The sequence below is a fragment of the Coregonus clupeaformis genome, chromosome 1, assembly GCF_020615455.1.
Source record: "Coregonus clupeaformis isolate EN_2021a chromosome 1, ASM2061545v1, whole genome shotgun sequence".
In the NCBI taxonomy this organism is placed as follows: domain Eukaryota; kingdom Metazoa; phylum Chordata; class Actinopteri; order Salmoniformes; family Salmonidae; genus Coregonus; species Coregonus clupeaformis.
Window position 1 is genome coordinate 4,872 of NC_059192.1, and position 72,089 is coordinate 76,960.

The following is a 72,089-nucleotide window of genomic DNA, read 5'->3' on the forward strand; positions in this document are numbered from 1 at the left end:
TCTCTCCCAAGTGGACATTCTCAATTTTTCCCCTGACCCATCTGTCTATCTCCTCATTTGAATTCCATGCTGTCACAGTCACTAGCCCATTTAAGCTTAATATCCTTGTCATCTATCGCCCTCCAGGTTCCCTTGGAGAGTTCATCAATGAGCTTGACGCCTTGATAAGTTCCTTTCCTGAGGATGGCTCACCCCTCACAGTTCTGGGGGATTTCAACCTCCCTATGTCTACATTTGACTCATTTCTCTCTGCCTCCTTCTTTCCACTCCTCTCCTCTTTTGACCTCACCCTCTCACCGTCCCACCCCTACTCACAAGGCAGGCAATACGCTTGACCTCATCTTTACTAGATGCTGTTCTTCTACTAATCTCACTGCAACTCCCCTCCAAGTCTCCGACCACTACTTTGTATCCTTTTCTCTCTCCCTCTCCTCCAACACTACTCACTCTGCCCCTACACAGATGGTAATGCGCCGTCGCAACCTTCGCTCTCTCTCTCCCGCTACTCTCTCCTCTTCCATCCTATCATCTCTTCCCTCTGCTCAATCCTTCTCCCTCCAATCTCCTGATTCTGCCTCCTCAACTCTCCTCTCCTCCCTTTCTGCATTCTTTGACTCTCTATGTCCCCTATCCTCCCGGCCGGCTCGGTCCTCCCCTCCAGCTCCGTGGCTTGATGACTCATTGCGAGCTCACAGAACAGAGCTCCGGGCAGCTGAGCGGAAATGGAAGAAAACTAGACTCCCTGCGGACCTGGCATCTTTTCACTCCCTCCTCTCTACATTTTCTTCATCTGTTTCTGCTGCTAAGGCAACTTTCTACCACTCTAAATTCCAAGCATCCGCCTCTAACCCTAGGAAGCTCTTTGCCACATTCTCCTCCCTGCTGAATCCACCCCCCTCCTCCCTCTCTGTGGATGACTTCATCAACCATTTTGAAAAGAAGGTTGACGACATCCGATCCTCGTTTGTTAAGTCAAATGACACTGCTGGTCCTGCTCACACTGCCCTACCCTATGCTTTGACTTCTTTCTCCCCTCTCTCTCCAGATAAAATCTTGCGACTTGTGACGGCAGGCCGCCCAACAACCTGCCCGCTTGACCCTCTCTTCTCCAGACCATCTCCGGTGACCTTCTCCCTTACCTCACCTCGCTGATCAACTCATCCTTGACCGCTGGCTATGTCCCTTCCGTCTTCAAGAGAGCGAGAGTTGCACCCCTTCTCAAAAAACCAACACTCGACCCCTCTGATGTCAACAACTACAGACCAGTATCCCTTCTTTCTTTTCTCTCCAAAACTATTGAGCGTGCCGTCTTTAGCCAACTCTCTTGCTATCTCTCTCAGAATTACCTTCTTGATCCAAACCAGTCAGGTTTCAAGACTGGTCATTCCACTGAGACTGCTCTTCTCTGTGTCATGGAGGCTCTCCGCACTGCTAAAGCTAACTCTCTCTCCTCTGCTCTTGTCCTTCTAGACCTGTCTGCTGCCTTTGATACTGTGAACCATCGGATCCTCCTCTCCACCCTCTCCGAGCTGGGCATCTCCGGCGCGGCTCACTCTTGGATTGCGTCCTACCTGACCGGTCGCTCCTACCAAGTGGCGTGGCGAGAAGCTGTCTCCGCACCACGTGCTCTCACCACTGGTGTCCCCCAGGGCTCAGTTCTAGGCCCTCTCCTATTCTCGCTATACACCAAGTCACTTGGCTTTGTCATATTCTCACATGGCCTCTCCTATCATTGCTACGCTGACGACACACAACTAATCTTCTCCTTTCCCCCTTCTGATAACCAGGTGGCGAATCGCATCTCTGCATGTCTGGCAGACATATCAGTATGGATGACGGATCACCACCTCAAGCTGAACCTCGGCAAGACGGAGCTGCTCTTCCTCCCGGGGAAGGACTGCCCGTTCCATGATCTCGCCATCACGGTTGACAACTCCGTTGTGTCCTCCTCCCAGAGTGCGAAGAGCCTTGGCGTGACCCTGGACAACACCCTGTCGTTCTACGCTAACATCAAGGCGGTGACCCGATCCTGTAGGTTCATGCTCTACAACATTCGGAGAGTACGACCCTGCCTTACACAGGAAGCGGCACAGGTCCTAATCCAGGCACTTGTCGTCTCCCATCTGGATTACTGCAACTCGCTGTTGGCTGGGCTCCCTGCCTGTGCCATTAAACCCCTACAACTCATCCAGAATGCCGCAGCCCGTCTGGTGTTCAACCTTCCCAAGTTCTCTCACGTCACCCCGCTCCTCCGCACACTCCACTGGCTTCCAGTTGAAGCTCGCATCTGTTACAAGACCATGGTGCTTGCCTATGGAGCTGTGAGGGGAACGGCACCTCTGTACCTTCAGGCTCTGATCAGTCCCTACACCCAAACGAGGGCACTGCGTTCATCCACCTCTGGCCTGCTGGCTCCCCTACCTCTGCGGAAGCATAGTTCCCGCTCAGCCCAGTCAAAACTGTTCGCTGCTCTGGCACCCCAATGGTGGAACAAGCTCCCTCACGACGCCAGGACAGTGGAGTCACTCACCACCTTCCGGAGACATTTGAAACCCCACCTCTTTAAGGAATACCTGGGATAGGATAAAGTAATCCTTCTACCCCCAAAAAACCCCAACATTTAAAAAACAATAAAAAATACACATTGTAAAGTGGTTATCCCACTGGCTATAAGGTGAATGCACCTACAGTGAGGGAAAAAAGTATTTGATCCCCTGCTGAGTTTGTATGTTTGCCCACTGACAAAGAAATGATCAGTCTATAATTTTAATGGTAGGTTTATTTGAACAGTGAGTGACAGAATAACAACAAAAAAATCCAGAAAAACGTATGTCAAAAATGTTAGAAATTGATTTGCATTTTAATGAGGCAAATAAGTATTTGACCCCCTCTCAATCAGAAAGATTTTTGGCTCCCAGGTGTCTTTTATACAGGTAACGAGGTGAGATTAGGAACACACTCTTAAAGGGAGTGCTCCTAATCTCAGTTTGTTACCTGTATAAAAGACACCTGTCCACAGAAGCAATCAATCAATCAGATTCCAAACTCTCCACCATGGCCAAGACCAAAGAGCTCTCCAAGGATGTCAGGGACAAGATTGTAGACCTACACAAGGCTGGAATGGGCTACAAGACCATCACCAAGCAGCTTGGTGAGAAGGTGACTACAGTTGGTGCGATTATTCGCAAATGGAAGAAACACAAAAGATCTGTCAATCTCCCTCGGCCTGGGGCTCCATTCAAGATCTCACCTCGTGGAGTTGCAATGATCATGAGAACGGTGAGGAATCAGCCCAGAACTACACATGAGGATCTTGTTAATGATCTCAAGGCAGCTGGGACCATAGTCACCAAGAAAACAATTGGTAACACACTACGCCGTGAAGGACTGAAATCCTGCAGCGCCCGCAAGGTCCCCCTGCTCAAGAAAGCAGATATACAGGCCCGTCTGAAGTTTGCCAATGAACATCTGAATGATTCAGAGGAGAACTGGGTGAAAGTGTTGTGGTCAGATGAGACCAAAATCGAGCTCTTTGGCATCAACTCAACTCGCCGTGTTTGGAGGAGGAGGAATGCTGCCTTTGAACCCAAGGACACCATCCCCACCGTCAAACATGGAGGTGGAAACATTATGCTTTGGGGGTATTTTTCTGCTAAGGGGACGGGACAACTTCACCGCATCAAAGGGACGATGGACGGGGCCATGTACTGTCAAATCTTGGGTGAGAACCTCCTTCCCTCAGCCAGGGCATTGAAAATGGGTTGTGGATGGGTATTCCAGCATGACAATGACCCAAAACACACGGCCAAGTCAACAAAGGAGTGGCTCAAGAAGAAGCACATTAAGGTCCTGGAGTGGCCTAGCCAGTCTCCAGACCTTAATCCCATAGAACATCTGTGGAGGGAGCTGAAGGTTCGAGTTGCCAAACGTCAGCCTCGAAACCTTAATGACTTGGAGAAAATCTGCAAAGAGGAGTGGGACAAAATCCCTCCTGAGATGTGTGCAAACCTGGTGGCCAACTACAAGAAACGTCTGACCTCTGATTGCCAACAAGGGTTTTGCCACCAAGTACTAAATCATGTTTTGCAGAGGGGACAAATACTTATTTCCCTCATTAAAATGAAAATCAATTTATAACATTTTTGACATGCGTTTTTCTGGATTTTTTTGTTGTTATTCTGTCTCTCACTGTTCAAATAAACCTACCATTAAAATTATAGACTGATCATGTCTTTGTCAGTGGGCAAACGTACAAAATCAGCAGGGGATCAAATACTTTTGTCCCTCACTGTATTTGTAAGTCGCTCTGGATAAGAGCGTCTGCTAAATGACGTAAATGTAAATGTAAATGTAAATGTAGTCTGTAACAGTTTGCAAGCCCTGCCACATCCGATAAGCGTTGTAGCCGGTGTAGTACAATTCAATCTTAGTCCTGTATTGACGCTTTGCCTGTTTGATGGTTCATCGGAGGGCATAGCGGGATTTCTTATAAGCTTCCGGGTTAGAGTCCCACTCCTTGAAAGCGGCGGCTCTACCCTTTATCTCAGTTCGGATGTTGCCTGTAATCCATGGCTTCTGGTTGGGCTATGTACGTACAGTCACTGTGGGGATGACGTCATCGATGCACTTATTGATGAAGCCAGTGACTGATGTGGTGTACTCCTCAATGCCATTGGAAGAATCTCTGAACATATTCCAGTCTGTGCTAGCAAACAGTCCTGTAGCTTAGCATCTGCTTCATCTGACCACTTTTATATTGACCGAGTCACTGGTGCTTCCTGCTTTAGTTTTTGCTTGGAATCAGGAGGATAGAATTATGGTCAGATTTGCCAGATGGAGGGCGAGGGAGAGCTTTGAACGCGTCTCAGTGTGTGGAGTAAAGGTGATCAAGATTTTTTTTTCACTCTGGTTGCACATTTAACATGCTGGTAGAAATGAGGTGAAACGGATTTAAGTTTCCCTGCATTAAAGTCCCCGGCCACTAGGAGCGCCACTTCTGGATGAGCGTTTTCCTGTTTGCTTATGGCCGTACACAGTTCATTGAGTGCTGTCTTAGTGCCAGCATCGGTTTGTGGTGGTAAATACACAGCTACGAAGATATAGAGGAAAACTCTCTTGGTAGATAGTGTGGTCTACAGCTTATACCTCAGGCAAGCAAAACCTTGAGACTTCCTTAGATATCGTGGACAAGCTGTTGTTTACAAATATATATATATTCCGCCACCCCTTGTCTTACCAGAGGCTGCTGTTCTATCCTGCCAATACATTGTATAACCCGCCAGCTGTATGTTATTCATGTCTTTGTTCATCCACGACTCGGTGAAAAATAAGATATTACAGTTTTTAATGTCCCGTTGGTAGGATATTCGTGCCTGTAGTTCGTCCACTTTATTATCAAGCGATTGTAAGTTGGCCAATAGTATTGATGGCAAAGGCCGATTAGCCTCTCGTCGCCGGCTCCTTACCAAGCACCCCGATCTCCTTCCACGATATCTCCTTTTCTTTCTACTGCTAATGATGGGGATGAGGGCCCTGTCGGGTGTCTGGAGCAAATCCTTCTCGTCTGACTCATTAAAAAACAATTATTTGTCCAGTTCAAGGTGAGTAATCGCTGTTCTGATGTCCAGAAGCTCTTTTCGTTCATAAGAGACGGTAGCAGCAACATTATGTACGAAATAAGTTACAAACAATGCGAAAAAACACACAAAATAGCACGGATGGGTAAGAGTCCATAAAACGGCAGCCATCCCCTCCGGCGCTATCTTTTTCATGCAACTTATTATGTGACTTGTTAAGCAAATCTTTACTCCTGAACTTATTTAGGCTTGCCATAACAAAGGGGTTGAATACTTGTTGACTCAAGACATTTCAGCTTTTCACTTTTAATTCATTTGTAAAAATAAAAAAATAAAAAAACACAATTCCACTTTGAAATGGTGAGGTATTTACTGTGTTCAGGCCAGTGACCAAAAATCTAAATGTAATCCATTTTAAATTCAGGCTGTAAAACAACAAAATGTGGAGAAAATCAAGGGGTGTGAATACTTTCTGCAGGCACTGTATACAGTTGTGGTAAAAAGTTTTGAGAATGCAACAAATATTAATTTTCACAAAGTCTGCTGCCTCAGTTTACATGATGGCAATTTGCATATACTCCAGAATGTTATGAAGAGTGATCAGATGAATTGCAATTAATTGCAAAGTCCCTATTTGTCATGAAAATGAACTTAATCCCCCAAAAAACATTTCCACTGCATTTCAGCCCTGCCACAAAAGGACCAGCTGACATCATGTCAGTGATTCTCTCATTAACACAGGTGAGAGTGTTGACGAGGACAAGGCTGGAGATCACTCTGTCATGCTGATTGAGTTAGAATAACAGACTGGAAGCTTTAAAAGGAGGGTGGTGCTTGAAATCATTGTTCTTCCTCTGTTAACCATGGTTACCTGCAAGGAAACACGTGCCGTCATCATTGCTTTGCAAAAAAAGGGCTTCACAGGCAAGGATATTGCTGCTACTAAGATTGCACCTAAATCAACCATTTATAGCATCATCAAGAACTACAAGGAGAGAGGTTCAATTGTTGTGCAGAAGGCTTCAGGGCGCCCAAGAAAGTCCAGCAAGCGCCAGGACCGTCTTCTAAAGTTGATTCAGCTGCGGGATCGGGGCACCACCAGTGATCCTAACTTGCCTAAAACAGGAAATTTGTACTAGGATTAAATGTCAGGAATTGTGAAAAACTGAGTTTAAATGTATTTGGCTAAGGTGTATGCAAACTTCCGACTTCAACTGTATTTCTCAATCACACTTTTCATCCTTCAATTAAATATACTTTCCTGCAACCCGCCTCACCCAATGTGGAACGGATTCTATTATTTATTTTACCTTATTATCCAGAACCTCCAGTTGAAACTAGCCAGCTAACTAGCTACTTGCTATTAGCCACCGTTAGCAGTTTTCACCATTGTCCGTGGCCTGCACTACCTACCAGCCAGCTCTAGCCTGGACTATTATCGGCCAGTCTGCACTGTCTGCACAGCGCGCTATCGACCAAGAACATATCGGATTTTCTGCCGGAATCACTGAATCACTGGACCTGAACACCGGATCATCGCAACTAGCTAGCTGCAACCGAATGGATGTTGTTGGCTAATCACCACCGCCCCGGAAGCAAGCACCAGTTAGCCTTAAACTAGCCTCGAGACAGGCCCATCTCCCGGCTATCTACATCTCTGTCAACCGGACGGGACCTCCTAGTGTCGACACGGAGCCCCGCCGATCCATCACGACTGGTCTGCCGACGTAATCGTCTGATGTGGTTTCAACAGGCTTCCCGTTGCGATGACCACGAACATCCATCTGCTAGCCCCGGCCCGCTAGCACACGCAATCAACAGCCGTGTTTCCTGCTCGCCTGTGCTGTAACAGCCATTCGAACTGCTCCCGGTCTCACCTATTGCTGTTCATTGGACCTTATGATCACTCAGCTGCACATCTGATGCCTGCTGGACTGTTCCTTTACACGGTACCCCCATCCTGTCTATCTGTCCTGTTTATCTGTTTAGCCTCAGCCCAAACTTTCGTCGCCATTACCAGTTGTTGTCTTAGCTCTCTCGAATAACACCTGTGATTGCTTTATGCCTCTCTCCCATGTCAATATGCCTTGCCTATTGCTGTTCCGGTTAGTTCTTTTTATACAATTTCACTGTAGAGCCCCCAGTCCCGCTCAACCAGCCTCAGAGAGCTCCTTTATCCCACCCCCCATACACGCGGAGACCGGCTCAATCGGTGCCTCCAGTGATGCTATGTCTTTCATCGTTACCCAACGCTTAGGTTTACCTCCACTGAACTCATATCCTTCCTTATCCTTGTCTGTACATAATGCCCTGAATCTATTCTACAACGCCCGGAAATCTTCCCCTTTTATTCTCTGTACCTAACGCACTAGAAGACCAGTTCTTAAAGCCTTTAGCCGTATCCTTATTCTACTCCTCCTCTGTTCCTCTGGTGATGTAGAGGTTAACCCAGGCCCTGTAGCCCCCAGTATCACTCCTACTCCCCAGGCGCTATCAGATAGCTGATGTTCTGAAAGAGCTGCAAAATCTAGACCCCTTACAAATCAGCTGTCCTAGACAATCTGGACTTTCTAAAATTAGCAGCCGAAATTGTAGCAAACCCTATTACTAGCCTGTTCAACCTCTCTTTCGTATCATCTGAGATCCCCAGAGGTTGGAAAGCTGCCGCGGTCATCCCCCACTTCAAAGGGGGTGACACTATAGATCCAAACTGTTACAGACCTATATCCATCCTGCCCTGCCTTTCGAAAGTATTTGAAAGCCAAGTTAACAAACAGATCACCGTCCATTTCGAATCCCACCGTACCTTCTCCGCTATGCAATCTGGTTTCCGAGCTGGTCATGGGTGCACCTCAGCCACGCTCAAGGTCCTAAACGATATAATAACCGCAATCGATAAAAGACAGTACTGTGCAGCCATCGCCATTGACCTAGCCAAGGCTTTCGACTCTGTCAATCACTGCATTCTTATTGGCAGACTAAATAGCCTTGGTTTCTCAAATGACTGCCTCGCCTGGTTCACCAACTACTTCTCAGATAGAGTTCAATGTGTCAAATCGGAGGGCCTGTTGTCTGGACCTCTGGCAGTCTCTATGGGGGTGCCACAGGGTTCAATTCTCGGGCCGACTCTATTCTCTGTGTATATCAATGATGTCGTTCTTGCTGCTGGTGACTCTCAGATCCACCTCTACGCAGACGACACCATTTTGTATACATCTGGCCCTTCATTGGACACTGTGTTAACAAGCCTCCAAACGAGCTTCAATTCCATACAACACTCCTTCTGTGGCCTCCAACTGCTCTTAAACACTAGTAAAACTAAATGCATGCTCTTCAATCGAACACTGCTTGCACCCGCCTGCCCGGCTAGAATCACTACTCTCGACGGGTCTGACTTAGAATATGTGGACAACTACAAATACCTAGGTGTCTGGTTAGACCGTAAACTCTCCTTCCAGACTCACATTAAACATCTCCTATCCAAAGTTAAATCTAGAATTGGCTTCCTATTTCGCAACAAAGCCTCCTTCACTCATGCTGCCAAACATGCCCTCGTAAAACTGACTATCCTACCGATCCTTGACTTCGGCGATGTCATTTACAAAATAGCCTCCAACGCTCTACTCAGCAAATTGGATGTAGTCTATCACAGTGCCATCCGTTTTGTCACCAAAGCCCCATATACTACACACCATTGTGACCTGTACGCTCTCGTTGGCTGGCTCTCACTACATATTAGTCGCCAAACCCACTGGCTCCAGGTCATCTATAAATCACTGCTAGGCAAATCCCTGCCTTATCTTAGCTCATTTGGTCACCATAGCAACACCCACCCGTAGTATGCGCTCCAGCAGGTATTTCTCACTGGTCATCCCCAAAGCCAACACCTCATTTGGCCGCCATTCCTTCCAGTTCTCTACTGCTAATGACTAGAACAAACTGCAAAAATCTCTGAAGCTGGAGACTCTTATCTCCCTCACTAACTTTAAGCATCAGTTGTCATAGCAGCTTACCGATCACTGCACCTGTACACAGCCCATATGTAATTAGCCCACCCAACTACCTCATCCCCATATTGTTATTTATTTTGCTCATTTGCACCCCAGTATCTCTATTTGCACATCTTCTTCTGCACATCTATCACTCCAGTGTTAACACTAAATTGTAATTATTTTGCACTATGGCCTATTTATTGCCTTACCTCCATAACTTACTACATTTGCACACACTGTATATAGATTTTCTATTGTGTTATTGACTGTATGTTTTGTTTAATCCCATGTGTAACTGTGTTGTTGTTGTTTTTATCGCACTGCTTTGCTTTATCTTGGCCAGGTCACAGTTGTAAATGAGAACTTGTTCTCAACTGGCTTACCTGGTTAAATAAAGGTTAAATAAAAATGAAATAAAAAGTGCAGAGCTTGCTCAGGAATGGCTGCAGGCAGGTGTGAGTGCATCTGCACGCACAGTGAGGTGAAGACTTTTGGAGGATGACCTGGTGTCATGAAGGGCAGCGAGGAATCCACTTCTCTCCAGGAAAAACATCAGGGTCAGGCTGATATTCTGCAAAAGGTACAGGGATTGGACTGCTGAGGACTGGGGTAAAGCCATTTTCTCTGATGAATCCCCATTCCGATTGTTTGGTGCATCCGGAAAAAAGCTTGTCCGGAGAAGACAAGGTGAGCGCTACCATCAGTCCTGTGTCATGCCAAAAGTAAAGCATCCTGAGACCATTCATGTGTGGGATTGCTTCTCAGCCAAGGGAGTGGGCTCACTCACAATTTTGCCTAAGAACACAGACATGAATAAAGAATGGTACCAACACATCCTCAGAGAGCAACTTCTCCCAACCATCCAAGAACAGTTTGGTTATGAACAATGCCTTTTCCAGCATGATGGAGCACCTTGCCATAAGGCAAAAGTGATAACTAAGTGGCTCGGGGAACAAAACATCTAAATTTTGGGTCCATGGCCAGGAAACTCCCCAGACCTTAATCCCATTGAGAATGTGTGGTCAATCCTCAAGAGGCGGGTGGACAAACAAAAACCCGCAAATTCTGACAAACTCCAAGCATTGATTATGCAAGAATGGACTGCCATCAGTCAGGATGTGGCCCAGAAGTTAATTGACAGCATGCCAGGGCAGATTGCAGAGGTCTTGAAAAAGAAGGGTCAACACTGCAAATATTGACTCTTTGCATTAACATAATTAAAGCCTTTAACACTTATGGAATGCTTGTAATTATACTTCAGTATACCATAGTAACATCTGACAAAAATATCTAAAAACACTGAAGCATCAAACTTTGTGAAGACCAATACTTGTGTCATTCTCAAAACCTTTGACCACGACTGTATACTGACCAAGGAAGCCTGTGACATGACAGACCAATCAGGACTTATATCTTGGCATGTCCAACCACTCCATTATCATCTCAGCCAGGAAGGATCCTTTCTTTCTCCCTGTATAGCTCAGGGCTTTCTCCTTGGCTAATTTAGGCTCACAATTTAACATTTCTATTCATATTTTCATATCCTATACAAGTTTGTAAGTAAGCCACATGGAAGTTCAATAAGGCATTTTTCTGCAAAACAGCCCTACTGGTGTCAAACGACGCATATCCTGTAACCTGTCACAAATGTTGTCACATTCACATTGACCACTGTTGTGTTTGCAAAGTAAGAAATATGCTTGTAAAATGTGCTGTGTTAATCAGAAAAAACCTGTCTTGCATTTATTTGCTGATTGTTTTTGACTCATTTGCTTTTGGTTCTTGACATATGTTTGTGAAACTATATGGGTATATTTAAAGACCGTGATTTTTATTTAAAAGTTGCATTGTTTATTTGCACAACACATATTTTGTTTGTGACTCACTACTCATATATTTAAAACATTTTGATCGATTTCTGTCTCCAATTTTGTAGAGTGGAAAGGATTGTGTGTGTATACACAAGTAGATAGTCTTACTGGCAGTCAGTTATCTGTGGCATATAACAACCAGGACCAGGAAAGCTCTATCCTGAGAGGTGTGACTGACTAGAGGTAACCTCTCTCTGATTTTGAGCTGAACGAAACAGCTGTGTAACTGGCCTTGAGACCATCCTTCTTTACATAGCCATAGAACAGTCCTGGGCAGTAACACACACAAACAAGCACATGAACACACACATGCGCGTACACATGAAAAAAACACACAAACACAACTCACATACTCTTACCAGTGAGCTGGGCTGTAGAGGTGCCATTAGACGAAGCCTTCCAGCTGTTTCTGTGTCTCCGTATCTCCTGGACCCTGCAGGTGTAGAATCCTCGGTCCCTTCGAGTCACATTCAGAACCAGCAGTCCATACTCCTCTCCCTCCTCTGTCCTTCCCTCTCTCCCCTCTCTCTCCTCATACAGATGGAACTTGGGCTGGGGGAACCGGCGACTGTAGTTCCCATAGATCTTTATCTTCTTCATGGTCAACTTCACAATCAGCTGTTCAGGAAGAGGAGGAGAGGGGGATGGAGGGAGAGGAGAGAAAGAGGATGGAGGAGAGAAGAGCCATCGGAGGACGAGGAAACTGTTGCTCCTCTTCTTCTGGGAGACGAGGCAGGACAGGGTCAGGTTCTCACCCTCTGTAACCATGACAACCGGCCCAGGGGTCATGGTCACGTTCAGGGCCTCACACACACCTGTGGGGACAAACATACACACACATACACACACACGCATCCACACACACACACATACACACACACCTACTCAGAGACTACATTTTACATTTACATTTTAGTCATTTAGCAGACGCTCTTATCAAGAGCGACCCACAGTTAGTGAGTGCATACATCTTTTTTTTTTTCATAACTAGGATATTGTTGACACGAGTAACTTATGACAACAGTATAGACTGTAACAGACTATACTGACACTATTGCTCAAATTTACTCTATCTGCGATTATAAATACATTATCACCTCTTGAATAACGACTGTAACATTCATACTGGATCATCAGTACATTTATAGATAAATAAAACTCCAGACAGAGTCTGGAGAGGTTTAAGAGAGGTCCATAGAGTTTGACTTGTTTAGTCAGCTGATGCCCAGTGCTGCCAGCTGGGTCAGGTCTGTTCAGGGGAGTCAGTCTCTCTGGAAACAATATGGACAATTTGCCAGAGGAGACAGAACAGCTACAGGTGGAACACATTTATCTACTGTACACTGAGAGAAAGGGGGAAGAGAAAGAAACACGACAGGATAACAAGGACCATCTGTGTTCTGTAAATAGTGTGTCTGTGTCTGTGTGTGTGTCTGTGTATCTCTTTGTGTGTGTGTGTGTGTGTGTGTGTCTGTCTGTGTGTGTGTCTGTGTCTGTGTGTGTGTCTGTGTCTGTCATTGTCTGTGTGTGTATGTGTGTGTGTGTCTGTCTCTCTCTCTGTGTGTTTTTGAGTGAGTGAGGGGAGAGAGAGAGAGAGAGAGAGAGAGAGAGAGAGAGAGAGAGAGAGAGAGAGTGAGTGTGTGTGTTTACTGTAGAGCTTTAGTCTTGTTAATATTTACTACCCCTAGCCCCCCTACAGTCTGTCCATGGCCTTAGAGTTCATATGTTACACACATTTCAGACAGGAAACGCCACGTATTTATTTAACCATTTATTAGAAAGATTACAATACATGCAATACGTTAGTCTTGGCGTTAGGCTCTGCTCATTCAGGGTAGCTCACTGCCAGAGCATGCATAATGTTAAGATAATAATAATTACAGGCAGAGAGCATGCTATACCAATCCCCCTGCAAGAAGGAAACACAGAACCAAACAGGTGGAGGCTGGGGTGGGTGGTGGGAAAACAAGTAACAGACATGCATGCGAGTAACGCATGTTACTGCAATAGCATGTCACCGAGAACACCAGCGCATAACTTGCGCATGGCAGCCATCAGAGAAGTGTGTGCAGAACCTGGTGGACTAAATAGACCGCCATATTAATGTACAGTGATTAATCTAATTGGTGCAATAACAGCTGATGCCAATACTCTGGTTTCCTGTATGAACTAGTGTTGTGCTTGATGCACATATGTTCACGTCATAACCACTAAAGGCTATATGATGTACACTACCGTTCAAAAGTTTGGGGTCACTTAGAAATGTCCTTGTTTTTGAAAGAAAACAATTGATCAGAAATACAGTGTAGACATTGTTAATGTTGTAAATGGCTATTGTAGCAGGAAACAGCTAATTTTTTATGGAATGTCTAAATAGGCGTACAGAGGCACATTATCAGCAACCATCAGTCCTGTGTTCCAATGGCACGTTGTGTTTGCTAATCCAAGTTTATCATTTTAAAAGGCTAATTGATCATTAGAAACCCCTTTTGCAATTATGTTAGCACAGCTGAAAACTGTTGTGCTGATTAAAGAAGCAATAAAACTGGCCTTCTTGAGACTAGTTGAGTATCTGGAGCATCAGCAATTGTGGGTTCGATTACAGGCTCAAAATGGCCAGAAACAAATAACTTTCTTCTGAAACTCGTCAGTCTATTCTTGTTCTGAGAAATGAAGGCTATTCCATATGAGAAATTGCCAAGAAACTGAAGATCTCGTACAACGCTGTGTACTACTCCCTTCACAGAACAGCGCAAACTGGCTCTAACCAGAATAGAAAGAGGAGTAGGAGGCCCCGGTGCACAACTGAGCAAGAGGACAAATACATTAGAGTGTCTAGTTTGAGAAACAGACGCCTCACAGGTCCTCAACTGGCAGCTTCATTAAATAGTACCCACAAAACACCAGTCTCAATGTCAACAGTGAAGAGGCGACTCCGGGATGCTGACCTTCTAGGCAGAGTTGCAAAGAAAAAGCCATATCTCAGACTGCCCATCTTAATATTTTATTTTTATTGGCCAGTCTGAGATATGGCTTTTTCTTTGCAACTCTGCCTAGAAGGTCAGCATCCCGGAGTCGCCTCTTTCTAAGTGACCCCAAACTTTTGAACGGTAGTGTATGTTCACTGTCAGTATTCAGCGGTCCATTCATCTGATAAGTAACATCTGTTGTACACTGTAAAAAAAAATATGTTTATTATGTTATTATGTTTACTAATTACTATTAAGTAACTGGTTCCACAGGCTTTTTTTTTTATTTACTCAACTTTTCGGTGTTACCTGAACAAAAAAAACAAGCGTATCTCCAACTTGAGAAAATGTAGGCAAAAATGCAGTCAATTTAAAATGATATGTTTGCTCAACTTGTCTGTTCATTCAACTATAAATTATTATTTGGGCATCTTACCTAAAAAAGGCTGTGGAACTAGTTACACACACAGTGCTTTTAACATACAATGTTTTTACACTCATATAATTGACACACGTTGACATACAGTACATGATTACATTCTGCATGTTCATTTATACAGTAATTAATATTCAACATATCTTCACCTGGGATTTGAACTCACAACCTCTTGGTTCACGGCATTCCAATCTTCCTGCTACACCACCATGTCTGTGTCGATGACTGATTTCACCTGTGTTCCTACACTTAGCACTTCAAAGTAAATCTCAGCTCTGTTAAAAGTACACTCAAGAAAAACTATTTTATTGATCATAGTGATTAAGGAGTAACATTAAAACAGAATAATGTGCCCCACCAACATTAGACAACTATACAGAAAAAAACTAAAATTGCTGAAATAAGTAAATGATGAGAGAATAGTCAGATTAACTGAAAATTAACACAGACATAGTGGTGTAGCAGGAAGATCGGAATGCCATGAACCAAGAGATTGTGAGTTCAAATCCCAGGTGAATAATAATTACTGTATAAATTAACATGCACAATGTAATCATGTAAGTTGAAAGCTTTGTATGTTAAAAGCACTGTGTGTGTGTAGCCAGTTACACAGCCTTTTTTAGTTAAGATGCCCAAATAATAATTTATAGTTGAATGAACAGCCAAATTGAGCTAACTGACTGTTAAATTGACTGCATTTTTGCCTAAGTTTTCTCAAGTTGGAGCTAAGTTTGGGCCAACTAATGTTTTTTAGTTCAGGTAACACTTGGACTGAAAAGTTGAGTAAACAAAAAGGATGTGGAACCAGTTACTTAATAATAATTAGTTGAACCAACTAGATTTATTTTGCAGTGTATGTACGAAATGTATTTATGTCATAACCATGTTCATATGTTGTCCATAACCACGCCACAGAAACAAAAGCCCACAGGTAATCAGACATGGGCTCTGGTCAAAAGTAGTGCACTATTGGGAATAGGGTGCAATTTGAGTGGCACAGTGAAGTCAGAACAAGGGCTGAATTCAATCAAACCACAGCTATGTTTCTTTGTTTACAAAACCACTGCACGCACACACACATACATACACACACACATCTCTGTAACTCAGTTGGTAGAGCATGGCGGATAGCATGGCGGATAGCATGGCCAGGATAGTGGGTTCCACTCATACGTAAAAGAAGTATGCACACATGACTGTAAGTCACTTTGGATAAAAGCATCTGCTAAATGGCATATACTATATATATATATATATATATATATATATATATATATATATATATATATATATATATACCCTACCTATACACTTTCGATATGTGGTTGATTTTGAGATGCTTGCACTCTGAACTTCAAAACTGACATATGAGGAGTTAGTGACCGCTTAACTCCTGATACTGACACACAGAATGTGCAACACAGACAGATAGTAGATACAGTTCCTTGTAAAAATATAACCCCTTGGATTTCTTCACATTTTATTGTGTTACAAAGTGGGATTAAAAATTAATTGAATTTTTTTGTCAACAATCTACACTAAATACTCTGTAATGTCAAAGTGGAAGATAAATAAAAAATGTATAACTAAAATATAGTCGTTGCACAAGTATTCAGACCCTTTGTTTAGGCAAGCCTAAATTAGTTCAGGAGTAACATTTGGCTTAACAAATCACATAATAAGTTACATGGACTCACTCTGTGAAATAATAAGTGTTGACATGATTTTTGAATGATTAACCGTTCCTCTGTCCCCCATACATTCAACATATGTAAGGTCCCTCCGTCAACTATTGAATTTCAAGCACAGATTCAACTACAAAGACCAGGGAGCTTTTGGAAAGCCTCATAAAAAGGGCAGTGATTGGCAGATGGGTAATAATAACAAATTAGACATTGATTATCTCTTTAAGAATGGTCAAGTTAATAATTATGCTGTCGATCATATATGAAACCTCCCAGACACATCAAAGGTACAGTTGTCCTTCAGAACTGAGCTGCAGGACAGGAATGAAACTGCTCAGGGATGTTACCATGATGCCATTGGTGATTTTTAAACAGCTACGGAGTTCAATGGCTGTGATGGGAGAAAACTAGTGACTCCACAATAATGACCTAATTGACACAGTGAAAAGAAGAATACAAATATACAGAATATTCCAAAACATGCATCTTGTATGCAACAAGGCACTAAAGTAATACTTTAAAAGAAACACAGGGGCGGCAGGTAGCTTAGTGGTTAAGAGCGTTGTGCCAGTAACCGAAAGGTCGCTGGTTCTAATCCCCGAGCCCACTAGGTGAAAAATCTGTCGATGTGCCCTTGAGCAAGGCACTTAACCCTAATTGCTCCTGTAAGTCGCTCTGGATAAGAGCGTCTGCTAAATGACCTATTATTATTATTATTATTACAGCAAAGGAATACACTTTTTGGCCTAATTGTAAAGCCTTGTGTTTGGGCAAATCCAACACAACACATCACTGAGTAACTGCCTCCTTATTTTCAAACATGGTGGTGGCTGCATCATGGTATGGGTATGCTTACATCGGCAAATTCTGGGCGGTTTTTAGGATTAAAAGAAACGGGATGAAGCTAAGCACAGTCTGCTTCAGTCTGCTTTACACCAGAGAGTGTGAGAAGAATTCACCTTTAAGCAGGACAATAACCTACAACACAAGGCCAAATCTACACTGGAGTTGCTTATCGAGAAGACAGTGAATGTTCCTGAGTGGGCAAGTTACAGTATTGACTTAAATCTGCTTGAAAGTCTATGACAAGACTTGATCCCCAACATCTTGACAGAGCTTGAAGAATTTTGAAAATAATAATGGGAAAATATTTCACAATCCAGGTGTGCAAAGCACGTATAGACTTACCCAAGAAGACTCACAGCTGCAATCGATGCCATAGGTGATTCTAATATGTATTGACGCATGTAGTTATATTTGAGGTATTTCATTTCTATTAATATTTTTTTTAATAGGTTCTTCCACAATTCAAATTAAATCAATGTTAATCCCACTTTGTAACACAATAAAATGTGAAGAAATCCAAGGCATCTGAATACTTTTGCAAGGCACTGTATAGGGTTCTGTTTTGTTAATGTAAGAATGTTTGTATGGGATAACATATAAACAGTGGCCTGACAATGTACTGTATAAGTTAACATAGTTGAGAGTGTAGAGTATCCTGACAATTCAGAATGTGCAAACGTATTTATTTATTTCTCCCTACTTATACAGAGATAAATTAACAGCAACTAAGTACAGGGTAGTGGTATGTTAGTACAGAGGTAGTACAGTATGTGAATACAGTGGTAGTACGTAAGTAGAGCACCTTACCTGCTATGAGAGCTCTAGTCAAGAGAACATACATTACAGAGGAGAAGTTCATTTTCCACAGTCAACCAATCCATAAACGCACACTGCACCTATACAATAAACTACACAACACAACTAGATGAAGTTATACATCTAGACACCGCCACGTAACAACTCTCCAGTAGTTACACCAGCCTCCAGAGCCCAGGCCACCATCTAGCCTACTCTGCTTTTCTCTCTTTTTGTCTCTCCTCTCTCAATTTCTAGCTCTCTGTTCCGAAATTCACTGTGTGTGTAATATGAAACAGTACATGCTCTGTTCTCACTTAGAAACTCCCCCTCAGTTCTCTCTCTCTCTCTCTCTCTCTCTCTCTCTCTCTCTCTCTCTCTCTCTCTCTCTCTCTCTCTCTCTCTCTCTCTCTCTCCCTCCCTCCTTCCCCTCCTTCCCCTGTTAAATGTAGGGAAATGTCATTTCCTGAGTGGTGTTTTGGAACAGCCACAGATTTCCAGCTGAAGCTGCCTAGAAGCATTAGGCAGGCCTAGCGGGTATCTGTTTGTGTGTGTGTGTGTGTGTGTGTGTGTGTGTGTGTGTGTGTGTGTGTGTGTGTGTGTGTGTGTGTGTGTGTGTGTGTGTGTGTGTGTGTGTGTGTGTGTGTGTGTGTGAGTGTGAGTGTGCGTGCGTGCGTGCGTGCGTGCGACCTCTCCCTGTGTCTGTCTCTCCAACAGAGTGGCAAGGTTAGTCCCAGGCTGTGGTCAGACTGGTCCAGTAGACTACAGGCCTGCTGGTTTAATGGCCAGGCTAAAGTGCTGAGCTAGTCTTACTGCTGGCTCTACGCCATGCCTAGACCGCTGGTGTTACACAACACACAACCCTTTATATACTATGTCTAACGGACTTAAGGAATCGCTCTTTCAAAATTGTTTTTATTTCCCCCTTTCTAGTCATTACACTTTCTTTTATGTAGTGTTGTTTACCTTTCATGCAGATTAATGTGAAATCACATGTAGTTTACACCTCTCCCTCCCCTTCCTCCCTGTATGCTCTAGTTGATGACTTCACAATTGGCAGCCAACTCAGTGTTGAGTTGTGGAATTCAGGAATAGAACACTGAAAATAATGACATTTCCAGCCTTTTTATGGTTGCATGATGACAGATAAAGGTTATAACCATGTGTAAGTGCATTTTGTGCAGTGTTAATAACTGCAGGTTCAATTTGGCTTACTATTTGGCAAGTACTGAACAGCTATCACACTATTTTGATCAATATGTTATAAAAGCTACCTTCATGTAAAGCGTTAGCTCTTTGTCAAATGTGGCTTGTATAACAGTCATGCAAACTTCAATTCTTCCAATGTTGTGCAGGATGACATTGAAAGCTCTTCCTACATTAACTCCTTTTGTAAAGATTAACTTACTGTACAGCAACTGAACAATGCCTTCCGACAGGTGGCGCCACTCCGACGCAACACTCGTCCCTTAACTGACAGTTGCAGACGGTTTGTCGCGCTATCTGACGTAAGACAATGGTAACAGAATAGAATAGAATAGAATAGAGAAACTAGATGTGGAAATTCTCGTCAAAGTTCACATAATGCTTTAAGACACCTTAAAACACAGTAAATCATGTTGACAGGGTTTTAAAGTGAAATGTAGAGCTCTCTGTACCGTCTCCCCTCACAGAGGAATCAGTTGATTCTGATTAATATGTGACGGAGGATAATAAACAGTTCATGCAAACAAAATGGTAGTGTAAAGCCACTTGTAATCCAGGAGTAGGCATCTGGCCCCTAACATAAAACAGAAGATAGATGCTTCTACCCATCTGCCACCACACGTACACACACTTCTGTTTAGATTCCCTGTTGCTCCCTACTGTGCTCCTCTCTGCCCCCATGTGGTTAAAATAGGCTACTTTTCACTTGGCTCACCCTTTTATACACCAGTTTACATTTTAGTCATTTAGCAGACGCTCTTATCCAGTGTGACTTACAGTAGTGAGTGCACACATTTTCATACTTTTTTTGTACTGGTCCCCCGTGGGAATCGAACCCACAGCCCTGGCGTTATAAGTACCATGCTCTACCAACTGAGCCAAACGGGACGAGTTCAACCATGGAGTTAGATCTAGCTATTCAGATTTTTCCAGAGAAAAGGGAAAACCTCCGAAACGGACGTGTTTCGGCGACAGCCTTCGTCAGTATTTGGATAACAATAGGCATTCATGATATTTATAGATGACGTCACATTGTAGTACTTTCTTTTTTTTCATGATCATTATTTACATTAATTATTTACACTCATTATTTGCATAACTGTTCTACTATTTTCCACAAGAGCAAAAAAAAGGAGTTTAAAAAAAAGAATTGCACACCAAAATACTTTTTGCTGCTACAAACCTTTGAGTTGAGTTGACCAATTCCTCATTTTATTCATATCATTCCCACACACACACTCACAGACACATCCCTACCCTACCTTTGTATATAGAACCCAGCTCTGTGTCTGTGACCCCTGGCTTATAATAGATTATGAAAAGTGTCAAACAGCAAATTATATAATATAGCAACAAAGACATCCTAGCCACAACATATTTTGAATTTTAATTTTAACACATTTATTTTGTTAATGAAACTATCAAACTTTCAACTTGTTTTTGATACATCTGGGATAAGGAGTGACATTGAAATGCCTAAAAAATAAAGGCAATTTTTCCTCGGTCAAAATCAGTTTCAGTTTTGGTAATAGTACACATAACTTAGACCCGGGAATCAACTGATTTCCATTTCTGGCTCTGCATGGTTCTCAGACAGTCTCACTTAAAGGTACGCTTTACCCCAAAACTATCTTTTAGTATGTTGTTCATTAGTCAGCAGTCAAGTTTTCAAGATAGAGCACTTTCAATACAGAGCAAAAACTTTGATGATGGGTTTTACATCATATGATGCATTTTGCATTACCACAGTTTTTGGGTAAGGTGCCACCTATAGGCCATTCAGTTTGAGGTTTGGCCCCATAATTACTTATTGGGTGTTCCACATATTGTGCCTTCAGAAAGTATTCACACCCGTTGATTTTTTCCACAGTTTGTTGTGTTACATAAAACATCGATTAAATATATGTTTTTTTCATTGGCCTACAAACAATACCCCATAATGTCAAAGTTGAATGATGTTTCTCATTTTTTATTGTATTTTTAAAGTAAAAAATGAAAAGCTGAAAGGTCTTGAGTCAATAAGTATTGAACGCCTTTGTTACGGCAAGCTTAAATAAGTTCAGGAGTAAAAATGTGCTTAACAAGTCACATAATAAGTCACACACACTCGCTCTGTGTGCAATAATAGTGTTAAACATGATTTTTGAATTACTACCTCATCTCTGTACACCACACATACAATTATCTATAAGGTCCCTCAGTCGAGTAGTGATTTTCAAACACAGATTCAACCACAAAGATCAGGGAGGTTTTCCAATGCCTCGCAAAGAACGGCACCTATTGGTAGATGGGTCAAATTTAAAAAAAGCTGACATTGAATATCCTTTTGAGCATGGTGAAGTTATTAATTACACTTTGGAATGTGTATCAATAAACCCAGTCACTGCAAAGATCCATTTTTAACTGCACTTATTTTTTCTTATTTTTTCCTTGATCATCTTTTAATGAAATTCTTAGCTTTTCACAAACTCAGGTTAAAAATAAGGTTTTTAAAGATGTTTAAATACTTCCAAAATGAAGGAAAATCGAATATGGCAGAGGTCATAGGTCCTTGAGGCAGATTTGTTCCTTATGATGAGAAACACTTAAAGGTACAATGGCTCTGCCATTTCCTGTTTGTTAAATCATTGTACAATCTAAACCGCTGTGAAATTTCAAAAACCAAAAATATAGTATTTTCAGCTGTTTGAAGCTTATGTGCAAAACCAACAGTACAAAGATGCAAAAGTGAAACTTAACGACTGGAAATAATAGAAATAGCACCCATAGCCAGACCTACTGCTTATCAGACTTGCTTTCAATAAGAATGACAGATCTATAACTCACATTTCTATGTGAATTTGTTCGGGTCGCCCACAAAGTTGCCTGGTGGACCTGCCTACTGGACTTGTCCGCAATGTCCCCATACCCAGCACCCACTGACGGTCTGTCCTCTGATGTCATAGTTCAGAGGTCAGACTGTGAAACATAGAGGGATAATGTGTGTGTGTGTGTGTGTGTGTGTGTGTGTGTGTGTGTGTGTGTGTGTGTGTTTGTGTGTGTGTGTGTTGTGAGGTTGTGGATCAGGGGAAATTAAAGGGAAGGCATTTTCATAGCAGTTGTAGCTTCCAGTCCTCTGGGGGCAGTTGGCGCTCATTTAACTCATTTGGGTCATTTATACAGCTACGGGAAAGACACACACACACATACACTAACAATAAAGAAAGAGAGGGAAAGAGAAAGAGGGTGATGTTGTTGATTCAATAGAAGAGAGAGAGAGGCAGAGAAGAGACCTAGAGAGACCGCAGTAGCAGCATAGAGTGTGATTACTTAAACCTCCCTAATGAACTGTGTTAATTATCTGTGTGATAAAGACAGAGTCCCATTTCTGCCTCTGAGACATGGGGCGAGAGGGGGAGGGAGGAGGAGGAGGGAGTGAATAGGTTCTCATTCCATATCTTTTTCTTTAGAAGATGTGAGAAGGTTAAACCTCCTCATCACCCTCAATGATTAGCATGAAGTGCTATGGTACCACAACCAGGACAGTTGTACTGTATCATGAACTGTGTGTACAGTGCCTTCAGAAAGTATTCATACCCCTTGTCTTATTCCACATTTTGTTACAGCCTGAATTCTAAATGGATTAAATAGATTATTTTTTATTTTTTTATCACCCATCTACACACAATACCCCATAATGACAAAGTGAATATATGAAATACAGAAATATCAAATGTATACAAGTATTCACACCCCTGAGTCAATACTTTGTAGAAGCACCTTTGGCACCGATTACAGCTGTGAGTCTTTCTGGGTAAGTCTCTAAGAGCTTTCCACACCTATAAGCTCTGTCAAATTGCTTGTTGATCCTTGCTAGACAACCATTTTCAGGTCTTGCCATAGATTTTCAAGTAGATGTAAGTCAAATATTCACTGTCTTCTTGGTAAGCAACTCCAGTGTAAATTCGGCCTTGTGTTTTAGGTTATTGTCCTGCTGAAAGGTGAATTCATCTCCCAGTGTCTGGTGGAAAACAGAACCAGGTTTTCCTCTAGGATTTTGCCTGTGCTTAGCTCCATTCCGTTTCTTTTTTATCCTGAAAACTCCCCAGCCACCACTATGCTTGAAAATATGAAGAGTGGTACTCAGTAATGTGTTGTGTTGGATTTGCCCCGAACATAACACTTTGTATTCAGGACAAAAAGTTAATTGTACAGGCTTGCTTCTTTTCACTCTGTCCATTAGGTTAGTATTGTGGAGTAACTACAATGTTGCTGATCCATCCTCAGTTTTCTCCTATCACAGCCATTAAACTCTGTAACTGTTTTAAAGTCACCATTGGCCTCATGGTGAAATCCCTGAGCGGTTTCCTTACTCTCGGCAACTGAGTTAGGAAGGACGCCTGTATAATTGTAGTGACTGGGTGTATTGATACACCATTCAATGTGTAATTAATAACTTCACCATGGGATATTCAATGTCTGCTTTTTTATTTTTACCCATCTACCAATAGGTGCCCTTTTGGAAAACCTCCCTGATCTTTTTGGTTGAATCTGTGTTTGAAATTCACTTCTCGACTGAGGGACCTTACAGATAATTGTATGTGTTCGGTACAGAGATGAGGTAGTCATTCAAAAATCATGTTAAACACTATTATTGCACACAGGGTGAGTGTGTGTGACTTAATTTTTACTCCTGAATGTATGTATGCTTGCCTTAAAAAGGGGGTTGAATACTTATTGACTCAAGACTTTCCATATTTTATTAATTTGTAAAAATGTTGAAAAACATAATCCACTTTGACATTATGAGTTATTGTGTGTAGGCCACTGAAAAAAATAAATAATCTACATTTAATCCATTTTAAATTCAGACTGTAACACAACAAAATGTGGAAAAAGTCTAGGGGTGTGAATATTCTCTGAAGGCACTGTACAAACTATTCATGAATGAATCTACCCTTTTAAGAAGTAAAGAATGACCGTGTCTGAATACCCATACTTGCGTTCTAAATAGTACGCTTTTTGGGTATGCGAAAATATAACGATTTATAGTATGTGACATTTCGGAAATGTTGTATGCTTTAAATGCCAGGATGTCATACTAATTTCGGCTTCTCATCTAGTAGAATTCGCTGCACACAATTGAGGAAGATAATCATATGTTTACACCCACGTGTGCTTGACAACAGCTGATAATCAGATTAGGGGACATGCTCTACAAAAATGAAAGAATGGCGGGGAACAAGCTCGATTGTGCATTACATGACGCCTTCTCAGTATGGATGAGTAGTATGTGGATATTTGTTGGTTACTACATATGCTTTTACTAAACAGTACGTTCTAAATAGTATGTCGTTTTAGTAAGCAAGACATATTTTGGACACGGCCACTACATGCCACTACGAACCCTTTTTGGTTCCAGGTAGAACTCTTTTGGGTTCCAGGTAGAACCCTCTGTTGAAAGGGTTCTACCTGGAACCAAAAGGGTTCTATCTGCAACCAAAAAGGGTTATTGAAAGGGTTCTCCTATGGGGACAGCCAAAGAACCCTTTAAGGTTCTAGATAGTACCTTTTTTTCTAAGAGTGTACTTATCTAACGTGCAATTATGTTGATTCCCGCCATTTGTTCATTTTGGTACAGCGTGTCCCCTCAGCTGATTATCAGCTTTTGTCAATACACCTGTGTCTCAAAATACGATTATTTTCCTCAATAGAGAGCAGTGAATTCTACTAGATGAAAAGCAGAAATGAGTATGACATCCTGGCATTTAAAGCATACTACATTTCGAAATTTCACATACTATGAAACGTTTTTCCGCATACCCAAAATGCCTACTATTTAGAACGCAAGTACGGGTATTTGGACACGGCCACTGTCTTATTTCTAGACACACCAATTAGATAATGGTTGTAGGTTGTGTAAAGGTATGCTGCAGATTAGAGAGATCAGCCAGATTCCACCAGCAGTCATAAGTATTCACCCCCCTTGGATCCCTTCATATTTTATTGTGTTACAAAGTGGGATTAAAATGTATTTCACCAATGTACACCAAATACTTTGCAATGTCAAAGTGGGGAAAAAATTCTAACATTTAAGAAAATATATATGAAAAAAATAAAACACTTACATCTTGATTAGATAGGTATTCTTTTGGCAGCTATTACAGCGTTCTGTCTTTTGGGGTAAGGGCTTGATTCAATCCGTATAGCAGATTATAGTTCCGCGTTATAGCGCGATTTAAATGTAAATGTAATTTCCGACTGAGCCGACGTATGCAGCATTTACCATGAATGCAGTCTCTGCTAACACGGGAATATTGCCTTTAAATGTCAATCGTGCTACAACACGGATCTTCAGTGCTACTGATTGAATCAAGCCCTAAGTCTCTAAGGACTTGCCCATTATTCTTGGCAAAATTCTTCAAGTTCTGTCAAGTTGGTTGGGGATCATCGCTAGACAGACACTTTCAAGTCTTGCCATATATTTTCAAGCAGATTTAAGTCCAAACTACAACTAAGCCACTCAGGAACATTCAATGGCTTCTTGGTAAGCAACACCAGTGTATATTTGGCCTTTTGTTTTGGGTGATTGTCCTATTGGTGTAAAGCAGAATGAAGCAGGTTTTCCTCTAGGATGTTGCTTGTGCTTAGCTCCATTCCGTTTCTTTTTATTCTGAAGAACACACCAGTCTTTACTGATGTCAAGCATACCCATAACATGATGCAGTCACCACCATGCTTGAAAATATGGAGGCAGTTACTCAGTGATGTGTTGTGTTGGCCAAACACAACGCTTTGCGTTTATGCTGTAGGCCAAAAAGTGTATTCCTTTGCCGTGCTTTTGCAGTATTACTTTAGTACCTTGTTGCAAATAAGATGAATGTTTTGGAATATTTATATTCTATATAGGCTTCTTTATTTTCAGACTGTCATTTACTGTAGGTCATTATTGTAGAGTAACTACAATGTTGTTGATCCATCCTCAGTTTTCTCCCATCACAGCAATAGCCACTATGGTAATTCCACGCCTCTTCTTATCGGCGAGCCGTTTCCGGTGCGTCGTCAGGCATTTCCAGGAGGGATGAAATTCATAAAAAATGTATCAAATTTGTTAAGATTAATGACATTCACATAATTTGAAAGCTTCAGCAATGCGCTGGTGAGAAGAATATAGGATTTTTTTTTAATGAGTGTTTCCACATAGCATAACCACTACAAAGCTGATGCTAGTTAGCTAGCTAGCCTCTTCCATAGACTTGGCATGGCTGGTTAGCTAGCTAGCATCAGAGCCTTCTGGCTAATATCATAGTCTGTATCTATTATCTAACGTTGTGTAACAGGTCTATGTACTTGTCATATTAGTTGAGGCTAACATTAGATTACAAAATTATTTTTTGCTTGGGTGTGTATTTGGTTGGCTTTGCTATTTAGCTAGCAAGCTAAGATCTCATTGTCCAAGTTGGTAATGTTTTGAGGAGAACAGCATGGCTAGCCACCTGTCCAGAATAGATAGCACATACAGTGGGGAAAAAAAGTATTTAGTCAGCCACCAATTGTGCAAGTTCTCCCACTTATAAAGATGAGAGAGGCCTGTAATTTTCATCATAGGTACACGTCAACTATGACAGACAAATGGAGAGAAAAAAATCCAGAAAATCACATTGTATGATTTTTTATGCATTTATTTGCAAATTATGGTGGAAAAAAAGTATTTGGTCACCTACAAACAAGCAAGATTTCTGGCTCTCACAGACCTGTAACTTATTCTTTAAGAGGCTCCTCTGTCCTCAACTCGTTACCTGTATTAATGGCACCTGTTTGAACTTGTTATCAGTATAAAAGACACCTGTCCACAACCTCAAACAGTCACACTCCAAACTCCACTATGGCCAAGACCAAAGAGCTGTCAAAGGACACCAGAAACAAAATTGTAGACCTGCACCAGGCTGGGAAGACTGAATCTGCAATAGGTAAGCAGCTTGGTTTGAAGAAATCAACTGGGGGAGCAATTATTAGGAAATGGAAGACATACAAGACCACTGATAATCTCCCTCGATCTGGGGCTCCACGCAAGATCTCTCCCCGTGGGGTCAAAATGATCACAAGAACGGTGAGCAAAAATCCCAGAACCACACAGGGGGACCTAGTGAATGACCTGCAGAGAGCTGGGACCAAAGTAACAAAGCCTACCATCAGTAACACAGTACGCCGCCAGGGACTCAAATCCTGCAGTGCAAGACGTGTCCCCCTGCTTAAGCCAGTACATCTCCAGGCCCGTCTGAAGTTTGCTAGAGTGCATTTGGATGATCCAGAAGAGGATTGGGAGAATTTCATATGGTCAGATGAAACCAAAATATAACTTTTTGGTAAAAACTCAACTCGTTGTGTTTGGAGGACAAAGAATGCTGAGTTGCATCCAAAGAACACCATACCTACTGTGAAGCATGGGGATGGAAACATCATGCTTTGGGGCTGTTTTTCTGCAAAGGGACCAGGACGACTGATCCGTGTAAAGGAAAGAATGAATGGGGCCATGTATCGTGAGATTTTGAGTGAAAACCTCCTTCCATCAGCAAGGGCATTGAAGATGAAACGTGGCTGGGTCTTTCAGCATGAAAATGATCCCAAACACACCGCCCGGGCAACGAAGGAGTGGCTTCGTAAGAAGCATTTCAAGGTCCTGGAGTGGCCTAGCCAGTCTCCAGATCTCAACCCCATAGAAAATCTTTGGAGGGGAGTTGAAAGTCCGTGTTGCCCAGCGACAGCCCCAAAACATCACTGCTCTAGAGGAGATCTGCATGGAGGAATGGGCCAAAATACCAGCAACAGTGTGTGAAAACCTTGTGAAGACTTACAGAAAACGTTTGACCTGTGTCATTGCCAACAAAGGGTATATAACAAAGTATTGACAAACTTTTGTTATTGACCAAATACTTATTTTCCACCATAATTTGCAAATAAATTCATTAAAAATCCTACAATGTGATTTTCTGGATTTTTTTTCTTCTAGTTTTGTCTGTCATAGTTGACGTGTACCTATGATGAACATTACAGGCCTCTCTCATATTTTTAAGTGGGAGAACTTGCACAATTGGTGGCTGACTAAATACTTTTTCCCCCCACTGTAACATGCAATATCTAATGTTATCCTAATGTTACATATCTGCACTGTTCTCTTGTCATTAATAGGCATTTACCTGCTTATTCCCTGACATTGTCCATGTTCTTCTACGGATGCCCTCCATTTTTACAACCATAAAAGGATAGAAATGGCTAATTTCACTCAACAACTTTTAAAACGGGGTAGTAGACATTTACAGATCATAGTCTAGCCCAAGACTAATGAGACTGTTTCAGCATGTACAAAGTAACAATCCTAAACATACATCATCTTAGCAAACATTTAAAAAGGCAACATACAATAATCCAAGAGACTGAATATATATTTAATAAACATTTAAAAACAATACATTATATAATATAGACCTGCTAAATTACTCACATCTAGCATTTAAAAAAAAACATTAGAAACAGAATGAACAAAATGCATTATATATTTAATTTCAAAGATGCAACAATTGTTCATGAAGCAAACATTGGATGATGACTTGGTGAAGGTTGGTAGAGAGAAGCTGTCTGTTTTCCTCCCCCTCCTTCATCTGTGGTGCTCGTTCAACATAGCATTTGGAGAGTCCTGTGAACATCAACAGTCATGAACATGCCATTCTGAACAGCACTATCTTCCTAATGGATAACTTTGACATATTGGCATAATATATGAAATTTGATAGGCAACAGCATCACCCCTATATCCTCCATAAAGTCTATCGACATGTTTAAATATTTTCAGTCAAGCATGTTGCCATGATGTGTAGAAGCTGTTATTGACTAAAGGGAATATTAATCATAAATACATAGAAAACTGTGTTGTTCCATGTACAATATGCTGATTAAAGAGGAGTGTTCATTAGAAAAGTGGTGGTGGATTGCATGTGGATGGTAGTCATGGATAATGATGGATGTTAGTCATCCTAGAGAATAATTCTAATTCAAATGTAGTCCAGATCAGCTAAACATTCACATTTGCTAAATAATTATATAAAACACAAACACAACACTCACTGTTCTTGTTACAAATGCATGACTTTTGGTATGGTTTCATGATGACACATAAACACATGGTGGTAGGTACGCACACTGATATGAGGGGCTGGCAAGATGTAGGCAGCTTATACAGGTCAAGGTGCACAGAGAATGCTCCTGGGCCACCCACCAAGCTGCAACAACAGAGAGAAGTGGAACTTACGTTAATCAGGACAGGTACTCGTGGCAAACATGTGCGTGTTTTGTGATATCGTTTTAGCAAATGAGCTGTTTGATTATTAATCAATCAAATGTATTTTTATTAAGCCCCTTTTTTTTTACATCAGCAGTCACAAAGTGCTTTACAGATACCCAGCCTAAAACCCCAAAGAGCAAGCAATGCAGAGGCAGAAGGCAGAAGCACAGCGGCAGAAGCACAGTGACTACCTGGCTGAGCGTGATCAGCAGGGGTCCGGGACAAGGTAGCAAGCCTGGTGAAATCAGGCCAGGGGTCCACAGCTGCAGTCGGAACAGCAGCACGACCAGGGCCTCTGGGAGAAGAGACACAGACAGAGAAAGAAGGGGGGATTAGTGGGAGCATGCCTAAGATCACACATTACACCAGGGCCCATATTCACAAAGCATTGAAGAGTAGGAGTGCTCATCTAGGGTCAGTTCCCCCCAGTCAATATATTTTTATTCATTATTATCTAAAAGGCAACTCCTACTCTAAGACGCTTTGTGAATATGGGTCCAGATAAGACAAGCTGCCCCTCTGCCCCCGGCACATGAGCTATTGCAGCATAATTACTGGGGACTGAGACAGGAGACACTGTGGCCCCGTTCAATATTACATTTTAGTCATTTAGCAGACGCTCTTATCCAGAGCGACTTACAGTTAGTGAGTTCATACATTCTTTTTATTTTTTATTTTTTTCATACTGGCCCCCCGTGGGAATCGAACCCACAACCCTGGCATTGCAAACACCATGCTCTACCAACTGAGCTACATCCCTGCCGGCCATCCCCTCCCCTACCCTGGACGAATTGTGCGCCGCCCCATGGGTCTCCTGGTCGCGGCCGGATACGACAGAGCCTGGATTCGAACCAGGATCTCTAGTGGCACAGCTAGCACTGCAATGCAGTGCCTTAGACCACTGCGCCACTCGGGAGACATTACCCCTGGACAGGGCCAATCAGGAAGGCATTTACCCAACAACTCTGAGGCACAGTCGCCCAAGATCATGTATGGAAAAAAACAATACACTATTTTGCAATAAATAATTAATTAGTTTAGCTGCAGCTGGTGGTAGAGCTGATGGCAGAGCTGGATGTCCCCATCCACCTGCTTCAGGATGTTTTTCTTCCTGTGGTGCTTGGCCCGGAGCCCATCAACAGCTGCTCTCATGGGCTCTATCCATCAGCTGTGGTCCAAGACGAAGATGCGACCTCCTTGTCTTGATGGGCTATGGGAGAAGCTGTCAGAGGCAGTGGTGGTGTAGCTAGCAGAGGTAGTCTCTTGAGCCAGACTGTTTACTTACACGAGACTAAGGCAGAGGTGTGCTTGGCAGATCTGAAAGAGAGGCACAATTCAACAGAATTCAGCCTTCTTCATGCTGATGATCTGTACAACATGAGACAGATAGCGATACAGAACAAATAGATTAAAACATCATATGGAATGTAACACAGATACAGATGATGCGCTTGTGGTGGTTTCAAATAATAATGTTACTACTGCTAGTTAGCTGTATCCCTGCTTTTCCTGAAAATGTCTATCTGATAATATTGTTAGCTAGCTAGTTCTTGTTGTTCTAGCTATTTTACCCAAAGCAGGCTTTTCTCCTCGTCACTGGTCTGCTGATGCACGACTACATTATCATGATGTTGTGGCTGTAACATTTCATGGTCATTGCACTATAACAACTAGCTAGCTACTTTATATATCAGATAGACATTCTCAGGAAAAGCAGCTCATATAACAAGCAAAATAAAATGTATATCGTTGCATCTAGCTAGAATCTGAGAGATCGCACCTTTTTATCTCTGTAGCAGTTTGCTCTCATCTCATCTGGGCACTGCAACAGCCAGATTGAAGCAGTTGCTCATCTAATCTACTTCCCCATCCCCTCTTGTCTTGATTCTACAGGGAGCTAGCCTGTTCTCCTCAAAACATTACTATTAAGCTGCTTGCCGGAAGTCAAACCCCCAGTAACAAGTGGAATGGAATGTGCGAGGGGCTAAAATTCAGTAGAACGCATTGAGCCTATTGAACACTGTAGCTATTTTAAAATCACTATTGGCCTCATGGAGACATCACTGAGCAGTTTCCTTCCTGTGTGTCGGTCTGAGTGGTTTGCCTAATTATTAACTTGACCATGCTTAAAGGGATATTTAATGACTGATTTGATATTTTTACCTATCTACCAATCGCTGCCTTTCTTTATGAGGGATCAGAAAAGCTCTTTGTAGTTGAATCTGTGCTTGAAATTCAGTATTCGACTCAGCTAATCTAGGCTTGCCATAATAAAGGGGGTGATAACTTATACAGCCAATTTATTTTAGTTATATATTTTTTATTGATTTGTAAAAAATTAATAGAATATTATTTTAACTTTGACATTATGGAGTGTTTTGTGTAGATCAATGGTAAATAATCTCAATTAAATCTATTTCAATCTCACTTTCTAACACAACACATTTTTCAGACCCGTGTGTGTTTGACAACAGCGGAGATGTACCAAAATGAACAAATGGTGGGGAACAACCTAATTGACCCTTCGCTAAGCCCTGCCCCCTTGGTTACTGTTGCAACAAAGACAGTATGAAGATAGACAGAAACTACTTCTCCAATAGAAATCCCTGATCACGCTTGTAGGCAATGTCATGGCGACGTTGGCTAGCTAAGCTCATGCATCGGGTCTAATGGTAGTCTCACACCGAACTGCGCATGTGCAAGCCATCAAATCAAAGGCACTCCTGTGTTATAAAGTAGTTTTTGACTAATATTAAAATGTGTCAGTTGATCATTCACGAGGTTAGAGTAATCACATGTTCAGCTACTTAAGACATTGGCTCGAATCTAGGTTGTGCCTTTAGATTTCAAGAAAATTAACAACTAACAAATAATTTTTCACTTCGCAAGCATTCCCGGAAGCCTCTGGGTTTAGAAATTCTGTGGTTGCAACGTCGGAAAACATTTTCCCGGTAAGACCAATTTCCCATTCAAACCACTGGAGAAAACCCCTCACAATGATCTCAAACTGTGTTAAATACAGACTAAACTTTGCTATTTAGGAGACTCTTGAGTATGTTGTGGTGGACTGTCATTACAATTGCTCCATGGGAACTTTTCAAAAAACCTTGGAGTGAGATTTTGTCCTGGGTCCGCCTGGGTCCTGCAGTCGGTGAAAAGCAATTGCACTGCCTGCGTCTCAGAACTGCGGCCGCCTTGATCTCATGAGGTTATCGTTGCCCATGTGTGCATGACGTCAGAGAAAGTCGGGATCAAGTCAGACACAAATCTAACCAGCATGCATTGGGCGGTGATCGCCGGTGATCGATTCTGCGCAGACCTGGCTCATCTCAAATGAGCCTCTTGTCTATGATCTGTCGGCATGGTTATACTGGCCTGTGGCCTTCTTGGAGGCCTTGATGATATCGGAGGGGGGCTCCCATTTGAAGCAGGGCTCCAGATTGGCCATCTTTATGGTCATTATTGAGGACAGGGTGCCATCCAATGCTAGGCTATTTCTTCTCTTGGTTTTGTTCAGTCCCACAACTGAAAACACCCTCTCAGCATCTGCGTTTGCATGGGGCAACACCAGGACAAGCTTGGCAACGGCAGCAAGACTCTCGAATTCTTTGGCTCCTGTCACCTATGGAAAATGCACCAAAACACAATGGAAAAACATACCTTGATTTTTGATTGATTAATACTGTAAGTATACTGTAGGTTGATCCATTAACAAAGTTCAGATAAAAACATGCATAATTTGCAACATGCATGACACATATGCATGCAACAATTTTAAGCAACAGATGTAGCCAAGCCACACCTGCCAAAAGGAAAGACAAAAAAGGAAAAAATGTTTACCTTATGCTTCCGGGTTGCCATTTCAGCCCAGAAGCTTTCCATTTCAGTTTCGTCCTGCAGGGATATCATTGGCATGGTCTGATAATTTAGAAACTCCTCACCCAGAAGGTCATGCTCCTCTGGCCCATGGTATGGGAGGAGATGGGGAAACCTATTTATGAAAGTAGAGTTACAAGTTGTTACGTTTTAGCTATATAGTCATCAACCAGCAGCAGTTCATACACATCTTTGAGGAGAAGCCACATAAGAATATCTCATGTGCAGTTTAGGAGTGAACACACCTCATCATAAAACACAGGGTATTTTAGCTAAGATGATAGACAATCATTAGAGAAAAAAAAGCTAACCTTTCAACAAAGTACAGGACATCTTCGATGTCACTTTCAGCCCTCTGCCGTACATCTACAAATTGTGCATGTTTGATCAGTGGCTCTTCCAGTGGCAGCTTCTTAAGTGCATAGTCCACAGCACTTGTCAGGAAACACAACACAGCTTCATGGAATGAATCCACCTGCTGTGGTGTGATGTCACCCTCGTCGAGTAATCTGTTAAGTTTAGCCCTGGTTGTGAACCCAATGTTCAACTTTCTTCCTGTCTTCCTGTCACAGATACAGCATATCGGTATAAGCTACAAGGCTAAATATCACATATCACAGTGTTTGATCATAATAATAGTTAAATACTAACCTGGTAAATGGTTAGCCTTTTCTTTAAAGGCAATTTCACAAGGCTCCTCATGGCACTGCAGAGCTGCTGGAACCATAAACTTGGAACATAGCTTGCGTACGAATTTCACCATCTATAACAGACATTTACAAAAATAGTAGGTGAAACCTGTTTTAGAGTATCCCTGCAGATATCAGCAAGAAACACAGAATGGAAAAAAACAGCAAAATCCAATCCCACCTCATCATGTAACAAAGATATTGATGACTGCTCTCTCTGAAGCAGCAAGTTGAAAGAAGTGAAAGTTGGTACGGTGGCTTGGAAGAACAGCAGGTACACTTCTGTCATGGGGTCAGTGAATGTCTGCACAAGTCTCTTGAACCTGGCCTGATTTTCATCTTGAATCAATCAATAAATAACACAAAACAAGAGGTTGTCATTAATACAAGTATGTGACTAACAATCCATGTAGTCGCTGCATAATGAAATTGAAAATGGATGACCATACTAGCAGATTTGTAGTAGCTGGCCAGAAGTTCATACAGCCTCAGGATCCTGGTCACACAACGTTCAAGGCTTAGCCAACGGACCGAGATATGCAGGAGGACCTCCATGTACTCCGCTTCATGGAGCTCACAAAACTCTGTTTTAGACATTAAATCCATATAATATATTTTCTACAGCTCAGCATTTCAGTATTACACTTAATAGTATCAAACATGCATACCTGTCAGGTATCCTTTCCGATTTGTGCTACCCTTGAACCAGTAACCGATGTCCACTACCATATCCTCCAAATCAAAACCGGACACCTGCAATGCATAAATCAATCATAACACATTCAGTCAATGCACGTAATTAGGATACAAATAAAAAGTTACATGTAAAGATAAATCAGGCCTTAACTCACTTTAAAAAATCCTACTCCTGCAGCTTTGGCAGTATTATGTGCCACATGACAAGGACAACCATGAATATAGGTGTTGGAATGCTTCTGGAGCACCCTAGAGGCAATGGAATTACGTGGTCCAATGTTCACAACTGCATTGTCAACTGAGAGACCAATGCAGTTCTCCCAAGGGATGCCATGCTCCTCTATGGTGAAGTTAATTTTGGTGAAGATCTCACTTGCTGTCCCACATCACGTCCCATTTGTTGCCCATGAAGACTTTGCTGCCCATGAAGACCCGGACAGTAAGCGGGTAAATCTTTTCCACTCCTGTAATGACAAGTTAGAATCATACAGATGTTCATGTTATTAGATGTTTAAAAATACACAAAGCACTTGTTTTGCAGAGGAGAAAAATCTCAAATAGTTAGTGAAATACCAGTGTCATTCGACCCATCCGTAACAAGGGTATACGGGGCTTTTTTCATCTCATTCACAAGCTCCTGTGTGAAATATGGTGCGAGTGCTTCATTGGTAATGCAGGATGACTTAGTCCTGGCACACCTGTACTCCTGCGCTGTCTTCGAATCTCCAAAACATTATTTTAGGAGAGGCCCCAGGTGGTCCGCAAAGGCTAGGGGTACGTTGTGAACTACCAACCCAGCTGTCATTTTGACCTCAGCCCTTCTTGTCTGTAAGAAATTAAAAATTATTAATCCTCCCAAAAGACCATAGTTTATTTAAAATAGACGCCTGCGATAATAGGGCACAGGTAAAAAACACATTCAGCAACTAAGATCTCAAATTAAGAAAACTGGACTGTACTACACTGAAATACAAACCACAAATTTGTCAAAACTATCAACCATGACTTTACCGTGATCAACTAGAACACAAAACTCTTGACTGAACCTTGACAGAATCATTACACATATCATACCTTAATCTCTTGTGCAGACATACCCCCAACAGATGGAACGGCCATTGCATATTGGGATATTGTGGCTGTGGACTGGAGAGCTCGTTGCTTATCTTGGTGGCCTTTGCTTTTTATATGGCGCACTACATCTGTCACACCCTGGTGGCAACATGAGTTTTCAATACGGCAGACTGCACACCAGTAGTGCGTGTTGAGGCTCCCTCTGGTAATAAATGGCCATGAAGAGGTCCACTCAAAATGGATCTATATGTTGCTGCTCCAGCCAGAGCACGACTCTTCTGGCCCTGCTGTTGGATTGGGGGGGTCTCTTCTGTCTGTCCCTCTGTGTCTTCTTCCATCTGCCCTGTTGGTTGTTCTATTTGTCCTGTCTGTTGCTCCTCTGCATGTGCGTCAATCTGTCCTGTCTGTTGCTCCTCTGCTTGTTTGTCAGTCTGTCCTGTCTCCTGCTCTCTCTGTCCTTTGTGTTGCTCCTCTGTCTGTTGTCCTGTCGTTTCTATCAATCGTTCTGGCTGTTCTGTCAGTGTGTTTGTCTGTCTTTTCTCACTTGGCTGGTTCTTTAAATAAAATAAAAGGTTTCGCTTTTGTCCTGGCAAAGGTCTCTTACGGGACATCTTTGAAACCTTAAACAATTCAAATGGTCATGTTGGTTTAATAACTCTACTCTCAGTTACAAAAACATACCTACTTCTATTGCACACATTTCCTGTATTTATGTTAAATTCTTTGGAATACATCTTACCTGTTCGAAATCAGCTGAGTTTACATTCACCACACTAAATCATGTTCACGCACAAACAAATAATTTATTTCAAGATTTAAGGTTTAAGAGAGTGAGTACTCAATTGGACGACATTTCATTGTTACATACCAAGTCTCAGCTCAGCTTCTTATCAGACTTCTTGAGGTAGTGACCGTTTCTTCTCCTGTTGTCTTTCGCGGCAATGGTATCTCTTCTTCTGTCGCTATCTTCGGGGTGCAGCGCATATGGTTCAGTGGCGCTCATCAGCGCCATCTACCGTCGGGGAGTTTGAAAAAAGGAACGAACGAGTCTCGGCCGATTTTTTTTGCGTGAGAAATTGGATGTGTGGCGTGAGTGCCTGTGAAAACAGGCAAAAACGTGTCACACGGCGAAAGCGTGAGAGTTGGCAGCTCTGGGTTGGTAATATGGCTAGCCACTGGAATGGTTCTGAATGCACTGTCAGCATGCAGTCAAAGCAACTAACCACTTTTGGAGCTAGCTAGTAGCTAGTGCTCTCAAATCGTATCCTGATATAGATGGGAGTTATATTCATAATATAGCTAACTAACATAAATTTGGAAAAAAACAAGTTGCATAATTGGCTAGCTAGCTAGCTAATGATAGCAACGTTTTCAATGGTGGTCATGAGAGCTAGCTAGCTAACCAGGCAGCTAGCAAACAATGCGACAAAAGTATAATTTCTGAATTGAAAAATACTCCCAACAGGCTCTGCATTTCAGGAATCACAGTTGCAAGTCCTACCTCTGTTGCACTGTTAAATTATTTAGCCATTTAACCCTTTACACTCGTACCCGTATACGGGTTGAAAATGGCAGATTTGGGCACTAATAAGTGGCTGTACAGTAACATGCTATACATGATGTCAGAGCTCTGGCTCTGCGCTTCACATCGCTGTATGGGTTTTGACTGGCAGCAGTTCTGAACTTGAGCAACGCACGTGACAAGAAGTTGCATCCATCCCTCCCGGTAATTGGGCAACTTTTGCAATTTTTTTGTGGTTTGATTGAGGGAAATGCTGTAAATTTAAGATGACTCAATGTATTTTGAAAGATGAAACATTGAGGATTATAATAAATACCGCTTTGATGTCATACAAGCAAGCCAAACATTCATGAGTCCAAATGTGCACATGTCCAAATCATAAAATATGTTTGATGTACAGTTACACAATGCCATGTCGTCATACCCCGGGTTGTTCTGAACAGAATGAACCTGTTTGTTTATTGTGAAGAAGATTTGCTGTGGCGCACGCACCTGAATGCACTCATGACTCCTTTCTATGCACACCAAAATTACGATCTGTTTCTCTGAATTGCCTTGTGAAACACTGTAAGATCACATTTCATAAATTAGCTAGTCATGTTGGCAATAGAACAAGCTTTCAAATCATGCCCACCTGACCCAGATTGCGCTTTATAATGGACCATTTTTGGATTGTGTAAACAACAACAGTAACTGTGTGGTGGCAGGGATGCCGGGTTGTGTTCCAAATGAAACAACTACAAGTGTGCTTGCTCTAGTTCCTCAATGGCACAGCTAGGATAGCTCAAAAAAGCACCTTATAGTCGAAGACTCTTCTTTGAGCCATAAAAGTGCATTGAAATTGCTTAGGAACTGTGCACACTTTGGAGAGGTGTGTGGCCACTTGAAGACACCAGTTAGTCCTCTCACTCAAACCCTTGTAAAAATATAAATATATTATGTTGCACCTACCCCACATCTTCCAGCAATAGTATTATCATGTTACTGAATGTATCCAGAATATTTTCAGATTTCGTTATCAACAAATGCGTTCATAAATTTTTTCTAAACAGTATTTTCTAAATAGTATGTAGTATGGTTAGTACATTTACATTTACATTTATGTCATTTAGCAGACGCTCTTATCCAGAGTGACTTACAAATTGGTGCATTCACCTTATGATAGCCAGTGGGACAACCACTTGACCAATTTTTTTTGTAATTTATAATTTTTTAATTTTTATATATTTTGTATTTATTTAAAAAAAGTTTAATTTAATTTCTTTCCCCAAATTTTTTTTAGAGTATGTTTTTAATTTTAATTTGTTAAATATATATATATATATATATATATATATATTACATTTACATTTACGTCATTTAGCAGACACTCTTATCCAGAGCGACCTACAAATAGGTGCATTCACCTTATAGCCAGTGGGATCACCACTTTACAAAGTTTTTTTTTTTGGGGGGGGGGGTGGGTTGGGGTAAGGGGGGGGTAGAAGGATTACTTTATCCTATCCCAGGTATTCCTTAAAGAGGTGGGGTTTCAAATGTCTCCGGAAGGTGGTGAGTGACTCCGCTGTCCTGGCATCGTGAGGGAGCTTGTTCCACCATTGGGGTGCCAGAGCAGCGAACAGTTTTGACTGGGCTGAGCGGATCTATGCTTCCGCAGAGGTAGGGGAGCCAGCAGGCCAGAGGTGGATGAACGCAATGCCCTCGTTTGGGTGTAGGGACTGATCAGAGCCTGAAGGTACGGAGGTGCCGTTCCCCTCACAGCTCCGTAGGCAAGCACCATGGTCTTGTAGCAGATGCGAGCTTCAACTGGAAGCCAGTGGAGTGTGCGGAGGAGCGGGGTGACGTGAGAGAACTTGGGAAGGTTGAACACCAGATGGGCTGCGGCATTCTGGATGAGTTGTAGGGGTTTAATGGCACAGGCAGGGAGCCCAGCCAACAGCGAGTTGCAGTAATCCAGACGGGAGATGACAAGTGCTTGAATTAGGACCTGTGCCGCTTCCTGTGTAAGGCAGGGTCGTACTCTCCGAATGTTGTAGAGCATGAACCTACAGGATCGGGTCACCACCTTGATGTTAGCGGAGAACGACAGGGTGTTGTCCAGGGTCACGCCAAGGCTCTTCGCACTCTGGGAGGAGGACACAACAGAGTTGTCAACCGTGATGGCGAGATCATGGAACAGGCAGTCCTTCCCCGGGAGGAAGAGCAGCTCCGTCTTGCCAAGGTTCAGCTTGAGGTGGTGATCCGTCATCCATACTGATATGTCTGCCAGACATGCAGAGATGCGATTCGCCACCTGGTTATCAGAAGGGGGAAAGGAGAAGATTAGTTGTGTGTCGTCAGCGTAGCAATGATAGGAGAGGCCATGTGAGAATATGACAGAGCCAAGTGACTTGGTGTATAGCGAGAATAGGAGAGGGCCTAGAACTGAGCCCTGGGGGACACCAGTGGTGAGAGCACGTGGTGCGGAGACAGCTTCTCGCCACGCCACTTGGTAGGAGCGACCAAGCTCGGAGAGGGTGGAGAGGAGGATCTGATGGTTCACAGTATCAAAGGCAGCAGACAGGTCTAGAAGGACAAGAGCAGAGGAGAGAGAGTTAGCTTTAGCAGTGCGGAGAGCCTCCGTGACACAGAGAAGAGCAGTCTCAGTTGAATGACCAGTCTTGAATATATATATATATATTTTTTTTTGTTTATTTTTTTTTATATGTGTTTATTTTTATTTTTATTTTTATTTTTGTGGGGGTGGGGGGGTAGAAGGATTACTTTTATACTATCCCAGGTATTCCTTAAACAGGTAGGGTTTCAAGTGTCTCCGGAAGGTGGTCAGTGACTCCGCTGTCCTGGCGTCGTGAGGGAGCTTGTTCCACCATTGGGTGAATAGTACATAGTATATACTTTTAGTAAGTAATTGGCAAGAATGATTTCTGACAGGCCCCAAGTCATAATCAACAGTGATGATTCAACACAGACATGGCTGAGGTGAAGTATTTACAGTGTGGGTTGTTAATAGTGGAAATGAGGGAGAAGGGGAAGTGGGTGAGAGGGAGGTGGTTAAGAGGAAGGACCTCTTTGCCTTTCCTGAGGCATAGCGGACAGGCCAGCCCTGGGAAAAGGCTTATTTCCTATTATAGGTGTGGACTGCAGTGGAAGACGAGGAGGGAAGAGGGAAGGTAAGGGGGAGAACTCCTCTTAACGTTAAGGTAGTAGGGAGGGGGAGGCAGGGGGGAAGGGGGAGAAGGGGAGGAGTGGGCGTAAGGTTGTAAGGCAGTATGACAACTCCCACACCTCTTCTCTCCCCTCTCCTCTGCCTTCTGGCCTTTACTTCTGAGAGGTGAGATTCTGCAGGGATGGAACCTATAAAACACCTCCAATTCCTTTAGTTCCCCCGGTTCCTCCTCACAGCTATGACTGGGAACAGCCAAGTGCTCCCACCAGGGAGAGGAAGGAGCCATCTCTCTCTGCATTCTCCTGAAGGAAACAACTGTTGTGGTAATTGTTTCTGCCAGGAAAAAGATCAAGTAACATGCAGGGCATTGTTCTAGGACTGCATGTTTTTCTGTACTGTTAAACATACACCCAGAGCTGAAGACCATAAACAGAATACCTGGAATACAAACAGAAAGGCAGATCTCTGAAAATTGTACAGGAAAAATTACAGTTCAATTGGTCCTGAGTTGGCAGATAATGGCCTTATCTGTGGTCTGAAACACAATGAACAACTTCTAGAGTAACCTAGAGTAATCTAGAATAATAATCCCAGTTGTAAACTCTGTCCTAATCTTTGGGAAGCTCAGAAACCGTTAACACGCTGTAGTTCTTCTCTCTGCAGCCATATGAAAAGGGTGGCACTCAGAAGTGAGCTCAACAGGCTATTTCTGTCTCCCAAGGGGGCATGTGCCACAGCCCTGCCCCCTTCTTTCCACCCACTGCTTTGGACATACTTTGCTACATCCAGTGTTATCTTTGGTCATGAACAGGGGTAGATGCAGTAGATACTATATGGAATGCATGTGCACTCATCTCCCATGGGTATTGATTGCATGGTTGACACATTCACTGTATATAGCTGTTGCTGCACAGTCTTTCACTGCATTGGACTTCCTGCAACTGAAAAATATGAACATGGTACTGGAATATATATTTTTACTCATATTGGCACACTAATGGTTTCTGTTATATAGTGGTGGGTTTAGTAGCTGTAAGGTGTAACTGTAAATCACCACTGGCTGTTTGAAGGGAGGCCCAGTGGTATCAGGCTTTAGAGGCCCTTCATTGGTTAAAAAACCTGCCGCATACACAGATTAAGAGAAATCACACTTTGACAGGAGATATCAGATTATGGGCATCAGAGACCATGGATATAGGACTAGAGACAATCTCTAAGTTTAATTATGTATTTTAGGACAGGGCTGGTATGATGAATGAATATGCAGCTTTTCAATGCAATCAATATCTACATTATGGTTCATTTGGATTATAATACCTATGGAATAGTTTCTGTTTGTACATTTAGCTGACATATAATGGCTTGTTTGGTGTAATCTATTTGATCCCTCCTACCATATACAGTCATGACCGAAATGATTGGCACCCTTGATAAAGATGAGCAAAAAAGACTGTATGCTGAAAGAAATTGGAAAATTATGTAATCAACAAGGGGCTATGCGTTCTATGGAAAATAATGCACGACGTGGAAGGTGTGTTCCACAACGCATTAGCGGAGTGGGACTAATGCCCAGTACACATCGTGACGTATTTCATTATGCCGTACGTCATCTTCACACAATCTCGTTTCGCTACTGGACAGAGAGCATAGGGTTTTACAATGCAAGCAAGATGGAGGAGAGCCTAGTCTCTCGTCAGAGATCGTATTTATTTTGGGAGATTGCAAAATATGACCTTTTCATTCAAGACAGGAGAAACATATTGTTTCAGGTAATAATAAAACATGTTTTGTTTAGTTACTTTTTCCTCAACTTGTTTCTCTAACTTTCTAGCAAGTCAAGCTAGCTTACAGAGCAGCTAGCTAGCTAGCTAGCTAAAAGCTAGGCTAGGTTGAAGATACTGTAGCTAGCGATAATTATCATCAAAAGCAAACGTCATTGCCATCACAGTAAACTAAAACGGGAGTCATATAGTATAATTTGCTTAACAGCCAATGTGTATTATTTAACATTACTATTAAAATAGTACTCACTTATAGGAATGGGTTGTTTACAAGTTGCTACTGTAGCTATCCCATAAAGTCATCACCCAAAACATATTTTCATCATGTTCCATGGTTTGGTAACTTCCTGTTCTATTGACGGACTCTGGCTGCAATCAAGACGACGCAATGTTTGGAAAAATTCTAAGTATGCGGCATCCGTTTCACAATGGAGCCTTCAACCACAAGGGGGCACTGCGACTACTACTCCGTGGTATGTAATGTGAACACAGGTTGCGTCATTACATTGCTGTAAAATACATTTTACGATATCGGCGTAGTCCATGTGCCGCATCACAACAAAAAGAATCACGCTACACAATAGCACCTTCTTTGGTGGTTTATCTACTTCCATTTCTGATACCACATGGCAAAGCAACGCACAAGTTGGAAAAATCCAAAGCATGCGACACTGCACGCAACCTAGTCCGGCAGATGAGTCGCAGCTGTGCGGAACTCATTCAGTTTGACTTAGTTGGTGTGTCACGTTCGTTCATCGACGGGTCAGACCAAGGCGCAGCGTGATATGCATACATGTTTATTTGGAACGAATAAACAAGCGACAAAACAACAAACGAAACGTGAAGTCCACGGTACACAAACAACATACCTCACACGGCACAAGATCCCACAACCCACTAGTGCAAATAGGCTGCCTAAGTATGGTCCCCAATCAGAGACAACGAGCGACAGCTGCCTCTGATTGGGAACCACACCGGCCAACATAGATCTAGAATACTAGATCCTACAACATAAAACAAACACAACAAGGAATATACACACCCTGACTCAACATATAAGCGTCCCCTGAGTCAGGGCATGACATGGTGTGCATGCGGCATTCGTTTCACAACGGAGCCTTCAAACACAAAGGGCCGCTGCGATACCACTCTGTTGCAGATGGTCCTCATTGAAATGAATGACATCTGGCGCAATACAAAGGACTGCTCAGATGTAATGTGAATTAGGCTTATGCCGGGTGCACACAGGTTACATCATTACATTGCCGTACGGTACATTTTACATAATTGCTGCAATCTATGCATTGTATGACAACAAAAATAATCACGTTACACATTAGCACCTTCTTTGGTTGTTTATCTACTTCCGTTTCTGAGACCGCACAGAAAAGCAAAGTTGGAAAAATCCAGCGCATGCAACACACTAAACGCACCGCTACCTTGTCCAGCAGATGAGTCATATCTGTGCAGATTGCCTCCCATTGAAATGAATGGTTCACACCGGAACCGTACAGTTTGACGCAGTTGGTGTGCACGAGGCCTTAACCTTTCACAGAAAGGTTTAATAGAACGCATAGAGCCCCGAGTTGATTGCCCCTTTTATACCAAGGCTATAATTAATCACACACACACACTCACACAAGACACACAAGGATTTGTTTCTATTAATTGAATAACAATATAGGCTACAGAAATTGATGTCACTACATTAGTTGTCATGCCAACAGTAAATTCTAGCTAGCTATCGTATCAGAGATGCAAGGCAAGCTATTTGTTGAAATGAAATTGTACATTTCCATTCATTTTGAATTTAGACATTGAAAAGGGGAGTTCAAATCCTGTGCTGTGCTGTCTTGCTGTGCCGCCTGTGTGTCCTGCTGCTCCGAGGAAGAGAGCAGCCAGCTCCATCGTCTCCTCTCTTCTACAGAAGGAGCCCACTAGCTCCTGAGGCTGGAGTCACATCGGTGCCCTATCGCCAACAAGATTTGTCTTGCCTCCAACCCAGCGTCTGAAAGAAGATGGACAGCTGTGCTTCTGAGGCTGTGGTTGGTGTATTGCTTGTGGATCGGAATTACCATAAACAGATAACGTAAGCATTAGACAATGTTACACATGTGGAACTATATTATAACTCATGAGGGGAATATTCTGTTAATTGATTAACGTACCAAGAGTATTCAGTCCCATTGGTTCCCGGGAATATCAGATTTCCTGTTGATCGAGTTTCTCTTGCGCACAGCACAGTAGGTGGAGGTAGAAGGCTTTTGCTCCTGGTGGGCATTTACTCAAATACTTTTTTAAGCTCTGCACTGAACAGTTTGGATTTCCGGGGGTTGCAAACATAAATCCCCATAGATTTTCTTTGTTGAGCTCATTTGGTTTATCGTTTCAGGGTTATGTGAGAGGCACACATACTCAATTCCTCCTTGATCTCTTCTCACTTTGAAGAAGCTCAGGGACAGGCCCCAGTTTCCCTCTCTCCCCCTCCTTGCCATATTTAACTGAGGCTCTTTTCACATTGATGAGGATTAAGGAGATTCTCAAGAGATTCTCGAGAGGTATTGATTATTTTTTTTAATGTATACTTGCAAATTTATCACATCTAAATGCTAACTCCGGAGGTCGCGGGCGAGCCTTCCTCGAGAGTCACCCCCCTCCGAGCATTGCAGTGTGAAGAGAAGTGTATCGGGCCAATGTGTATTGTAGTCACATGAGAGTTAACGTAAGAGGTCTAGGTTCAGAGGTCAAAGGATGCTTCTGGCACCATGTATAAACAGAGGTTCGCCAGAGAGAAATCCCTATACTTTGCATTCGTGCTTGCTGTATGTACATATCACGCTTGCTGTTTGTACATTTATAGACCATGGCAAACGAGAGTTCACGGACCTGATCCACTCTGGAGAAGAAGCTTCTGATTGCCTTTTGGTCGCAAGATCAGATTCTAGCGAGGTTGGAGGCATGTTACAGAAAAATATCAATCTATATCGAGATGTCTGCGGGGTTGCTTGAACATGGCCACCATCATTCATGGACCAATGCCAGAATAAAATCAAAGACATCAAATATGCATATCTTAAGACAAAAAAAAATAATGACTGAGTGGTAGTGGCCGGGAGACCTGTCCGTTCTACAGGGAACTGGACGAATTCCTCGGCACACGACCTGCCTCCATGCCTCCCCATATTATTGAGTCCAGGGTGACTGCAGCAGAGGACCAAGAATATGGCAAGTACTTTTATTCGGCTTTGTGTTATCGTAGCTAACAAAAGACGTCCTGACACTGGAATGTCCTAATGTATTATCCTATAGGGAGGAGGTCAGAGACCTGGCAGTGTGATGCCAGGACAACAACCTCTCCCTCAAAGTCAGCAAGACAAAGGAGCTTATCATGGACTAAAGGAAACGGAGGGCCGAGCACACCCCCATTCACATCGACGGGGCTGTAGTGGAGCGGGTCGAGAGCTTCAAGTTTCTCGGTGTCCACATCACTAAGGATCTATCATGTTCCAAACACACCAATACAGCCGTGAAGAGGGCACGACAATGCCTCTTCCCCCTCAGGAGGCAAAAAAGATTTGGCATGGGCCATCAGATCCTCAAAAAGTTCTACAGCAGCACAATTGAGAGCATCTTGACTGGCTGCATCACCGCTTGGTATGGCAACTGCTTGGCATCCGACCGCAAGGCGCTACAGAGGGTAGTGCGGACGGCCCAGTACACACACACCTTTCGCACTTACCCAGGCAGTGTGGTTGTCTCAGACTCAGGGGGAGATGGTTTACCATCAGGATTACAGTGGAGTGCAGTGGTACAGTAGCAGAGATCAGCTCAGTACCAGTCAGAACGGCCAAGGTGGGTTATCACCATTTATTCAACCAGATGAAATAAATAGAACAGAGCTCATCCAAAATGCTAGGTCTGAGCAAGTCAGCTCCATTAAACCAGGCTTAGACAACACCCTTCCAACAGTGAGATCACCCAACCCTATCACCTTACCCTATCCCTAATCATACCCCTAACGCATCCCCCACAGTCATAAACACTTACATGACAGATGGCATCACTGCAAACAAAACCAACACTGTAAACAGAAACACTCCATGGAAAGGGGAGATTGCTGCTCTAATAGAGAAAGACAAACAGTCTCTACCCTCACACAGAGCAGCTACAATGAAACATGACCCAAACCAGAAATATGAGTGGAATATATATGGACAACAAGAAAACAGAGAACAGGGGAAGCAGTATGTATCTGATGGAAGGGAACATCCAGCAGGTGAAGTCTTAATAGATAAGAATATAAGGAAGTGCTTCCGGTTCCTGACCACACACTAGCCAATCAGGAGGAACAGTCAAACAGATTCACTTCAAATACAGACTACCTGCAGATCATCAGAGACCGTACAAAACAGAAACACTATTCTGGGACTTTTATGCATGAGTATGGAACTGGAGATCAGTATTGAGTCAATGAATCTCTCACCACCAAAGACAAGTATCTGAACCAGAATTATAATTTGTACAGGGGTACAGGACAATACCACAGAAAACAGAGTCTGTATTCGGAGGGTGATAAAACATGTACAGTCCATACACCATGACAGAAAGCGAGCCACCTGTTCAGAGAAAACCACATGCCCCATGGGTGGAAGAGAACACATTTTCCAGACACGAAGGATATGTAGATCAACAACAATATGACCAGGATGTACAGTGGAATTCATCATACAAGAATGAGAACAGACAATACATAGACAATGCATACATAGACCACAGCCAGTTTACAGACAGTACTGCTACAATACTGCAACAGACCAAAGATGAATTTAGTGCCACAAAGAGCCACCAATATCCCAGAAGTGAGGTGTTTACTACAAATGACCCCAATAAGATGCAAACAACATGGCTAGCTAAAGCAGAACAAGCTAAAGCAGTGTTAGCGAAAGCAGAACCAGTGAAAGCAGAGCTAGCTAAAACTGAGTTAGCTAAAGCTAAAGTAGCGCAAGCTAAAGCAGAATTAGCTAATGCAGAGTTAGCTAATGCAGAGTTAGCTAAAGCTCAAGCAGAACAAGCTAAAGCAGAGAAAGCGAAAGCAGAGCTAGCAAAGGCAGTGTTGGCTAAAGTAGAGAAAACTAAATCAGAGTTAGCTAAAATGGAACAAGCTAAAGCAGAATTAGCTAAAGCAGTGTTGACTAAAGCAGTGAAAGCTAAAGCAGAGTCGGCTAAAGCAAAACAAGCTAAATTAGAATCAGCTAAAGCAGAGCAAGCTAAGGCAGAGCTTACAAAAGCAAAGAATAATGAACCTGCTAAGTACAGTTCATGGTCAGCCAGTGAGGACAGATACGGTATACAATACATCATCACTAACAGAGACTATGAACAGGTGAAGAGAGAGTGACTGAGAGAGGAAAAGTAAAGTGTCAACGAAGCAGTTCCAGCAACAGATGACAAACTCACCAATCAGACCATATCTGGAAAGGCAGAGAACAAAACACTCCAACAGAAAGATGTCTCTCCCATCAGCAGGTATGAAAGGGCAGACAAGGGGGAGATGACTACAACAGCGAGAGAGAGAAATACGGGTTCAGTCATACAGTTTCAGCCAAGGAAAACAAACAGCCCTCTAAGGATGTAGCTACAACAGATGAGAGTAAAAAGACTCAGAATGATGCACTTGCCACTAATAAACATGAAACGGCAATAAGAACTGGCAGATATACAAAGGATGAAAGTATCTCCAACATCAGACACGGCACAACTAGAGTAGAAGAACAAGAGCAGGGAGATAAGAGAGAGAAACATGAGCGAGGGAGTGAGGGTCAATAGGTTTATAGTGAGTCATCCAAACAATTCAAAAACTGGCCAGTCAGATTGAGAGTAAGACTAAGCCAGCTGAGCAGACTGTAGAAACGAGTAATGACGTCCATCCGTCCTCATTCAGAGCTTTGTCACTAAAAGAGAAAGGCCAGACCAAGCAAGAGATATTGACGTCAAAACTGAAGGCCCAAGCTGAAAAGGAGATCTCAGCCATCAAAGAGAAAGGTTTTGGTAAACGAGATGGACTCTTATCGAGAAACCCCACCAAGCACCTGGAACACAGACAGAGAGGTCAGAGTAGACAGGAAGTGAAAAATTATCCATCCAGGGTTGAAAAATAAACAAAGGCCAACTCAGCATCAGCAAGGAAACACCTCATTCACAACTAAAACTGAAGGATCTGCTGTCAATGATGGTCAACAGTCATCAGCACCACTGGAACAGGCCAAAAACAGGTCAAAGGTCAGTGATGTAACTGAAAAGGAAGTGCATCAGTCAAAGAAGGAGGAAAGTAAAAATGAGGCAATCAAAATTCCTTTAAACTTGTTCTTGGCGAGAGTGAGGCAGTTTCAGATGATGACAGTTTGCAGATCATGGGGATAATGGTGACCATAAGAGAACCCTCAGTGGATGAAGAGGACGTTTTTACTCCACAACAACCCACCCCAGTAAAAGATAAGGTAAACAGGGAAGAAGAGGCAATTATTTCCAATAAAAATCTACTCACCTCAGACCAACAACAATTGACTCATCCAGCCATGGCTCCCATTGCAGATGAAAGACTTTCAGATAATGAAGCAAAATCAACTGTAACAAGCAATAGGGAATACATTACATTTGCTGAGCCTGTAAATCCAGAAAAGGCCAGAGTTAGACAGCAAACACAGCTGCCAGAGGGAAACCACGAAGGTGCACCTGAAACCATGAAGATAGATCCTGAATAATTATTCACAGGAGGATCCTCCATTGTATGGGAGAGATCAGTCTCGGACGGAGAATCTACTCCTTGACACCTCTGCAGTTAAAGATGGACGCACAGGAGAGCAGGCTAAAAGTAAACAGTTGGATGAAACTCAACCTCTCCCTCTCCTCTTTAAACAGGGCATGACTGCAAGAAGTCCTAACAACTACGCAAATAACAACCCTCCTACTAATGAAACCATCGGCAAAGCTGACCTTGCATCAGTGGAAATGACAAAGAGCAGTGTCGTTCAAGGTGTCAAAGATGTACGTTTTCAAGATTGCCAAGTGGAGAATTTACACATAGACAGTATTGCAATCCATGTTGTATCAGGAACAAGTGAGATTGATAGCCAAAAAACTATTGAAAGTCATTCAGTTACCAAACATGTTTCTTCAGGAGCAGAGTAACCCACTGGTGACAATAATGTTGACATCGATAGCATAGCCATCCGTGTTGTGTCAGGGGTAAGTGAGAACAACAACGTAGAAACAACAGCAAAAGAGAGAGAGAATAACCCAGCACTTCCAACAAGAGAAAAAGTGTATTCTAAACCAGAGGTGAAACCAAGAGTGAAGATACTACCTTCTGTCCCTACTGACATCACAGACTACACGAGACTAAGGCTGATCTTGCTGTTCAGTCTTAAAGAAGATTCCCCTCCTAACACGGACAGTCCAAGCAGAAAGAATGGATATTTTCCCATGATGCAGTAGACGTCCTGTCTTTACGACTGAACAGCAAGACCACCCAGTGACAGTGATGTCCGAGAAAGATGCAGTAGCTGTGAAAGAACCAGAGGTTCCTGCCAAACTAAACATGGAGGCTAAGATAGGAGTGTTCTCTTCCATGGAGCAGGAACAGAGAAAGACAGGGATGATCAGACTGAGGGAAAAAGACAAACTGGTAATCTCATTCAACAAGGCCAAAACAACTGAGGGATTCACAGAGACAACAGATATACACATTCTCAAACACGACACTGTGCCACAACCAGAACATGCAACCACTTCAGGGTACCAACCTGGGTACCAATCTGGGGATGATAGGTGCCAAAGGCTCTATCAATCCCAGAATCCTCCTCTGCTAGCTTGCTCCATACCCTCACAGGTCGACGGTAAGACTAGAAACCCCTTGTTCTCTCACCAACCGACCCAACCCATCCATGTCGACATGCCTGTTCTCCCCTTCAGTAGAGGCAACTCAATATATGGAGAAAACACATGCAACACAGGCCTCTCTGGGAGAGATATATAGCATGGAGAAGAGAGAGGAGGATAGGAGAGAGCGACAGAGAAAGGAGGAGAGGAAAGAGGAGGAGAGGAAGACAAGACAGAGAGGAGGAGAGGAAAGAGGAGAGGAAGGCTAAACAGAGAGAGGAGGAGAGGAGAGCGAGAAAGAAAGAGGAGGAGAGGAAAGAAGAGGAGAGGAGAGGAGAGGAGAGGAGAGAGCAACAGCAACAGAGGGAGGTGGAGAAGAAGGAGGAGGAGAAGAAGGCGAGACAGATAGATGAGGAGATGGCGATGGCGACAAAGACAACATCTTCAGAGGCTCCTCTCTCACCAAGTCAGTCAAACCATGCTTTCACAAGAGCTTCGGAGAAGAGTTCAGGGTGAGCAGATCAGAGAGGGGAGACAAGGAGCACGAGAGGACAGGAGAGAGCGCCGGGACTCCTGTATATCAAGACTCTGCCGTCTCGTCACACTGACTCCCCCCATCCGAGAGACTCAGCCTTCAAATGAGGTCAACGCCCCGTCAAAGATCACCTACACCCACCCCTACTCCCGGCCCTACTCAAGGAGGAGTGTGGGGGGGGCTATGACAGGCCAGACTCACCCCTGGCCTCCCCTATCACCTCCCCCCTGAATGTCCCTCAGTACCATGTAGACCCCAACTACCCTTCCCCCTCCTCCCTCAGCCTCCCCCAGCCCTTCACCCAGAGTTTAACCCAGAAGAAGGTCCTACAGGACACGGGGTCTGGTCAGTACTTTGTGGTGAAGCTCAAGACCTTCTTTGAACCGGAGACAAGAAAGTACCTCCAGCTGAATGTCCATCAGCCAGGCCAGGTAGGCTCTCTTTCTCAGGCCCAGCCACAGAGTTATCCTCAGTCCCTTCCCGAAGCCTCATACACCCAGCCCCAACCCCAAATGTATCCCCCATACACCCAGCCCCAAGCTCCTCCGGCCAGCCAGCCCTATGTGCTCTACCAGGGGTATCCCCGGAGCTACCATCCCATGCCCGTCTCCTCCCTGCCAACTCACAGGTCTCTCTCTGGGATGTCTGCCTCGGAGGCTCCCACCCAGGATCCCCAGGATCCACAGCCCACAGAGAAAAGTCAGGGTTGGGCAGGGGAGGGGAGTGTACGACACACACACTGCGTACGACACACATAGCCAGATAGACGAGGGCGCAGTGTACGGTGATGATACTAACTCCACCCCCCACTGAGACATCATCACCATGAGCGAGCTGGAGGACTTTGCTATGGATTTTGGTGGCTGGTGACTACACTGATTGACATCTTTTGTTTAATTGAAGCAGTCCTGTCAGTGTCATGTTCATTAGGCACCAAACGAAAGAAAATGGACTAAAATTGACTTTTTCCATTACATGCCCTAATAATGAACACAACCCTGGTCTCTCTAGAGCAGAGTTCCAGCATCATAGACACTGATAAAAGTTGAATAACATTAAATGAAATGAAATAAACCGCAGTGTTTTGAAGCGTTTGATAGCATTTAGATGCAAAAATACAGATTTCACAGAAGCTCAATATATATTTAAAGAAACAGGAGCGATGTGGCTGTATATGTGACTTATTTAAGATCGTTGTCTGTTGTAATTGACTATTTTGTGGTTTTGTTTTCATTAGAAAATGTCTCTCTTCTGAGATGTTTTGTAAAGTTTGCTTTATATTGCTGATGTTGATATTGTTGTAGTTTTGAAGTGCAAGTATGAATTAGATGAAGACTATTTATTATGAACTGTTTTAAAGAAATGTTTACCGTTCCATTTTTGACTGTGATAAATGCTGTTTGCAATATTCTTGTGGAGAAATATGTCATGGTCACCTACAACTTTTACTAATATAAGTGAATAGTGAATAAGAATACAATATTTGACAGTTTTAGTGCTGCTAGTACTTTTAGGAATGAAGTTTGGCAGATTGTAGAAACTAAAGTTCTCATTAGCTACATATGTTATATTTGCTACCATTGTAAACATGGATTAGATAATTTTTTTATTCCACAATTTGGTTGGTGTGCATGAAATATTGTCACACAATTCAGTGACGATTCTGCAACATGGTCTCATTAGAATATTTTAGAATAGTGAAATATGGTGAATTTAATCAACTGTTGTTGTATCACCTAAGCTGAAAGGTCTATTCAAAGTGAACACCAAACATGTATTTATGCAAATATGCAACCACATTGTGCGGCTGTGAAAAAAGCTGATTTGAATCTTGCTGTTTGGTAGATTTGATTTCAATAAATAGATCCACATTTCTGAAGTGAGAAATGTGTACAGGGTGTCTGTCTTTCTGTGAGTTATATAGTGTGAGACAGACTTTTGCAGACAGAATAAAAGCACAGCTTACTTCACTCTATTAACTTTCTTTGTCAGTATTTTGGAAATCTTTCAGAAACACTTTGTAAAGAAGCAAACTTAAACAAAATGTGTTGTTGGTTGGTATTGTTCTTGTTGTTGACAGAATTGGTTATCTATTCTCTGTTGATGGACTCAGTAGCTGACGAAGATACCACCTAGTGGACGTGATCAATACATAACCATGATCCTTCTCTCTCCTCCCCTCCTTCAGTATAACAGTAGATTTGGTGTCCAGACCCTTCATAATCACACTATTTGTGGCCTATTTCAATACACTGTCCTCCCATATGGCCTGCAAAACGCTTCAGTCATTTCTTTTAGTGTATTTATGTATGTATCCCTAAACCTGTGAGAAAGCTGGAAGTCACTCCATCAGTTATCACTGATTAAATTAACCCTACTGAGATGCACCCTAAAAGGCTCTAAGCTCTCAGACTTTGATCAATTCTATAGTGGGTGAAAACAAATCTGAAGCCTAAACCATAAATTATAAGTCCTTGCAATAAATGTGAAATCATATTTTATTTATTTATCCTTTATTTAATCTGGTGTATCCCATTGAAAAATAAATATATTTTGCAATGGAGCAAAATTTGAAAGAATGTTTTTTTCTTTTGTATTGAACCTTTATTTAGGTTAAATAAAGTCCCATTGAGTTCAGGAGACCTCTTTTACAAGCTAACAACATTACCCTCTTGGCCAGGTCTCCCTTGTAAAAGAGGTCTCCTGTCCTCAATGGGACTTTATTTAACCTAAATAAAGGTTAAATACAAAACACAAAATATTCTTTCACATTTTTCTCCTCTGCAAAATATATGTATTTTTCAATGAGATACACCAGATTAAATAAAGGATCAATAAATAAAATATTATTTGGGTCTGATATATGAGACAGGAGTCTGGTCCAGAGCAGAGAGCAGGTCCTTGTCCTCTCCATGCTGAGTCAGATGCCTTCCTGTGGTTATGTTGCTGTCCGGAGCCTGTTGTTACATCTGACAGACAAATGCATTATTCTCTGCTGAGTTAAAATATGCTGCTGGTATACCTTCATCAGAGATGAGTCTAACTGATTCTAATTGATTGGCTTATCGATCATCTCTGATGCAGGAATTAAAAGCAGTGATGATGACGGTGGAGGTTCAGTCTCTTCTCTGACCTGAACACTGTCTGCGCTGTTTCTCTCTGCCGCCGGGTAGAAGTTAGCCCTAACCATTAGGGATGGAAAATATAAAACTGACCTCCGATCAGTATCCAGTTTTAACTTCATCCTGCTGGTTGTCTCTCAGTGTGAAGTGCCCCTGGTCCAGGACATATCTCTCTCTCTCTTTCTGTATCTCAGCATAATGTTTTCATTACTGCAACAATAGAAGCCCATTAACATGGCTGTGTAGAACAGAGTAGAATGCCTGGCCTCTGTATTCACTCTGTCAGTTTGTGTTTCTGGCTGCGCTCCAGTTAATTTAATATAACAATGCTCCACAAAACTGCTGCAGGACTTATTTTAGGTGACAGAGAATTATCATAGATGCCATATGCACAGCGGAGATGTCAACAGCAACTTGACTTGTTTATGGCATATTAAAGCAGTGAATTATGAGTGCTATACAGAACTTATGATGATCGGAACCAGTATAAGGCCTGAATCCTTTTTTTAATGATTCAATTCCAAAACCACTGTAGTCAATTTGGAGAGATTTAAATGTTTTGTCTGTATCCTTTGTGAGTTTTAGACCGTATGTCAATGTCAGCCACATGATATAATAAATGTTCCATTTTGGGTAACAGTGTACATTTGTTATAATAAGTATTGGTATAATAAGTACACACAATATAACCATTGTTATAATAAGTGTATACAATATTATAATTCACTGCCATGTCATTGGGTTTTTCAAACGCATACATTTACATATTACCATATTAGGATATGATTAATCAAGTCATCCTTGATTGGGCTTGATTGGATAATAGATATTCTGAAAAATATGTGCTACAATGACTGGAGTAATGCAAAAATACAAATAACTAGTTGAACTTGCCTTTCCTCACTGTATAAATCTGGCCAACATTTCAATGTTACATGAGTGGCATTGCTACTTAGTTTAGATGAGTTTAGATGAGTTTGGAAAACACAATCACTGGTCAAAAGTTTTGAATGGAAGCATCACAATTGTATCGACATTTTAGAGTATAATCATGCACACTCAACAAACTACATGCATAGCTCTTTGTTTCATATGAGGTTTTACTTGTTTTGTTTAAAAAGTGTAAAACAAAATAAGCCAGAGAGAAGTCTTGCTCATACAAACACACTAACAATATAACTCAATGACTCAAAGATTCAATTAAATCTTCACTTTATTAATATATATGAACTATGCACAGCATGCAGTCGATTTCAGTGTGAAAGACAAGAGAGAGAGAGATGAAAGAAAGATACAGGGGGAAATATAGAAAGGAATAGAAAGGGAGATAGTTACAGAACAAGAGGAATAGAGAAAGAGAGTGGGAGAGAGAGGAATAGAAAGAGATAGAATAAAAGAGTGAGTGCTCCCCATCCAGGCCTTCTGACATTATCTCCCTCCTCCATGTCACCAGGGTGTCTCCCTCATCATTAATTATTAACCCAGTACTTTGTGGTGATACATAATTCACCATCAATTATTAATGCTAATGTGTATGTAGTTTACTTAATTGCGTTATTGACTAACAAAAGTAATTTCCTGAAAATCCTCAAGGACACAAATTGAATCAGCCTAAGTCCTGGTCTCTGTGTGATCTCTCTCGCTGTGGTTAAATATTCTCCATCTGATCGGCTGGGGTCTTATTTATCAGCCAATCTGATGAACCATGAAGGAGCTTCTGGGTGTTTAAAAAAGTGTTTTGTAAATATACATTTAGGCATTAATAATTAGCATGTATCATGTTTAATGGGTTATAGTAACCTGGCGAGAGAGAAAGAGAGGGAGACAGAAAGAGAGGGAGAGAGAGAGGGGAGGCATGTGAGAGAGAGGGAGAGGTGGAGAAGACTAGAGAGAGGCAGCAAGAGACAGAGAGCGAGAGAGGGAGAGAGAGAGAAAAGAAAAGCAGTGAGTGGCGTTGGCGTTCCTAAAAGTAAATAAATAATAAGTACAATGATCGCTCTCGTCTCTCTCCAGCTTTAAGGGAAGCTGATGAATAATGGATAGGAGCAGATGGCCGTGGCGGGACGCAACAGGAGAGAATACATCTTTAATTGTTTTAGAGAACATGTCACAACAGGACTAAAGTGATCCGGGTTCGGCTAATGCTAGTAACACTACAGACATACTAACAGACTGAATAGATATTAGCAACAGCCCTGATATCAACACCACTGTTGTGTCATATCTATTAGCCAAGGGACCGGGAAGCAACATAAGCTTCAACTGTGGCACTTTAACATCGATGTGAAAATGTATACGTTGATTCATGTGCACTGTCCCTGTCAGTTAAACAAGATAAATAAATCATTAGTTGGAGTTCTCTCTGGTCGCTGGCCTAAAAGCCTGAACAATGATGACCATAGCTTGTCAATATTTCACGTTGTGCTTTACATGTGTTCATAAGAAGACAAACATAACATGTTACATTGTCTGGTGACGTTCTGTAACACAATACTCTAATAATACACAAGGGAGAGTGTAGCCAAGATGAGAGAGAAAGAGAAATGCCTCAGATTCACATCAGCCAGGGTCTCTTTCACACACAAGCACACACACACACAAGCGCACACGCACATGAACACACACACACACAAACACACACACAATGTATTCAAGTTATCCCTTTTAGAGTCCATTATAAAGGTTCAGCAACAGCCCCATGACATTCAGCAATATTCACCCACAATAAATAAATCACAATCAAATAAATATCTTGATAGTTAAATCCATATAGTATGATATCTGGGTAACCACTCCTCTCCCTGCTCCAGTAGGAATAGGTCCATAGTTGTGCTTTAGGGGGAGTAGGGAGAGGGAACGTGGTCATAACAACAGACACAGTCACACCACAGGAGTTAAAGTCCCAGTCCATCCGTCTGTCTGTACATCCTCACTGTCCGTACGTCGGTCTCCTCTGGGCAGCGACACAGACACACACACTCACTTTTTCTCGAGTGGTTCCTTGGGGCAGAGGGGGTGTTTGTCAGACCCACTACCCTGAGTCGGGGTCTTGGAGACTGGGCTGAGAGTAAGTCCGCCCCCTGCTCCTCTCCCCACGGCTCCAGAGACGCCCGACACTGATCCAGATATAACTCCCAGGGCAGGGCCCATCCCGGGCCTTGTCAACCCATTCCCGGAAACCCCGACCTCGGACAGGCCTCCTACTCCAGCACCATGCCCATGGCCAGCCCCCAGCAGGTTGGCTGACTGCAGCACGGCCTCAGAGTGCTCACGGGCCTTCATCCGCAGGGCTGCCACGCTGGCTGTACGGTTGCCCTGACAACCATAGGGGGGCAGGAAGGACAGGCCCATTGGGTCAGGAACACAGCAAGAGCACAGACCACCTCCTGGTTATACACACACACACACACAGAAATAAACACACAGGTCAGGGTCAGGAAATTGTTTAAGGGTTTCTTACAAATACAGTAGGGTATGTATATCATCACCACCACCATCACCATCCTCCTCCTCTCCTCTTACCATTGAGTGTGTTAGTTGTGTTAACTGTTAAGGTTACTACAAGCTTCACTCCGTTGATCTACCTGCATACATATACACTATATATACAAGAGTTTGCGGACACCCCTACAAATTAGTGGATTCAGCTATTTTAGCCACACCCATTACTGACAGGTTTATAAAATCTAGCACACAGCCATGTAATCTCCATAGACAAACATTGGCAGTAGAATGGCCGTACTGAAGAGCTCAGTGACTTTCGTCATAGGATGCCACCTTTCCAACAAGTACGTTAGTCAAATTTCTGTCCTGCTAGAACTGCGCCGGTCAACTGTAAGTGCTGTTATTGTGAAGTGGAAACATCTAGGAGCAACATCAGCCGCGAAGTGGTAGGCCACACAAACTCAGAGAACGGGACCGCCGAGTGCTGAAGCTCATAGCGCATAAAAATCGCCTGTCCTCGGTTGCAACACTCAGATCCGAGTTCCAAACTGTCTCTGGAATAAAAATAAATAAATAAATTGGTCATTTAGCAGACGCTCTTATCCAGAGCGACTTACAGGAGCAATTAGGGTTAAGTGCCTTGCTCAAGGGCACATCGACAGATTTTTCACCTAGTCGGCTCGGGGATTAGAACCAGCGACCTTTCGGTTACTGGCACAACGCTCTTAACCACTAAGCTACCTGCCGCCCCAGGACAGCAATGTCAGCACAATAACTGTTCATCTGGAGCTTCATGAAATGGGTTTCCTTGGCCGAGCAGCCTCACACAAGCCTAAGATCACTATGCGCAATGCCAAGCGTGGAGTGGTGTAAAGCTCGCCGCCATTGGACTCTGAAGCAGTGGAAACGCGTTCTCTGGAGCGATGAATCACGCTTCACCATCTGGCAGTCCGACGGACAAATCTGGGTTTGGCGGATGCCAGGAGAACGCTACCTGCCGAATGCATAGTGCCAACTGTAAAGTTTGGTGGAGGAGGAATAATGGTCTGGGCTGTTTTTCATGGTTCGGGCTAGGCCCCTTAGTTCCAGTGAAGGGAAATCTTAATGCTACAGCATACAATGATACTCTAGACGATTCTGTGCTTCCAACTTTGTGGCAACAGTTTAGGGAAGGCAGTATCCTGTTTCAGCATGACAATGCCCCCGTGCACAAAGCTAGGTCCATACAGAAATGGTTTGTCGAGATCGATGTGGAAGAATTTGACTGGCCTGCACAGAGCCCTGACCTCAACCCCATCAAACACCTTTGGGATGAATTGGAACGCCGACTGCGAGCCAGGCCTAAATGCCCACCATCAGTGCCCAACCTCACTAATAATCTTGTAGCTGAATGGAAGCAAGTCCCCGCAGCAATGTTCCAGCATCTAGTGGAAATCCTTCCCAGAAGAGTGGAGGCTGTTATAGCAGCAAAGGGGGGACCAACTCCATATTAATGCCCATGATTTTGGAATGAGATATTCAACGAGCAGGTGTCCACATACTTTTGGTCATACAGTATATATTATATTCTTATACTTGCCGGTTTAACGTAAAACATTATCCCAGTTTGATATGCTGCTTGTGTATTCATTCCGATATCAGCTCAAAATAGAGCGTCATCATGTTTAGTTCACAGAGAAAAAAACACACGAGCTAGTTGGCTACAGCAGGTTATACCATTTCACAATAGCCTGGAATCACTAGTTATTACACTACCAGACAAAAGTTTGGACACACCTACTCATTCAAGGGTTTTTCTTTATTTTTACTATTTTTTACACTGTAGAATAATAGCGAAGACATCAAAACTATGAAATAACACATGGAATCATGTAGTAACCAAAAAAGTGTTAAACAAATCAAAACATATTTTAGATTTTAGATTCTTCAAATAGCCACCCTTTGCCTTGATGACAGCTTTGCACACTTTTGGCATTCTCTCAACCAGCTTCATGAGGTAGTCACCTGGAATGCATTTCAATTAACAGGTGTGCCGCCTTAAACGTTAATTTCTGGAATTTCTTTCCTTCTTAATGCGTTTGAGCCAATCAGTTGTGTTGTGACAAAGTATTGGAGGTATACAGAAGATAGCCCTATTTAGTAAAAGACCAAGTCCATATTATGGCAAGAACAACTCAAATAAGCAAAGAGAAACGACAGTCCATCATTACATTAAGACATGAAGGTCAGTCAATACGGAACATTTCAAGAACTTTGAAAGTTTCTTCAAGTGCAGTCGCAAAAACCATCAAGCGCTATGATGAAACTGGCTCTCATTAGGACCATAACAGGAACGGAAGACCCAGAGTTACCTCTGCTGCAGAGGATAAGTTCATTAGAGTTACCAGCCTCAGAAATCGCAGCCCAAATAAATGCTTCACAGAGTTCAAGTCACAGACACATCTCAACATCAACTGTTCAGAGGGGACTGTGTGAATCAGGCCTTCATGGTCGAATTGCTGCAAAGAAACCACTACTAAAGGACACCAATAATAAGAAGAGACCTGCTTGGGCCAAGAAACAAAAGCAATGGACATTAGACCGGTGGAAATGTGTCATTTGGTCTGGAGTCCAAATCTGAGATTTTTGGTTAAAACCACTGTGTCTTTGTGAGACGCGGTGTGGGGGAACGGATGATCTCCGGATGTGTATTTCCCACCGTAAAGCATGGAGGAGGAGGTGTTATGGCATGGGGGTGCTTTGCTGGTGACACTGTCTGTGATTTATTTAGAATTCAAGGCACACTTAACCAGCATGGCTACCACAGCATTCTGCAGTGATACGCCATCCCATCTGGTTTGGGCTTAGTGGGACATTTGTTTTCAACAGGACAATGACCCAACACACCTCCAGGCGGTGTAAGGGCTATTTTACCAAGAAGGAGAGTGATGGAGTGCTGCATCAGATGACCTGGCCTCCACAATCCCTCGACCACAACCACATTGAGATGGTTTGGGATGAGTTGGACGGCAGAGTGAAGGAAAAGCAGCCAACAAGTTCTCAGCATATGTGGGAACTCCTTCAAGACTGTTTGAAAAGCATTCCAGGTGAAGCTGGTTGAGAGAATGCCAAGAGTGTTCAAAGCTGTAATTACATATACCTCATTTAGCAGACGCTCTTATCCAGAGCGACTTACAAATTGGTGCATCAAGGCAAAGGGTGGCTATTTGAAGAATCTCAAATATTAAATATATTTTGATTTGTTTAACACTTTTTTGGTTACTACATGATTCCATGTGTTATTTCATAGTTTTGAAGTCTTCACTATTATTCTACAATGTAGAAAATAGTAAAAATAAAGAAAAACCCTTGAATGAGTAGGTGTGTCCAAACTATTGACTGGTACTGTACTTCTAAACAAAATAACTTTTTTGGTGGATTCTTGTTGTTTGGTGTACTGTTTCAACAGTTGCTGAGATTATATTTGGTTATCAATGCAAAATAGGCTACTTTGATGAATAGCGTATATAGCCTATAGATCAGATCAAGGAATCAAGCGACAACACTGCACCCACAGCTGCAGAAGGAATGATATGGCACATCTTATTTTTCAGGTAGTACAAAAGTATGTTGAATGCCGGAGCGTATCTACAAGGAGCCACCCCTTTTGTGATGAAAAACAACATTGCAACACTGCGCTACGTTCTGAATCTTGCGTCTCCGTAGAGCTTGTAGTAAGCTTTAGCTGTGTTAACTTACCCTTCATTGTGGCAACGTGCGACAGAGCCTGGGCATAGGTGGCTGAGTTCAGGAGGGTCCCTGGTAGACAGGATGGGAAGAACGGCCCGCCAGGACCCACCGCTCGGTTTATACTGTGGGGAGAGAGAGGAGGGAGGTTCGTTTAAAATGACTCAGAGCAGAGATAAGAGATTATGGTTATCTTGCAACTGAAGGAAAGTGAAGAGGAGGGGAAGAGGAGTGGGTTAGCATTTGTGGTGAATGAATCACGTGTAGAAGGTCGGATGTAAACAACAAGCAAATAACTGAGATTTCAGCACCACGGACAGCTGCACACTCAGAATCCTGTGATCTGTTGTTGAGCACCACGTAACAGTGGACAGCTGCCGTGAGGTACAGCTGCAACGTTACTGGCCCCTGGGAGAGTGAGATTTCAGCACCATGGAAAGTGGCTAAATCAGAATCCCCAAATTCAGGCATTCAGCACCACATAACAGCGTCAACGTCACCGGCTACTGGTAAAAAAATAAATAATAATTGTCATGGGAGAAGAGGCCTAACTCTGAAAGGGAACGATCCCCACAAACTCATCCCTGTCCCCATGCACCAATGTCCCTGTCCCCACCTATGTCCCCATCCCTGTTCTCTCACCTCTGCTGCATCTCCAGAGGTTCCTTCTGTTTCCTGCTCTGGTCCACAGGACACTGGGAGTTCAGACTCCTGGACGGAGGAGTGCCTCCCTCGTTCATCTGCTCCTTACCTCCGTCGGGGTCTGTACTCCCTCTTTCCGTCTTCCTCCACTTGGCCCTGCGATTCTGGAACCACACCTAGACAGGAGGAGAGGAGGAAAAAAATAAATGTTGCTCCATGCACTCTCTCTCCCTTGTGCAATTTAAAGTAGTCTAATCAATACCTGCTTTTGTATGTTGAAATTTTGTTCAGTCTCATCGAGATAAAATCATTTTTCAAAAGAGACACAGCATCTTTGTATTTATGCACCCAGGAGTGGAAGGTACTATTCAGTCTGTCAGAAAATTGACAGATTTCATTAATCATGTCTCAGCACTGAAATATGGACACGGTCTATTGTGTCTTATTATCCAATGTATCAAAAATTCATGTCATTTTTGGTTCATGATAATATAAAGATAAAAATGTCCCTGTGTGTGTGTGTGAGTGTGTGTGAGTGTGCGTGTGTGTTGGACCAAAGCTCTTTGCCTGAGTGACTTTGCACTGCAACTTCTCCCAAACTTCACCCACCCATAGTCTCCAGCCCGCCACATACTGCCAACTACTATATCCTAATTGAATGAAGGTCATTGCCTATAACAACATTTAATTGAGCAATTTTTCATTATCATATTTTAATGACTTCCCACTGACAGTCGGTGCCTGAGTGAGAGAACTGTGATTAAGTCGTTTATTCCCCTATTTAGTGATTGTTTGACAACATCAGATTCGATTAAGACTACGCTCGCGCACGCATTAATCATGATGTGTGTGAATGGAATTGGTTGGAGGGGGGTGCGAATCAGAACAACGGCATGCGACCTGCACGTGGGACAGAACAGTCACTATTGTATGACGAGCCGAGGTACAATGATGTCAACATCCAAACAAAATGAATCGCATTCAGTCGATGTAAAAGAAAAGGACAACAGTTTGGTTTAGTGACAGGACAACAATATGGCGGCTTGTTGTCATTGTGAGACGACTATCTCACCCCTGCACCTTACAGCACCTTATAGCTAAAGAGTCGTGATCCCGTCCCTCTGAATGGCCGGTAATTGCTACATTAATCTCCATTTAGCACGTGCTTTAAGTAGGGGGGAAATCCATTGACATGCACAGCACAATAAAGACAAGCCAACAACACTACAACCGAAAGGACATTTATTTTCTAATAATAATGTCCCTGTATGCTGCAGCCGATTCATGTTCAGATTTAATAATAAGAATGTTGTAATCGGATTAGAACAGAATAATTTGTTTACAATCCCTAATTTACAGCTTGGGATTCCATTATCCTGCGCGCTGTCGGCTTTAAGCGATAGTAAGATGACCCAGGGGAAGCAAAGCCTAACTATTATATTTCCTACAATTAGATCTGCGCTCACAACAAAACCCAAAAGCAAATCTGGAATGCATGGAATTACATACAGGACACACTGAATTCAATTACAACTGGACAAGTTTATAACCAAGCATATGTGGAGGGCAGGGTCAGAATATAAATGGACAAATTTAAAAATAATGTTAAGGTGTGTTTGTGGGTGTGCATGTGTGGGTGTGAGCGTGTACATCCTTAATGCTGTCTTAACATTTGTATCTACTGCTGTCTTTAAAAGCATCCCTTATGCTTCTTTTTTTCCGAGCCATGGAAATGGACACCCGTGGATGATGCATTTATTTTGTACCTTTGAGATGTGGACAAATTAGTGAAGAACATTATCGCTGGTTAATTATGAATGACCGATTAATCAACCTAATCTAATATTCACCATTATGTTGATGTTATTAAAACCTCTTAAATGTAACTAAATGTAATCGAAAATATAATCTACTTCATCCCCAAAAGTAATCATTTATCATGAGAGGGCCATAAACAATAACTAGTAATGCTGCATACTCCAAGAAAGGTTAAAATCTCACCTTTCTGGTAAAAAATAGTTATACATTGCTAAGGTGTAGTCACTTTTGAGGACACAAGCTCAAGTACACAGTACAAATATGATAACAATATGAAAATATTAAATATTTTATATGACGTAATTCCTATTAAACAAAACTGTATGAATAAGGCTTGAAATGACTTATATTTGTTCTAAATATAGTATAATAAATATATAAAATGACTAACTATAAGATGTCACCTTCCATATAACTGTAAAATACACATTTGTATATGTAGTGTTAGAGAAAATGTCCATATTTTCTAAAGGTCTCTCTTGATCAAAACGTCTGACCCCATCGCTGTGAACATCTCACAGAGCTCTAACATGGCTTCCTGAACTCATTAGGAACTCGCCTTTCATCTCATATTAATCTTGTCCGTCTATGACAAACAGAAGGTGTTTTTTGTTTAGAATCTATTAATTATTTTAGATTACTGGCTATAAATCGATCTCTGAATGTGCTACAGTGAAGGAATCACTCTCTTCTACTGCGTTATGATGTAAGGATTGCAGGCATATGTGTTGTTAGTGGCTGTGACATAGGGTTTAGCCTGGAGTTGATGGACAGTCGGAAGAGCAAATTAAATGGTAGGAGGGACATCCCAGCTTCAAGTGGTGTCAGTTTTCACATCCTGCTTCACACCAGCAAAAGAGACATACTCCTGTGTCTGTGAGAATCAGGGCTACTGCTCTATGCAATCCATTCCAATGTACAGTGTCCACAGATTGATTTATAAGTGAAAATGTCGGTGGTAACCAGTACCAGAACCACACAGATCCCCAAAACAGAGGACTTTATATCGAAGTGGATAAATTATTAATGCTCATCAAGAGAATGACAGAGTGCCTAGTGTGTGTGTGTGTGTGTGTGTGTGTGTGTGTGTGTGTGTGTGTGTGTGTGTGTGTGTGTGTGTGTGTGTGTGTGTGTGTGTGTGTGTGTGTGTGTGTGTGTGTGTGTGTGTGTGTGTGTGCGTGTGTGTGCTCACCTGGACACGCGCCTCAGTCAGGTTGATCTTCATGGCCAGTTCCTCACGTGTGAAAACATCGGGGTAGTGAGTCTGCGCAAACACAGCCTCCAAAGCCTCCAACTGTGAAAGGGGAAAATATAATATGCTGAGTTTTAAAGTTATGCGAGTTTATTATTCATGTTAATAACACTACACACAATTGTATATTTGACTAGCCTATGTATGCAACAAAATGCTATGCAAGCAATAAGGAAGTGCAATATTTTATTTTTATGGTGGAAATAATGACAAGCGTCATCATAATAATCGTTATCATCATTATTATGGAATATTACATGTGTATAGCCTAGCTAGCTTGACACATGGTTTTGTTCGCACTGGATTAAATTCGTTATAATTGGTTGCTACCTGTTGTAGAGTAAATGTTGTTCTATTTCTCCGCTGTTTTCTCCGCAGAAAGCCGTCATCAAAATCACCTGCTGACGCATGGTTGGCAAACCCGTTGGTGTTCACTGGAAACATAACAACATCATCTAAGAAATGTTCCAATACAAATACTTGTTGATATAAATGAATTGAATATAATTTCGTTTGTTTTCACTTCAAACCCAACATGGAAACACTTTGCAACATATTTTACCAACAAAAATAACAAACCTAAATCGAACGGAATACTAATTAAGCAGGAGTTTATTTTTAGGATGTGAATAAATAGGATGGCCCATTGAAACGGGCTATGATCTAGTGTATTCATGTTATTAGAGCCATGCAAACATTGATGTCCCGGTCTGAGAGGCATGACACCAAAACACATGTGGCCGCAGACGGGACAACACACCTGCCTCAGCCCCGGGGCTACACACACACACACACACACACACACACACACACACGCACACACACACACACACACACACACACACACACAGACACACTTTATTTACCACAATGAAATAAAGTGATACAAATATGTTATTCAGATGTTTGCAGTTTTCATGAGTCATTCAACTTAAACCACTCTTCTTACAGCCTATTCGGGAGTAGCATTAGGCTACAAATATTTAAACTTGATTGCAAAGATAGAGAAGTTATAGAGTGATATAGTTATAAACGTGCTTTTCGCAAATAAAACAACTGTCAACACGTTCTAGCCTATCTATTGCGAAGCAGTCAAAAGTTGCTGCATTGTAGGCTACGGTCTAGCCTACTTACGCGTATTAGTCCGACAGCATTCTCCATCCAGCTGAGGGGGACAGTGGAAGTAAAACATGATGGTTTTCTAGGTGGCTTCGTTTATCTGTGGATCTGTGTGGACGAAAGCCCGATGTCACGGAGAAATCTGAAAATAAACCAAATCATTTTAGTTGCTGATCAGAGCATATCGGGTCCAGATGTGTCCAAGCTGTCTGTATGAATATTTGACAGTAGTGGAACGGGCCAAAATACAAACTGCGTAATCAGTGAAATTATTATAGTGCTCATATTACAATGACAAAATAGAAAAAAGAAAAAAAAACTCCACAAAACTCCCTGCTCTTCCCCCAGATAAACGAGCTATAAAAGTAAGTAAACAAACCATGCCAAAGCCATGTGCTCACTCCAAAGTTATTTGCTGAGATGAATCCTCATCAACATAGTCAATTAGGATAAGACAGGGCGGCACTCACCAAATGTTTTAAAGAGACAAATCAGAAATAATGCCCAGTTGCCTCTTGCAATAGCAGTAAAATAAATGATTGTTAATGATATACGAAAGATGTAGCCTATATATGATAGAAAATGGTAGATAGGCCTATCTGATAGATATTCCCGCTGTCTGAGATACCTGCTGAGTATTTGTCTTGCGCTGGTCCAGGGAGCAAGGAGGAGAGGATGCTGAGAGGGCGCGAGAAGTTTCCTGTTTGTCTCAGGAACCGGCAGTTCCACTTCCAGTCACAGTCTCTCTCTCTCTCTTTCTCTCTCTTTCTCTCTGTCCCACTATCTCTACAACCTCTCTCACTCTCGCCATTTCTCACTCCCCTCTTTCCCCCTCAACATCCCTCTCTGAGTTCATTTTCTTTTTACTCTCTCTCTCTCTCTCTCTCTCTCTCTCTCTCTCTCTCTCTCTCTCTCTCTCTCTCTCTCTCTCTCTCTCTCTCTCTCTCTCTCTCTCTCCCTCCCTCTATCTCTCTCTCTCTCTCTCTCTCTCTCTCTCTCTCTCTCTCTCTGGGAGTGTCCAGATGTCTACAGCGTTTTGAGGCTTCAGCTCGTGCTGCCTTTAGAATCTCACGCCTAATTGGTTCTAATCGGATTACCGCGGCTTTGTCTTCTCACTGTGAGTGGGACCATCTCGGTGTGTGTGTGTGTGCGTCAGGGGCCGACCCGGGTAGGAAACAACTCTCCCAGGTAGCTTATCTGAGAATTAAAATATTTTCCCCCTGCAGATTACTCTGCTGTTATACCAGTGGTTATTCCCTGACCATAAAAACACACATACACACAGCCGGTGCACTTCTTTATTTGGTTGCTTCTATGTTGGGTTTGAGATTGACTGCCGGGCCATTAATTGCTCGTTAGGTGGGTTACCGGGTCCACTTTACAAGGGGCTGGCATATTATAACATTTACAACGCCCAGAATTTTGATTTTCTTCACAGCAAGGGGTCTCACGATTTATATCGCTTCCGCAGATAAACATATACCACAGGACCCTTTCAATTAGTTTTAAAGCGCATCAGGGACATCACAGCGCAGACGCCGGAGTCTTTATGGAGAGGCGAAATGAGGCTCCAAACTGCAGCTGAAATTTGGAAGAGAAGGGTGGGATTGGATCAACGCACATAAGATGCAGAGAAGCCCATCTAATGGCGGGTAATTGGGTCTGTAATATCATTACAGTCGGGTAATGGCCAGTTACTGCCCGTGCGTTATTAAGAGCTTCCCTTGTGAGCAGCATTTATGATATTAAAGGGGGGATATAATGATATTTTGGTTATTAAATGCGTGTAATTAATTTATGCACTGCTGAAAATAAAGTTGTTATTACGACCACGGTGAGATGCGAGGAGAAAATTGAAATCAAATAACTGTTACTCCAAAGGTTGGTCTATACGTTCTTACACTGACAGGAGTGTGTTACACTCTTAGAAGAAAAGGTTCTATATATAACGTCAAAGAACCCTTTTGTGTGTGTGTGTGTGTGTGTGTGTGTGTGTGCGCGTGCGTCAGTAAAGACACCTTGTCAAGTGGTCTGTCAGTGTAAAAACTACAACTCTCTGTCACTCCACTGTTACTCACATAAAGCGAAGAATTGAGAATAAGGATGACGACAGGAGGAGCCATTTCTGAGTTCGTTTGTTTCGACTGATAATAAATAATTCTACTAAGACTTTTGACCTAATAGTAAGTAGTAAGCCTATTGACAACCCACAAGCCAAAACCCCACACGACACCATTAGGCATTTCAACACCATGGTCAGCGCCACCGAGGACACGCGCTCTCTCTCTTTCTCTGATTGATGCCTCTCCTGAAACGGTTTGTGAAAAATAGCCAATAATAGTTGCACAAGTCTACTTATTGTTTTGGAATTGGGACACCTGTTTTTCTCGAGCTTAGTTTTGTACACAGGGAAAGATATGCTCCAAAAGAAAATCCTCAAGTGAGCTCAAAGGACTATAAAGCGATCAATATTTGATTCCAAAATACTTTTTTTTGTGTATTTTGGACGAACCACTATACTGTATTTTCCCATGTATGCATACACGAAGCAAGCTCTGTATGATATTTATATCATTGATAGTAACATTTACATAATAGTTAATATGGGTTAATAGTGGTTGGGTTAAATCGTTGCTCAGAGGTTGTAAAAGGCAGGTGTGATTTAAGAGAGCCCATGTGACCTGCTACTGCTGTGTGTAGTAGAAAGGGGATTAACTTATATAAAAGAAAAGCTATTTTGAAAGAAAACCTTGAAGCTAAATTATAAATCGATATTTTCTACGGAGTATAAGTATGTGGTTGAGACTATAACATTCGAAAATTGGGTTCTCACTACAATTAGAAAAAATCAAATACAGTACACATGACTACACTTGTGAGATGTATTCCATCATTATGACATGCACAGTCATGTTATTGTGTCTATAAAAGTTGGCATGTAGCTTTACATTTCTATCTACACTAACTGCCAGGTATAGAGGTAGATCGGGTTTGATTTAGTCAGTTATTACGATGTAGGAATATTTCTCCACATGTTTACCCTTGGCTTTAGAAAATCAAGTTGTTCAACAGCCTTAAAAAAACAGAAAAAATAAAGTGTCTTACTTTGTTTGTAGATAGGAGAGCAGGTAGTATAGGAGAGCATTTTAATTTACCACCCGGTTGATATTTACAAGAAAAAGATGATCCAACTAAATTCATTCATTTATTCATTAATTAACTTTTGTTTCAATATTATTGTTCCAATAGCAGCACAAATATTATTTTTAGAATATTACAAAATCCAACCTTAACATGGCATTGGACAGTTTAATACCTTAAATATCCATTGTAATACTAATACATACTGTATATGTTATTTTCCACCGCTGAGTCAATCTCTGTTGCAACTTCAATTACATGTAAAACGGCTGAATTCAAGTAAATCCTATAAACAACAAAACAAAGAAATAAACAAAACAAAACACATTTCTGGAATTCCACCAGCGGACATTAATAGCACCCCACTCCCCCCCAACCCAACTACTACTACTACAGTAACTCAGGTCCCCCTCTCTTCTCTTCCCTCTCTGTGATCTCTCTTGCTTCTCTCCTCCCCATCAGTCGAAGCCCACATGCCTCCTCCTCTGCCTCACCCTCTTTACACTCCTTTTCCCTCTCTTCCTCACAGGTATCAGTAATCAGATTTGAGTGTCCTCCCCCCTCCAGGAGGGCCCGAGGGGGCACGTGGACACCCATCCTCCTCCTCCTCTTCCACTCCATCCCCTTTTCTCTGGGGCAGGCTGAGGCGGTTCCTAGCTTTAATGCAGGCCAGCAGAGTGGAGGAAGAGGGGGGCAGTAGTAGAGGAAGAGTCTGCCCCCTCTGCTCCCTCCACCCCCTCTCCACTGAAGTGACACCCCAGGATGGGTTTCTTGGCAATGGTTTTCTTGATGATGGCAGCGTCCTACACAGACAGAGCAGACACACTGGGTTAGAACATAGAACAGAATTATGGAGAACGTGGGGAACAGAGAATGCTTGAGAATACTTTACTTTCAGTAGTGGACGATCCAGCCTACCTACGGAGGAGGAGCTATGACTATCGAAAACGACGAGGAGCGCCGTGGCCTGTCTCTCTACCTCCCTTCTTGTCTGTACCATCTATGCTCCCTTCTCTCAAGATACAGTATTACCTTTCTGAACTGCCTATCATCTAAAGCTGTGGAAGACCATCGCCCAAGAACTGCCAGATCCCTACATTTGTTTTGTTAAATAGTTTTTTGTTTATTTAGTTTTTAAAGTGACTTTGAGATTCCACTTGCAATGAAAAGTGCTATATAAAATAAATGTATTATTATTATTATTATTATTATTATTATTATTATTGTTATTATTATTATTATCATTATATGATTCAGCAGGATCGTGTTCATTAGGCACCAAATGGAGGAAAACAGACCGAAACAGGAGGGGGCTATCTAGAATAAGAAATACTACTTTTCATTTCCACTGAATTATTTTAATAACGTTTCCATTTGTGTGCCCTACTGTACACAACCCTGATCTGATACAAATATGTTTTCTGTCAGCACATCTGTTCTACCACTTTGGTGTTGAGGTGTGTAGTTACCTTGCATTTGTCCTGAGCTGAGGCAGCTGTAGCAGGAGGAACAGACAGCAACATATTCTTCTTCTGACCAAACCTTTTCCTGTTGACAGAGACACACAACAACACACACATTAAACTACAATACCCATAAAACTCCCTTCAATGTAGCAGTCTACAGTGTTTGCCTGTGTATATGTATGTGTTTGTGTTAGCCTGTGTGTGTTAGGCTGTGTGTGTGTGTGCATGTTAGTGTGTGTAAGTGTGTTAACCTGTGTGTACGTGTGTGTGTGTGTGTGTGTGTGTGTGTGTGTGTTTACATGCGTCCATGTACGTGTGTGATTGTGTGGGTGCGTGCGTGTTTGTGTGTACCTGACTGGGGCTGGTGGAGATCTGTTGTAGGGCAATCAACAGTGTTGTCTGGAGACCTTCAGAAATGTTTAGTTACTCTGTTAGCTTCAGCCTCCACCGGGACAAAGTCTGTGTTAGATGCCTCCATCATGGAGTCATGCTGCATCACATTGTGGATACCTGGAGAGAAGGAGAGACAGAGAGAGAGAGAGAGAGAGAGAGAGAGAGAGAGAGAGAGAGAGAGAGAGAGAGAGAGAGAGAGAGAGAGAGAGAGAGAGAGAGAGAGAGAGAGAGAGAGAGAGAGAGAGAGAGAGAGAGAGAGAGAGAGAGAGAGAGAGAGAGAGAGAGAGGTTAAAGACATACTGTGTAGCTTTACTTTCCACTGTGATTGTAGGACAAATCACTAACACTAACAACACAAACACACACAAAAACCCTGTTTGGTTCATGCTAGTTTTATCTTCTTTTACTCTTTTGAACGAAGATCTTAGTCCAAAACTAAAACTGGCAACTTGTCGGCCACTCTAACCTCTCGAGGCCAACTAATGCCACATGTGCAGAGGTACCTGATTTCTTGAAACATGTAATAAAAAGTATGGTAACACTTTATAATTACTTTCATGAATAACCATTTATAAGTGATTAATAAACTCCCGATAAATATGTATTTCATTACTTGTAAACATTTATAAACATAAACATTAATAAACATATCCGACTTCTTGAAGAGTTTGGCCAGTACATAGTCGTTACTCTGTCTTTGGTCCTGTTTCTTCGGCAGCTCCCCCTGTCCCTTCTAGCTCCTCTTTTTCACCAGGTAGGAGATGCAATGACCCTCGAACTTGGCCTGTTTCTGTTTCCTGTGCTTGTTTTTAGGTCCTTCTGCTGTTGAGTCACAGTGCTTCCTCTTCTGCCTGTGTTTGTGTGGACTGGGGCCGTGAGAGTCTCTGTGCTTGTGTGTGTGTGGACTGTGTTTTTCTCTGTGCTTCTGTGTGCTGGGGCTGGGTGAGTTAGTAAATGACTAAAATGTAAATGTATGCACTCACCACTGTAAGTTGCCCTGGATAAGAGTGTCTACTAAAAAGGAATGAATAGACCATTTCAGTTTTCAACATTGA

General features: G+C 42.4%; 2 protein-coding genes, 3 long non-coding RNA genes and 1 other non-coding gene across 6 annotated transcripts; all 6 read right to left on the reverse strand.

Annotated features, from left to right (window-relative positions):
- Positions 1 to 11,798: 11,798 nt before the first annotated feature.
- LOC123492034 (V-set and transmembrane domain-containing protein 4-like) lies at positions 11,799 to 18,442 on the reverse strand (the record flags this gene model as incomplete). The annotated part of the gene is made up of 2 exons (XM_045223698.1): positions 18,183 to 18,442; positions 11,799 to 12,254 (listed from the first exon to the last, which is right to left on the reverse strand). Coding segments are annotated over exons 1-2 (508 nt in total), but the record flags the coding sequence as incomplete, so codon positions are not given.
- A 1,749-nt stretch (positions 18,443 to 20,191) lies between these two features.
- On the reverse strand, positions 20,192 to 20,265 carry trnai-uau. Its single transcript has one exon. It is a non-coding gene; the product is annotated as a tRNA-Ile (tRNA).
- Positions 20,266 to 28,903: 8,638 nt separating this feature from the next.
- On the reverse strand, positions 28,904 to 30,154 carry LOC121582544. Its single transcript, XR_006003365.1, has 3 exons — positions 29,886 to 30,154; positions 29,552 to 29,632; positions 28,904 to 29,049 (listed from the first exon to the last, which is right to left on the reverse strand). It is a non-coding gene; the product is annotated as an uncharacterized LOC121582544 (long non-coding RNA).
- Positions 30,155 to 34,228: 4,074 nt separating this feature from the next.
- Positions 34,229 to 34,733, reverse strand: LOC123492048. The gene is made up of 3 exons (XR_006661602.1): positions 34,709 to 34,733; positions 34,441 to 34,598; positions 34,229 to 34,333 (listed from the first exon to the last, which is right to left on the reverse strand). It is a non-coding gene; the product is annotated as an uncharacterized LOC123492048 (long non-coding RNA).
- A 13-nt stretch (positions 34,734 to 34,746) lies between these two features.
- Positions 34,747 to 35,122, reverse strand: LOC121582526. The gene is made up of 3 exons (XR_006003363.1): positions 35,111 to 35,122; positions 34,928 to 35,012; positions 34,747 to 34,843 (listed from the first exon to the last, which is right to left on the reverse strand). It is a non-coding gene; the product is annotated as an uncharacterized LOC121582526 (long non-coding RNA).
- A 20,780-nt stretch (positions 35,123 to 55,902) lies between these two features.
- On the reverse strand, positions 55,903 to 66,837 carry LOC121582521 (dorsal root ganglia homeobox protein-like). The gene is made up of 7 exons (XM_041898381.2): positions 66,663 to 66,837; positions 66,050 to 66,176; positions 65,246 to 65,349; positions 64,856 to 64,957; positions 61,846 to 62,021; positions 61,216 to 61,328; positions 55,903 to 57,419 (listed from the first exon to the last, which is right to left on the reverse strand). The coding sequence occupies exons 2-7, from the start codon at positions 66,105 to 66,107 to the stop codon at positions 57,013 to 57,015; spliced, it is 960 nt and encodes a 319-aa protein (XP_041754315.1). The 5' UTR covers positions 66,108 to 66,176; positions 66,663 to 66,837; the 3' UTR covers positions 55,903 to 57,012.
- Between the last annotated feature and the right edge of the window lie 5,252 nt (positions 66,838 to 72,089).

What these genes read in the sequence shown, in the direction of transcription:
- LOC121582521 (XM_041898381.2), bottom strand. Translation starts at nt 66,107, where the DNA reads ATGTTTTACTTCCACTGTCCCCCTCAGCTGGATGGAGAATGCTGTCGG. An exon ending in TGACTGAGGCGCGTGTCCAG is followed by an intron (nt 62,022 to 64,855) that starts GTGAGCACACAC and finishes CCTCCTGTCTAG; the next exon opens with GTGTGGTTCCAGAATCGCAG. An exon ending in CCTCTGGAGATGCAGCAGAG is followed by an intron (nt 61,329 to 61,845) that starts GTGAGAGAACAG and finishes CTCTCCCCACAG; the next exon opens with TATAAACCGAGCGGTGGGTC.